The 59,664-nt window shown below is 38.9% G+C and overlaps 1 protein-coding gene and 2 pseudogenes across 11 annotated transcripts; all 3 read left to right on the top strand.

Moving 5' to 3' along the window:
* Positions 1-13,694: 13,694 nt before the first annotated feature.
* PJA2 (praja ring finger ubiquitin ligase 2) lies at positions 13,695-53,802 on the top strand. 9 transcript variants are annotated; one of them, XR_014939536.1, is made up of 10 exons: positions 13,746-13,953; positions 29,680-29,892; positions 31,334-32,384; positions 33,593-33,775; positions 34,480-34,665; positions 36,143-36,257; positions 46,104-46,218; positions 46,513-46,628; positions 48,507-48,774; positions 51,315-53,802. XR_014939536.1 is itself a non-coding variant. In XM_015849453.3 (9 exons), exons 2-9 carry the CDS (start codon positions 29,694-29,696, stop codon positions 48,612-48,614), a joined length of 2,070 nt encoding a protein of 689 aa, XP_015704939.2. In that variant the 5' UTR covers positions 13,695-13,953; positions 29,680-29,693; the 3' UTR covers positions 48,615-51,173. The 9 variants fall into 9 exon arrangements, 5 of the variants coding, with proteins under 5 accessions (XP_015704939.2, XP_015704934.2, XP_085385493.1 ...); XR_014939537.1 differs by lacking the exon at positions 51,315-53,802 and adding an exon at positions 49,044-51,173 and having other exon boundaries at positions 36,143-36,254; XR_004305535.2 differs by lacking the exon at positions 51,315-53,802 and adding an exon at positions 49,044-51,173.
* LOC146753827 (uncharacterized) lies at positions 38,805-45,795 on the top strand (annotated as a pseudogene). Its single transcript, XR_014939540.1, has one exon. The product of XR_014939540.1 is annotated as an uncharacterized LOC146753827 (transcript).
* LOC146753826 (uncharacterized) lies at positions 39,734-45,795 on the top strand (annotated as a pseudogene). Its single transcript, XR_014939539.1, has one exon. The product of XR_014939539.1 is annotated as an uncharacterized LOC146753826 (transcript).
* Positions 53,803-59,664: the final 5,862 nt, after the last annotated feature.

Raw genomic sequence — 59,664 nt, 5'->3', positions numbered from 1 at the left:
ACAATGTGCATATAAACACACACCCTTGGTGAGTTTTGCTACCCTGTAAAATCTATTGAATTATGTTCATGGCACATTTTGATGAATATTGTTCCATACTATTGGCTGATATCATTTCAGCTTTTATATTGTCTCGGACTTTACTAGTGGATGCCACTGAGATTAATGTTTACAAGGTGGGTTCAGAAAAGATGAGCACATTTTCAGCCTTTTCAGATTAAGCTTTTTACCAGCATGAAATACAGCAATGAATAATTCTTAATAATCTTGAGTATAAAATGCAGATCAATCTGGAGAAACTGCAGCGAAATAAAACTTCAGCTTCCCCTGTTGTTCTATTGGAATTTGTTCACATAAGATATTACTTCTTTTGTCAACTATTTATGCAGCTGAATTTCAAAGTAAACCCAGGAGCTCCGTAAATAAGGTGCAGACTAATCATATTAATATTAAACAGTACTGTTGGTTTTTTGTGTTTTTTTTTTTAATCACAAATCCCTTGATGTACATTACATTCTTTGTCAAAATGATGCCAACAGTGTCACATACATTGCTCACTGGTAGAAGATCTTCGGAAAAGATTACAGATATCCTGACTTGGTATCCAAGACAAGAAGGATCAGACTGACATGGGTCAACACAAAAGAGAAGATAATATGTGTGAATACTGAGAAAGATTGCTGAATTTAACAGTCACCATGGATTAAAAAAAGAAGGCAGTACTGAAAACAACCCATTGCTCTAAAAAACACCTCAGCAGTCAGTAGCAACAAAAATACAGTTAGGCTTTCCAAGTAAAGCAGTTCAGTGTCCAAAGCCCAATTCTATAATATGTCTGCTAGGAGTCAAATTCTCCCATTAGGTTTGCACATATTCTTGAGTCTCAATTCACCAAAATATTAAGCTCCCTATCTCCCATAACAGCATGGCTTTCAGGGTTTCAAACGGCTGCAAACATTGTTCAGTTCAGTGCAGATCACTACATATGAGATGACATTTGCAGAAATGAACTCTGGAAATACAACAGCAAAGATTGGAGAGGAAGAGTAGGATTATAAAATACCCATCTCCTAATCATTTTCTCCCAGCAAGAGGCATGAGGGCTGTAGATTCAAGGGCTAATGTAAGGAGAGCAGAAATACTGAAATTCGTGGCTCACCTCATTTTGGTATCTAAGCAGGTTTAAGAGTTGTTTGTCCCATGTTCCCTGTTCTCTGTCACTTAAACCAGTGCTTTATTCTCCTTAAAAAAGAGTACTGGGTGTGATATATAGCAAAACCTGCACATATTCTTTTTTTTTTTTTTTTTTTCCTTCCCTAGCTCTACAATATCTTTCACATCCTGTAATAGCTTCAGGAACAAATCTATTTGGACACTAAACTATATGGTGTAACACAAGTAATAGCCTGCCCATGCTTCTTTCAATGAAAGATGAAAATTACATTTCTAATCCCTTTCCCATTGGGACCAATTTTAAACTCATCAGGTGTGCATTATATGACATTATACTGCTATTCTAGTTTCGTCCTCTCAGGGAGGCACAGCCTATACTTCAATTTAAACAAATCTCAGACTCATTCTAACTCACAGTTCCTTACAAGGAAACATCAATCAGCTGAATGATTTCTAGTTACAACTCTGTTTAAAACTAGTTATCTCACTCACTCATAGTCTGTGTTATGGAAAGGAAAAGAAGTGGGTAAAAATGTGAGACAATAATCCTTGACCAGATGATGAAAGCCAAAGATTTTTCCAAAAAAGGAGTATAATCTGTCATCTACAGACTCACCTATGCAAATTTGCACTGTTCAGCAAATCAGTAAATGTGGACACAGTAAAGATGAACATTCTAGATGAGGGAAAAGCAATGCTTATCCAGATGCAGAAAAGCTACCTTTACTTGTAGCTCCTCTAGACCAAGAACAAGGCAGATTACCTGCAACCATAGCTCCTATTTCAATTGTCAAACTTCTGTCTAAAATGCATTACAGCGGTTTCAGCAGCTGACAGGCAATCCAAGTGTAGAGGATAAGTGGATAATGGAAATTCCACGAGAGGTTCTTTGCAACAGTTGAGGAAAGCCAAAGGTGAAAAGAAAAGCCAAAGTCCCTTGGGTGAGAATGTGAATATCATTCTTACTACGCTGTAATTAGTGCCAATTCAGAATTGTTTCTGTCATCTTACTGTTCCCCAGCCAGCCTTGGAATACAAGATTCTTTTTTTCCCCCGGAATTACTGGAAAAGTAGTCTCCTTCAGTATCAAGTGAACACATGATTCCCTCAGCAAAAAATAAAAAAAGGTGGCTATGGATTTTCAGTTCCTATCTCATGTCTAAGTGCACAGAAGTTCTGCAGTTTGTCCAGGTTGTCCAGAAAGCTGCAGGATCGCTTTTACATATGGTGGTCTTGCACAAACACTGTCCTTCAAGAGCCAACACTGAGGCCTGTTGGGCTTACTGGGGCAGGTGGCAGAACACAGCACTTCCTAAGCACTAGTTTATGCTGAGTTCTATGACACTTTTGGATGTAGTAATAGCAATGGAGAGATCTGACCTCACATTGCTTCTGGAAGTCATTGCAATTTGTACAATTCATTGTTGTGGGAGTGAGTGAAGATTTATTTACTTGTACTTTTAGACATGAGATCAGAGGTAATTTTTAGAAAAGTCTCACAGCAAAGTATAGATGTAGGACAGAACAGCTCAGCTAGAAAAAGATTGTTTCTAAAATGAATTTCCTTGTTTACTCTGAGTTTTAACCATTGTCACATACAGCTGAGGTGCTGAATAAGCTGGTTTGTGATATGAGCTTGCATTTGTATGTGTATATGCTTATCATGTTTGTGTGCAATTTACATAGGGTTGGGTTTTTTTAAGAGATATATCACAGTTTTCATCACTTTCTGTAAAGTGCTTTCAAGACGCCAGGTAGAATAATTGTATTTCTTGTCTGAAGAATCCAGTAAAGTGTTTTATTTACAATGACAGAAAAATAAGAAGCAAGGGGGATCTATATGGAATATTACTGTATTTTATCACAGCTCTTTCTTGACATCTGACATCTGTGAGTAATTCCTGCTCACCTTCTCTTTGGGACAAAAAACTTCTCCATATTCCAGGCTACACTGTAGCAAAGTCAAATGTCTTCTATATGGAGAAATTAAATTAAAAAAAAAAAAGTAAATTAAAACGGTTACTGGAACTGTTATGCTCTGACGGCAGTAACCGTTCCTTCAAAATAAAGTACAACTGCAGCAAATGGCTTGAGGAGAAAAATGCTGCTTAAGAAAAAGGTCTGTTTTACTAAGAGGGTGGTTCAGTGTAACAGAGACCACCTTAAATGGACTCTGTGAAGAGAAAATAAACCATAGGAAGATTGGCTCACCTTCCTCTAAATTCCAAGCTACCTCACGCCTCTGGGAGCATTTACAACACATTACAGCAAAAGTATACCACAGTTCTGCTTCGAAGTTCAGAGTGTACTGATCCAAAGACAGACTGATATGGCTGCAATACAGAAATGAAACTAACAAAAAAATCCCACACCACCACCTGATCCTCTTGCAGATCTGTGCAAAATTAGCCACATGTCTAAATTCCAGGTGTTATTATTACACTTCCCCCCACATCTTCTGAAGCCTAAACACATCCACTTACACACCTCTTCCTGGCTTTGGTACGTAGAAGCTTTCTCCTCAGTTTAAAAGAAATAAGCAAAGCTTTGCAGAATGCCACATAACTAAAACAGTGGTAGTACTCCATGTGTTTTATGGATTCTTTGGCGTAGGTTCCACATCTTCCTAGTTTTGCATAATCTGCAGGAAAAACAAGAGCAAATAATCATTTAGGACATGTTTTGCTAGGCTATCTTGAGAAAAGGAATGGAATTACTTAACTGTTCAAAGAACTTTCAGAAGAGGTAACACTTTTATAAAGCATTATATCACTGAGCTCTTTTGCCCATTTGAATGGTAACTATTGCAAGTATTTTTTCTTTGGTTACAGACAAATCTTTATGTAATTAGTACATTATGTACTAATGTACAGTACATTAGGGACAAGGTAAAGTTTGTATCTGTTGTAGATTTAAATAGATTACTGTCTTATTTCTGGTCAACATAACAGTTGCACATATGCTCCTTAAAATTAAATAGTAATTTCCCGTATAGCAGGGCTGAGTCACAGGGACATCACTATTCATGGATACAAGCGCTGAAAACGAGATGCTGTTTTCCCACAGCAAGTAGCAGATCATGCTTTTTTCATCACTTCTCTCTCCTTAGTTTCTACCTACACTGCAAGCAAAACTTACATAGGAAACCAAACTATTAAGAAACCCCGCACTATTAAAAGACACAGAGTTAAATCTGCAGAAATGATGCCAAAAGCAACAGCTGTAAAAATATATTATTCTTCATGTTTCTGTGAATATGGATAGTCTAGTAGCTTAAGTGTCCTGCCACTGCTCCTGAATACAGCAGTACTATTCAGAGGGAATTAGCTGTAACTGTACCAGGGTATTCGCATGATGAAAGGAGAACAGATGTTTGAAAGGACTTCTTAATGTTTTGGGAACTGAGAGTTTGTTAGACAAGATCTATAGCAAAGCACATGTGCAAGAACAGCTTCTGGTGTTCTTCCTATAAAAGGCAGCACTGCAACTAGCAGTTGGATACCATGCAACATATAATAGCATCAAAATATAGGAAAGCATAGTTGATGGTGCAATTTTATTTCGAACAGTACTTTTGTAAGGCAGTTTTCCATTTTCAAGGAAGGCCAGTGTTTCATTTTGTTCCTGACAATAATGTTCAATTCTTAGACTTAGCATCCATCATGGAGAATCAGGAAAGAACTGTTTGGATCATAGGATCCAAACACTTAGCATTCCGCTCCCTTCTTGGCTTAGCTTCTAACTCGTACCCATTTGGAGTCTGTAAAGAAAGACCTTTGGAACAATGTCAGCACCAGCTCCTGCAGCTGTTACCTGAGCTCTGTTCCCAGTAAACTTTCCTGTCAACTTCCCAAACATATGGATGGTATAGAAGAGCTTTGATAACTATAAAATAAACAGATTATGGTGCAGAGCCACTGTGGTAAAATGTTTCTGAGTCTCAGTGCCTGACTGCTTGTGATTAACATACTTTGCAACTCTCTAAATCCATCAGCTGTAAGGAGAAAAGTATACACTGAGCAAATAATGAAAGATATATATTGTAGAAAACTTCTAATACATAGTTTAGTGAACAAACTGTTCTATTCCAGACTAAACTGAGATAGAAAGCAACCAGAGGAGGAGGAAGGAAGGAGGGAAGGAGGGAAGGAAGGAAGGAGGGAAGGAAGGAGGGAAGGAAGGAAGGAAGGAAGGAAGGAAGGAAGGAAGGAAGGAAGGAAGGAAGGAAGGAAGGAAGGAAGGAAGGAAGGAAGGAAGGAAGGAAGGAAGGAAGGAAGGAAGGAAGGAAGGAAGGAAGGAAGGGAGGGAGGGAGGGAGGGAGGGAGGGAGGGAGGGAGGGAGGGAGGGAGGGAGGGAGGGAGGGAGGGAGGAAGGAAGGAAGGAAGGAAGGAAGGAAGGAAGGAAGGAAGGAAGGAAGGAAGGAAGGAAGGAAGGAAGGAAGGAAGGAAGGAAGGAAGGAAGGAAGGAAGGAAGGAAGGAAGGAAGGAAGGAAGGAAGGAAGGAAGGAAGGAAGGAAGGAAGGAAGGAAGGGAGAGAGGGAGGGAGGGAGGGAGGGAGGGAGGGAGGGAGGGAGGGAGGGAGGGAGGGAGGGAGGGAGGGAGGAAGGAAAAGTTAGGGTTTATATATGCAGAATACACCCCTGGTGATTCATGTGAAAACATAGAGCTCCTCCTCCATCTGGTCTGTCATAAGTCCATGGGACTGGACGGGCTCCACCTTCAGGTGCTGAGGGAACTGGCAGGGGTGATTGCTGAGCTGCTTTCTGCCATCTACCAGCGCTCCTGGCTATCTGGAGATGTCCCAGAGGATTGGAGACTTGCTGATGTGACTCCCATCTACAAGAAGGGCCATAGGAAGATCCAGGGAACAACAGGCCCGTCAGCTTGACTTTGGTACCAGAGAAAGTTATGGAGCAAATCATCTTGGGTGAGATCACAAGGCATGTGCACGGTGTTCTATGAGTAAGAAGATGACAAAGGACTTAGACAAAAAGGCAACACAAGGGAATTAAAAGGAAAGTAAAAACAAACAGGTCTGAGACTTCACAATGTTGCACGCTGCAGCAGACCAGAAATATGTGCGGATACTGTGAAAATAAACAGTTTGGTAACCTGGCCTCCATGGCTGAACCAAGCCAAAAACATATAAAGAAGCAGCTGCCTCCTCAGAATTCTCCTTACATTTTTATATTATACATAATACATGTTTTCTATATTTTATCTACATCATTGCATGGTATTAAGTCCAAGATGAAGTCAGCACACCAGGAGCAGAATAAATTACCATACCCAATAAATTTTGCCTGCTATCCACACTACCTGCTAATTGAGTGGATTCTGTATCTGACAGAGGGAACTCTGATCAAACTGCAATATTACTTAACAACCCCTGGGTTTAATGACCTATCTCTAGTTTAAAAATATATCTTGAATTTGATATAGTATGGTAAAGTTAAAAATGTCCTGAATACCTAATGCTGGTGTACATTTGTATTTAATACAGCAGCTTTAGGACTTCTGAATATTGATGTTTTCACGATGTATATGCTCACATCCCATAAAGACAAGCATTTTGACAAATGCAGAAGTCAGTGAGTAAGAAACACCTAGATACTATTCACTGGGCTAACAGTCAATCATATGACTGATACCCAAACTGTTTCTAGCTCTCCCTCACCTGTTAGCAAGACTGAAGTGGTGTTCTGTTGTTTCAATGAAGTTTACCCAGCTAAGGAACTGCACACAAACTTTGTTCTGCATTTCATTAAAAATAAAAATAAAAAGTCTGTAAAAATATTTTTTGAAGTACACTTCTCCCCAGCCTTTCAAATGTAGCCTTTTTCCCCTCTTGGAAACAGTGATACTTGTTTTGTTTTCAGCTTCCTGCTTTACAGACCTCTTAGCACATTAACTCTTTGGCCTTTCAGACATGTGTCTGCTGACCTTATGGACTGTTGCCTTTATGAGTTCTAACCATATGTTCAGATCCCACAGCAACTGCAGCTGTGGATTACCACAAAGGCACTGGAGATAAGAAGTGACATCACACACTATTGTTGCTGCCCTCGCTAGCTCAGCAGCGCAAATACCCCTGCAATCTGGCACTCAGTGGATTTCTTCTCCATCTTTTGCTCCTCTTGTGGCAGATGAGACCTGTATAATGGTAACAGAATTATCCAAACAGTTATTTGGTAGCTGTTTTGAGATAAACTGTTTGCTAGATATCTGTGTGGCATGCTGGCAGCTGTAATCTGCACGTGTAATCTTCTTTATGCTGAGACGCAGCGTTTGAGTTAACCATCCAACAGCGCTCCTCTCCTCCCTGGACAAAAGGCAGCGGCATCACTGTGGTGCCATGAAATTACTGTCTATCGGGCCATTCCTACTCCCAGCAGTGACTGCTTTACAGAAAGTCCCACCTGCCTCACAAAGCACATAGCTCTGACCCTTCTTTCTTGACCCACCTGTCAGGGCCCCGAGCTCTCTCCAGAAATGATAAGGAAGGCCTCGCTCTCCGCCTGCCGGGGCCACACTTACAAGATGGCGTCCCCCATCTTCTACATTAAGAATTCCTCCGACCTTCACTCAGCATAAGCTCATCAGGACATCAGTGTGGCCTTTTTTTTCCCCCCTAAGAAAATAGAAAACATGCAGTGGATCATCACAGATAATAAATATCAGCATGATGCTATGAAGTGTAAGTATTTATACAGACTAAGGAAGTGCTCCAGGTCTGCATATGTTCACACATTAAAAGGTCACATTTTCACAATGAAAATCTATACAGAAATGTCTTCATTCAAGAAAAAAAGATAACAAAAAGAAACTAGTACAAATTGTTGCAGAACGGCAGGAGAAAAGCAGACGACCACACCTGTCATAGCCATATGATCAGCTATTGTTGTTTATTCCTTGGCTGCGTGTACATTTATAATACGGATAATTAGCTCATACATATTGCAAAAGTGGAGCTCATCATTGGTTCCCAATTACATACCATCCCCGAGTATCTTAACGGCTTGTTGTTATCAACTGAAAGCTACTCCCTTGCTGAGTTCCCAAAACCATGGCTAGTTTCTCACCATCCCAGGGCATCTTGTTATTCTAACTGCCCTTGCAGGTGATACGGCTGCTTGTCTAGATGCACCGTGTTTACGACCCATCTCAGCTAACTAGCTGTAAAAAACACTCTCTACAACAAATATTTTAATTTTGGATAATATAATTCTAAACATTGTGAATATGCTTTGGTTTGCAAACCATTCTGAATCTTTATTTACTTTCCTCCATATACCCCACCTTCCAGCATCCCCTGACCCTTCCCCTCTCCACCACCCCTTTTTTTTTTTTTTTGGCCTGTATTAAGTATTACTGAAAGGACCTACAGACAGGCAGAGTGGAACACAACAGATTTTTCTGCAACTTCTGCTCAAGTGAACAGCACACCAAAATTAACTGTGACGATCTATGATGAGGTATCTCCTGACATTTTATTATTTTGACTTCATTTTTTTCTACATTCAGTGTGATCAGTGAGCTTCAAAAATATGCAAATTTTCCACATGTAACAATGCTACATGTTGCAATATTTCCCATTATTATTATTTTTTTTTAAAATAAGCAGTAAGATATGGGAAAACACAAAAGCCAGATTCTGTGTGTTTTTTTGGTTAGTTTTTCTATAAATCCTTTTTCTGAGGGCAGATGGGTAAGGCTACTGCCACCATATTTATTTTCTATCCTGATTTATGCATGGACCACTGTACTGGATCTCATTTTTTATGTTATCTCTGGAACACACAGGACTGACTGCTGTCTCTTCAAATCTGCCCAGTGGTGCAGCTTCTTAATCAGAGCTGACTGATAAATTTTCCATATACTTGGTAGGTGGAAAATACCTAACTTACATGCTTATAAAGGTAGAAAGCTTGCTGGTAGACTTTTCTCCACTGAAATTAGATGAGATATTGCTGCAATGAAAACATTCTTCCCTACCTAATCTCTAGATGATATATTAAAATATTGTCACTGGAAAACATGCATGTTTAGTTTGAAAGAGTTGGGAAGCAGTAAAATGAGAAAAGTTCAGCATTAATTTTGCATGTTACAGCAATTGTTTTAAGTGAGATAATTTTGTTTTGTATCCTTATTAACTGGCTCTATTTGAATAAGCAATCCAACTGGCCAGGGAAGATTAAGAGCTCAATAAAAAAATAAATAAATAAATAAAATAAAATAAAATCATGCTTGTATGTGGTCCTCTTTCTTTGCCAAGAAAATTAGCTTTAAACATGTAATAGAATAAATAAAATTAGCTTGGTTTTTACAGTAGAATCTGTGAGGCTTGTAGGAGTTGCACAGAACTTTCAGATTCTGCCAACAGTTTCCTTAAGTTTTACAAATAAAAGATATGGTGACAGACAGTAGTTCCTGGAAGACAGGGAAGTATCTATCAATCTACAGGATAGCAGATCATCAACATACATAACAAGATGTCTTGATTGGATCAATATGTATGTTCAGTTTAAAATTTCCTAGTTGTCATACACAATGACTGTAGAAAAATCAATTATTTTTTTTCACCAAGATTTAGTAAAATTGCCATCTGGTTTGCTAGTTACATCAATAAAATATTACAGGTGCTGTTACTGAAACAGAATGAAGATAAGTAGCAAGATAATTCCTATAATAACTCCCAAACAGATTTTTGTTGGCAAAAAATCAATCTCCTGCAAATGAATTATACCACCCTATTTATTTTGGAAACTATATATTCTGAATTTTCAACCCCTCTGTTAATTAGGATGCTTGTATCATTTCAAAATCAGTTGTTCTATGAAAAGAGTACTGGCAGGTCTGGTCTCCTGTGGATGAAAGAAAATGACGTTGAACTAACATGGCAGTTTTCTGACATGGTGGACTATGCTGCTCTTTTCTCAGTGCAGTCTGTACATCTCACTGCCGTTGAAACATACTGAAATTTAAAACTGAAGGAAACAGACAAACAGTTGGATGTATTGGGAAATCAAGCTGCAGGTATGACATATTGAGACATGGAATTTGAATATTTAAATTTTCTACTAAGTCAACAACATCAATTTTTGGATCACTTCACTTTTTAATGAAGCAAGTCAGATTTTACCTTCTTCCTAAATTAGTTTACTTTACAAAAGTATTTGCCTTTAATATATGCCTTTAATAAAAGGCATAAAAATGCCAATGAAAAACCATGAGGTTTGTTTCTATTTCCAAAACAATTGCAGAATTCATAACTTCAGCCAGAGTATCTGACACAATTCTGTTCTGTGGTGCTAAGTAAGGAAGACTCTGTGCTTTAATCTGTTCAGCAAGACCACTGCTGTTAGGCAGTCATCATAAGTTCTCTAGGGTAGCAGAATTAGAGACTTTATAATCACAGTACTTTCTGAAAAACAATTGCACTTTAAGAGTTTGAAACACATGCTTGCCCAACTGTATGACTCATACAGGTCTTTCCTGGTTTAAGATCTGGCCTTCATCCACAGCACCTACTATATGTATAAGTGCCTTAACCCATTAGATCTTCCTTTTGTCTGATCAATTTTTTCATTATTTCAAGAGGGAGAAAGACATATCTTGAGCAACTGTGTGTTCAAGAGTGTCAATAAAAAGGCTGAAAGAATCATTTGGAAAAATATCAAGTGCAGACTTCACTGTCAGTGACACAATTTTCAGGATCATAATGTCTTTGCTAAAAATACAGTCAGAAGTAAAAATGTATCAACACTGCCTAATTTTGAACTGGCATCTCCCTTCCTTGGAGCACAATTTGGTTTGATATTTATTAATACATCTGACAGATCACCAATACAGTAAGACTGACTCCCCTTCCATAATGATTCAAGCTAAAATGCCAGTCTGTGGGCTGCAGTTCTGAGACGTAGGCACATTTTCCATTACCTCCACTCAGGAGAGGTAATCCTTATCTTCTCAGAGCTTGGGCATGGTAATCTTTATCTTCGCAGAGCAGCTAAAATCCTTGCACTGTTCAAATTCAGAAGACACTTTTATTGAGCTTTTGAGGAGATAGGGAGCTTTCCAGAATGTTTGCTCTTTCTCCTTGACTAGGCCAGGATTTATTTTTTTATTTAGTCATTTCCATGATATCAACAATGATAACATAGCATACCTCTTCACTCATTTTGCTCCTAACAGATTAAAACTCATTTATCTCTAGAGAGCTCTTGGCCAGGGTAGAGTGGCAGAGGTACAGGACTGGCCTAAGCTGCAGATCCTGCACAGCTGCAGGGTTGGACAGAAAAAGGCAACTTGTGCAGCCATGGTGGAAGGCTTACCCAGGGGAGAGGAGGGACTGGTCCTTGCTTCCAGCTTTGTTTGCCCATATCAGCGAAGGAGCCCACCTTGGACACTAAAAGCCTTGACTTTATTAACCAAGCACCAGAAGGGAGGTGCACACTTGCAGCCCTGACAAACTGGAATTTGTACCAAAATTTGGAGTTGTACTTCGATTAGTACATGCCTGCCATACTTCAGTCAGCTCCAGTAAACAATGACTGAATTACTTCAGCTTCTCTGGGATTTGGTATCCGAAATATTTTGCATCCTATTCTGAAGAGCAAAAGCTAACCATTCTAGAAAAACTGTTAGGCATTTTCCAGTTCTGCTGGTTGACTCAATCCAGTGACCAAAAGCAAAAACTCTTCAAATGAGCAAACAAAATGTTTTTTGTATGCATTTAAGAGCTAATCCAAGGGTCTGTTCTATGAGCTGACAAACTTCATCAATTGTTGCGACCATTTCAGTTACAAATCATATTATTTTAAATAATGCTCCTTTTTAGCAGTACCCCTTTTTCCAGTTAGTTTCCCAACAGATCAGGGTCCCAGCCAGACAACACAGCTGGAGTAAACCTTCACACCCTCTTCAGATCCTCATCAATCCATGTGGCTTATCACGTTTGGGTCCCAATACTGCCTACTTTGTCCACTGTCAGGTCCATGTCCTTGTGTGTTTTTATTTATGGCTTCCTTCCTTTCTCATTATCCTTTTTGGCACTAAAAAAGGCCTGTGCCCAGATACCCATCAAGGACCAGGTGCGCTCCCTCCACACACCCTTACAATGTGCAATAGAATTTTGTTACAAGAACATATCATCCTGTTGTTTTTCATGTCTGACTTTTACTATTCTGTCATATTTTTATTCAACAAGCTCTAGGAAGAAGGATGAACTTGATGGGTAACCATAGCATTCCTCTCTTGCTATAAAACCTAATAATTTGGAGTTGTGAAAAGGATGATGTTCCTGGATGTGTGGTGTTTTTTGGTCTCATACTGGGCACAGCATCAGCTACAACACAGCTTCCTGAGGAAAAAAAATCTCAGTTTGAAGACTATCAATATTTAAAAATGCACAAAATTCTACATGCCTCTCACTTAAGATGTACTAAACACAGCTCACATAGCAAATCTTTCTATTTATCTGTTTATTTCATCTTTTAAATACAATATGGGTGATTCAGCATTGTGGAGACGTCTCACCCAACCATTTAAAATTCATTAGAAACTGTAAGGCTTCATGAATTTCTGGATTAATTCTTCACTGAAATATAATCACCCATCAGCAAACAAAGTTTTCAGGAAGAGTTCACTCTTGCTTCTCTGGCACAAGCTCATGATGTTTGCATGAGAGCAGTGTCCTTCCAATTAGATGGACAGTTCCTGCCAAAACTCTTGCTGCATTTCCATGGATTGCTGGGTTAATGTACCAAGAGGAGTACTTACAGAGGATAATTATAACCCACGTGATTACTTTTCTCCTGCTCCCTGTGTGCTCATCTATGCTGGGCTCTGCAAGGGGATAATTTACAACACAAACATAACTTTAAGTTCTATACCCTCTGCTGCTGAGGGATTTAAGCTCTACTGTTTGTAGAGGCAGTCTTGTGGTTCTTTACTGCAAAATACCTGTTTGGTTTGTCTGTCCAACAATCTGCCTGTGTATCCACCAGCATACTTTCTTATTTGCACCAATTTTTATTTGATTTTAGTAAAAAATTAACAAAAGGAAGGAACACTGCAATAATAATTCCACAAGTTTTGCAAAAATCAGAAGCAACGTAGAGGGAAAAGCAAACATTGTTAGGACACTGAGCATGAACTCATCAGCATTCTGTTTTACATGGCTTCATAGCTTTCAGCAGGAATGTACATACTGGCAAAGCACATCCTGATTCTTGTCTTGCTTAACATGGAAACACGGAAAGAACAAGAACTGAGCAGATGAGGTAAAATACGGAGTGGAAGGGCTGTAATGAAATGGGTGACTGGTGATAGCTGCTGTTGGGCAGCAGCTGGAACATGGGACACATTCACAGAGACCCCAAATAATTCAAATATATATATCTAAATTTGCATAAATAATAGCTGAAACCAGGTGGAGCACCAGTAGGACAGACAGGACATTCCAACCTCCTTTCTGCACGTCACAGCCCCACGACACACCCAGCACGGGGCCCCGGCCTGAGGGGCCGACCTCCCCGCAGGGGGCGGGCCCTTCCTCCCCCTTGTGATGCCGCAGTAGCCGGTCGCCCCGCCCAGCCCTCCGAGGGAGGCAGGGACGCGCCTGTAACTCTGTCCCCTCTGCCGGAATTGGTCTTTTCCTCTTCCCCCCGGCCAGATATTGGCTGCCGTTCGCCAGCACGGAGAGAAAGGATTGGCTGTGCTGAGGGCGGCGGGCAGGCTGTGGTGGCCGCTGGGAGGCGTGCAGCCGGGCCCGGAAGGGGTGAGTGCAGAGCCGGCTCGGGCCGCAGGTTCCGGCGGGGACCGCGGCTTCGCGGAGGAGGAGGAGGAGCCCAGCAGGGCTGCTCTGTGCCTTGTAAAGATCCCAGGGCTGCCGGCGCGCCTGGGGGGCGGCTAGGGGCTCCCTCGGGAGCGAGCGGCCTGTGGGCTGGGGGAAGGCCGAGGGGCAGCGGGTGGGAGCCGAGGGGCCGCGGCGAGGCGGAGTCCTGAGGCTGCTGGCGGGGATGTGCGCAGGGCTCCGATGGCTCTCGGTAACGGGCAGTGCGGGCCGAGCCCTGCTGCTACCGGGACCGGCCGAGAGCCGCCGGGCGGGGCCAACCCGGTTGGGCTGCGAGCTGCCGGCACGCCCCGCCGAGGGGAGGGGGGTCTGCCGTGCTCCGGAAGGGCCGCGCCTCCGAGCAGTTCCGTACACACAGCAGTACGGGAACGCGTGGTTGCGCTGCTCGGAATGGGCCGGTCCGTGGTATGGAGCTCCTGGTGGATGTGTGTGTGTGCTCTGGTGGTGCCGACGGAGCGATCTCCGAAGCCGTCCCGGCTGAGGTTGTCCCGCGGAGCTGAGCGCGGTGCGGCTGGGTGCCCCCGGGGTCAGCTGCGGTACGGGTGCTGAAACCACGTCGCGTATGAATAATGAGCATCTGTTACGTAGCACGACATCTTTCGTGATCAAAAACGGATAGAGCAGGTGTTGCAGTACTTATCGCTGGTGTTCATGTATAGCAGAAACATCAAAGGATGCGTTTGTGGCACGTGGGCCCCTTTCCCATACTCCTTTACTGTCAGACACGTCTTTCAGTGTGGTTCTTGATTTACACTCGCCTGTGTTTGTATTCAGGGGCTTTAGAAAAGCCTTTTTTAAACATACACTTTTAGTCCTTTCAGATTGTGAGTAGGAAGAAAGACTCCTGTAACAATAAAGAGACTGTCAGACTGTTTTAATACACAAATCATGAATGCATACTTTATAGATGTGAAGTTAATTTTGGAAAAGTATGTTTAAATTTGTCTGAGCAGATGCAGATAGTAAGTTTCTTTGTTGTTGGGTTGTACTTGCATGGAACTGATTTCCTGTCCTTCCTCCCCACCTAAAGAAAGAAAATGTCTCGAAAAAATGTCTCAGAAGTGGTATTAAAAAGCATCATCAGAGCAGTAGTATGAAATGTGACAGTTGCTTGTTTCCATCACCAGTACAGCAAATTGCAGTGCAGTGTTGACAGTGTGCACAGGTTTCTGACAGCTGAAGATCCCAGAATAAGAGATTTATAAACTACTGCCTTAACTGCTCTCATGAAAATGTTCACTTTTGTTAAAACAGTTTAGCACGGAAAGTAAGTTCTAGTACATGTGATGTACTAGATTAATTCACCAGATTCTGAGGTGGATTTTTGTAGCAAAAGTTAAACTATTTTAGCTGCCATTTTTGCATAGCAGTATCCACGGTGATCTGTAGTAATTGCTGGCTTGTGTATGTTATGATTCTTGATCTCTTAGGTCTCAGAAGGCTTATTTTATAGTAAAAACAAGTGTGGCTGCTCAGCAGAGGCAGGGTTAAGAACACCCTTGTGCTGAGGGCAATGTGTAAGACCATCTCTGGGAGTGTAAGCAGTATTTGTTTGGCCTTTGAGGGACTGAGTGTTGTGGATGCAGTGAAGTTCCAACCATAACATTTGCATTTTGATAAATGTTTATGGTAGTGTTTCTGAATAAAGTACGTGGAGTAAACTTGTTCTAACTCATTTGTTCACTGTTATGTTAATGATTTCCTTGAATTTTCATGGAAAGTGCCATAGAAATCTGATAGTGTCCACTGTGGTGTTGTAAAGAAGCTTCAGCAGTTGTGTTTCTGTGAGGCTGATCTGAAATCAGTGCTGTGGAAGTATTTATGTCCATGGAAACTACAATAGATACAAAGAGCACAATAACACTCTTTGATTGAGGAAATTATCATGTAGAAAACTGTTTTTCAGCATAGTCACTACCATTAGCTGTATGTTTTCACCAGTCATGAACAGGGCTCTGTATGCCATGCTTGTAGATTCTGCACCAGCGGAGGTGAGCCACTGTTTCACATGCAGCATCGTTGTTAGGAAACTGTTGTCCGCGCAGTCCAGCTTTCTCTGTCCACATCCATTTTTTGTTCACTGTAACTGTTCTGGAAACAACTGTGTGTGTCTGTGGGTGAAACTTACTCCACGTGGAGGAATTCATTGACACACCTTTGCTTTGTATGCTTGTTGATGTCAGATGCCCTTATGTCAGATTGCACCCCCCTCTGCCATCTGTCAGATGGTAACAGAATGGAATGTTGGTGTGAAGGTTCAAACTCTACTGCTGTACCACCAACATCAGGAACATTGGAAGCATTGCTTTGGGAGCAGCCCTGTATATTTGGTAATGTGTTTGTATGGGTCCCTGAAGCCTACTTTGCATTAATTTTGGTTGACAAATGCATTTTTAGAATTTCTCTCACTTGAATATCATTTCATGATACAGGGATGACTTTGAATGTGGCACAAACTCAAATCATGGGAAGATGGAACAGTAACTCCAGCTTTCTGGTCAGAGCAGCGGTGGAGGAGAGATGCTTTGCATGCCCTTAAAACATGCTTACTTGAGTGGTACTTTGGGCAGTGTGAATTTTCAGCTTCTGTGATTTTTATTATAGGCTTATTTGGATGAAACATGCTTAATGCTGTTAATCACAGGAACATCCTGAAGTGTTTGGAGGTAATGCTGTACTTATTCAATACAAGGGCACTTCTTAAAGTAGAAAATATAGTCCTTGCAGGAACATTTGTTGCCTTAAAGGCTGTGTCTGGTTGGCTGTTGTTGTGGTACTTGTGGAGCTGGTTATAACTTACGCTGGAAATGAGTAATTATTAGCAAGCTTATGGTAATGGGTAGAATACTCTGCAGGAGTGACAGAGCATACAACCATGTGAATTACTAGTTGGTTATATGTCTCTTAGTGGAAGATATTTAAAGACTGGGCTTCCAATAGTATTAATCATAAAACAGCTTTTCAAATTTGGTTTATTTAATGTGTGATGTTTTGGTACTAGACCCATGCAAAACATTTCAGGTAGCTAAGTATGTGACTGGAAGCAGAAAGAATTCCAGTTGGCACATACATCTGTTCTTTGACAAGTACTTAGTTATTAAAACATGATATGAAAAGTTTGCAGTTGTCCACACTCTAAATTCCCCTATGGTTTTCTGGGTGTTGCTCTCACATCTGCAGCACTTTTCTCCTAGATGCTGCGCAAGAAGAAAACCCAGGGTGATAACTGAATGAATATGAAACGATACTTTGATAACACAGAAAAGTGAAATACAAAAAAATTGCTCTGATCCTGCTGGTGGATTGTGGATGATTGCTCAGGAGATTAGTGGTAATCAGTTACACTGAAATGTCCTTCCCCATCAGCCTAGTGTTAGATAAATCTGAAATGATCAAGACAAATTTCCATAATTTCGTATCAAGTGATATTAAAACGTTATCAGATGACTAGATAAGCATTCTATTTCAATTTCTCTATAGCTGATATTGCATTGTAAACAAATGAATGTCCATGATGTGTTTGAACAAGATATTTGTAGCTCAGTAACAGCTTCAGGGAAGTTGTCCAGTAATAATTTTAAGCAGTTCTTATAGTCAGGAATCAACAAGAGTATTTTTTACCCCTGAAAACTTAGTCCTGACTAATACATCTTTAGTGTATCTCTAAGATTGGCAGAAGAGACTTCAAGTAAAGGGTAGTTGTGTTTTAAAAGAAAATGACAGGAAAATCAATAGCACTTGGCAAAATACAAGTAGCACTTGTACTACACCCAGAGTCACGTCATAGAAGATTACATTTGAAATGTTCTAGGAGTTTTTAAGAAAAAGAAAAATAAGAAGATGAGCAAAAGCAGAAAAATGAGAAGGTGATCAGTAGGTAAATGGTGATTCATCATCTGAGTTTTGTGAAAGTAAGCGAGTACTTGGAAGTTAACACTGTACGTCTTCTCTTACTCTACCCACCAGGGACTGGAGGAAAAAAAAAGGAGCAATCCTTTTCTCATCCCAGCATAGTTAAGAATGATGTGAAACCCATTTCTGTGTGTTTGTGATCCCAGGTCCTGGGAGAAGAGCACATGTCTGAAACTGTGGTGGGTGAATGTGGGAGGCACCTTGGGAAGGCCTTAAGTCTGACTTTTCCCTTCCCAACCCTGCTGTCCAAAAGCTCTCACATTTGAAACTTCTATCTGGCAGCCTTAAGTTGTATAGCATTGCTACGGGTAGAAACATTTCCCTTAGATAATTTCCACATGTTGTTTCTGAATGTCAGTGAAGTCATGGTGCCATTTCATCCTTAAGTATGGTGCTAAAAGCTATTTCCAGAATGCTAGATCCAGTTTTGACGTTGATTAGGATAGAGGTATTTACTATGCACATCCTGTAGCCTTCACTCTAATACTACTTGGTATGTTGCTGTTAGCTACAGCATGGTGGAAGTATTGACTCTTGCAATGTGGGGACCTCTATAACCTTGTGCAGTACTTTACATAGCTGCACACTAGCAATTACTACTGATTTGGTGTCATGGTTTTGTAATTTTGCTATCAGTATTCCACATCATAACATCATGTAAAGCATGGATAATTTTACCGAATGTGCAGCTCACAGAAGAAGACTACATATCCCAGAGAACATCATGGTCAGGGATAAGTCATGGGACAAGGACACTATATAATCTCACTTTGGGGCTGGACTTACTTCTCCTGAATCCTCGGAGCCAGGGGGGAGCGTGTGGGAGCCTTCCAACCATTTTGCCTATAGTTACAGTAGGCGTCTTGGTTTTGGGACTCACTCTCTCTCCTATTTTGCTTGATTCGTTAGCCTTAATTTCAATTATATTGTATTATATTGTGTTATCCTGTATTTCAATATAGTATTTAGTAAATAAGTGTGCCTCCTTAGATCGCTGCCTCTGTTTTATAATTTCCCTTTCCTTTTGGGATAGCGACCCTGTGGGCCAGCTGTCCCCCTGTCACGGGCACAGGTAGATTTTTCAGATAACCTGTGACATTTGGTAAATTGCTAAGTTGTTTATTCCTACTTAACTACTATTCTCTTCTTGAGAATTTTCATTTTCTTAGTACATGAGAACCCCTTCACATTCCATCTCTATACTTTCAGATTTTATCTTGAGAACTACCTTTGGATATTTCCTGGATCAGAGGATTTTGTTACTCTTACATCCAAGAAGGGATGTTTGTGGAAAGAAAAGAAAAATGTTTAAAACAGTGAATTTTCACTGTTCCACTCAGGGAAAAGGGAGGCACTTCTGAGAGTGACTTTCATGATTGATAGGTAGGATAGGTTTGTTCAGTTTGGGGTTGAATTCCATCTTTCTTAACTGTCTCTATTAGAGATGACAATAGAAAAATACATCTTTGGACATGATCTGAATTCTGTCTTTTCTGAGAGCATCTAGTACTTGAACTTCCACTCTGGGATTCTGCTGTCATCTTGTGTTTGCTGGGTTTATCAGAAAGAAAGGAAGTGACTGTTCTGACTAATTAAGGTACATTGAAGCCATCTGCACTGATAAAAGTAAAACCAAACCTAGTCTATTTAAACTGTGTGAAGGTTTTGGCATTTTGCTTAGTACTGGCTTCTGTTTATGGCCTTTCAGCTCAGAAGAAATGCATGCTTCTGTAGATAGTTTGTAATGGGAGCTGAAGCTGAAAAAAGGACATGAAGGTCATAGCAAAGGGAAGAGAGAGGACAGATAAAGGGAGGGTTTTTTTGGGTTAACTTTGAGCGCAGAAGAGGAGTCAGACTGTCAGTTCCTGGCTTATTTAAAAATTAAAAAACACCAAAACTCGGTAATTTTTTAAAAAAGCATGAGAGAAACTAGTTCTTTATGTCTTTGCCTTTCATTCTATACACATTTGGAGTGTGAAAAGTCATAGTGTTGGGGAAGGGAGAAGAGTTGGGTGAGCTCAGCTGAGTGCTGTAGCCCGGAGGTGAGCTGTGTTGGCAAGATGCCTTGTGCTGGGTCTGGCTCCCCCTCCCCAGGCAGCCCCTACAGCATCGGGCTCTGCACCTGTGCCTGGAGCAGCCTTGATTTTTGCAGCATGTTTTGGTAGTTGGTGCTAGAACTGCTCTGGGGCTTTTTGCAGCTCACCAAGAACTAGCAGGTAGCAGGAAGCAAGATTTTAGTAGGGGGCATGGCCAGGTCAGCTGGCCCACACCAGCCAGAGGGATGTCCTGCAGCATGTGATGTCTGGGTCAGCAGTAAAAGCTGGGCAGGGGGGCTGTGGTTTTGAAGGCATGTGTTCTCCTAAAGTCTGCATCATAAAGTGTTGAGGCTCTTCCTGGGATGTGTCTGAACATTGCTTGTTGATGGGAAGTAGGGAATAATTGCTTTATACTTTTACTTCTATTCAGTGTTTGCTATTTTACGTTTACTTTAATTAAGCAACTGCTTATCTTAATTGATGAGCTTTTTACTATTTATTTATTTATTTATGGTCATATTTCTTTCCCCCCATCCCTCCTGGGGGATGCAGCGAGAGGTGTTGCAACCCAGCAACCTTTCAGTTAAAACACAGAGCTCAGTCACTGCAGGGGCTGCTGCCAAAGTCAGGCTTCTTGTTTTTCCAAGCTATAATGCTCTTTTCTAGCGAGGGTGAGGCTTGTTCTTAATTGGTTAGGGCATACAATACATATGCTGTCCTTATCTTTGAAAGCTCTCAGTGCTTCAGTTGCTTAATCTTTCCTGTCTCTTGAGTTGAATTTTAGTGTAGAATTTCTGCAGAAGCTATTCCTCAGGATAAAAACTGGAAAAGCAATTATTATGGTAAGCCTGTGCTGGCAGTCAGTAGGGCAGATTTGCATGTCCTACCAAAATCAGGGCTAAGTCAAGGTAAAGTCATTTGAACTATTTCTAGTTCTGGCATAAAATCTGAGTGAGGCAGTGCAGTTAAACTCAACACCATGTAGATTATGAACTCGTACTGGTTAAGTATTAGGAGGATGGTGAAACATCTGATGGAACTGTTGCACTTCAGGGTTCAGTGAAGACAGAGTCCCTGGCTGAGGAATGCAGGGACCTTGGCAGCTGGATTGACACAGTGATCCCTGGTTATAGCTGCTTTCTTCTGGCTTAGTTTTGCCACCTCAGTTATGCTGATAGAACTGTCACCTGAGCTTTAAAAAAATCAGACCCTCAAAGAATGGGATTTGTTTAAGCTGAGTTAGTTAGCTCAGTCCAATCCACAGCTTGACAGCTGAAACAACAGCAGTGTAATCCTGCCTGACCCTGTCCATTTGGTTGAAGTGAGTGGGCAACAGGCATCTGTATGGGGATTCCGTACACCCTGTTGGCAGGGAGAGCATCAGTGATGGTTAGGATCTGTGCAAGGTCCTCAGCTTTAGGGTAGTGTTTAGGGACAGAGAGGAGTTCTGACATCACAGGGGTTTGTAGCTATTCAGACCCATGCGTTGTGGGAATGTGCGTATTGACTAATGCAGAAATTGAACCATTTACATTCCGAAGTTTAACTGGACTGGAATATTTCAAAAACTCCATTTTTGCAACTATGGCACAAAATGCACACAAAACTGCAAAGAGAAATCTGAAGTAGAAACTGTTCAATGCTGAAGTGAAAGGAAGCTGCTGTCAGTGGTGTTCATCCCCTCGTTTGGTATTTGGGTAGAGATCCAGATTAGTATCAGAACATCTTACACTGGTCTTTATTTAGAAGTCTTTCATTTTAAAACTGGTGGAGGAAGATACCTTTGTTTGCTAGTAGTTATCTGGTCTTGTAATATTTATTATATATATTACACATTTATTACCTACTTTTAGGCAATTCCAAGGGATGTCCACTGTGTTACCACAGTCTAACACTATGAGCATTTGTATGATATTGTGCTATCTAATGCTAATTGTATTTATTGGTAATAAAAATAGGAACATAAAACCTTCCTCAAACTGAAGTTCTTCTGTTGAAATCAAAAGCTTTTCCTCTGCAACAGCATTTTAGAATTTCCATCTTCTAGAATGTTGCTTTGTGCCTAAATGCAAATGGTTAGTAATATGCTTCATCCATTATCACCAAGCTTCAGACAGTGTAACAAAGCAGTACATGGGTGTTTGCTCTCTGATAGGCGGCATGCTTTGGAGGCCTCCTGTTCCTTCTGTTTTTTCTTATGTCTTCCCCAAAAACAGTCTCTTACTTTTCTTCCACCAAATGGCTGTGGTTTCCAGTTGCTGCTATTACAAGAAGAGGAAGCACTATTGTCCTGGTCTCTTTACCCTCTTCCTGCTGGAGTCAGAATGCTGCAAAAAGCCTTGATCTGGGCAGGATGTATGCATGAGGACAGCGCAGAGTAGAGATGGAGTGAAATATCTCTGAATTGTCAGAACCTGATTCTGGTACTGTGTATGCATAGGGTCATACAGCCAGCTAATATTACTATTTTACTGGCACTGATTCTAACAAAATTAATAGGGTCAGACTGATAGTGCAGTAGTTATAAACATGATGGCTTCAACTGTGCCAAAGTACTTTCAAGAGTTTAGTTTGATGTGACATAGTAACTGTGAAGTGCTCAGCAGTGTTCTTGGAGTTCACAGTGTGTAAATCTGATGGAGTTAGTGTTTTTCTTGACTCTCTAAGTGGTCTGAACGCAGAATTATTTTGTCATTAAGGTGAAGGAGGCAACAGTAAGCATCATTTTATCCTCACAAAGACATTGAGGTATCTTTAATTGCCTGTACTGTGCTTCCAAAGTCAGCCCCACGGTGGGGAAAAAACTGGTTGTGTTTGCAAAAGGGATCCTTTGCACTACTGAGATTCCAGAAACCTAAATTGGTCAGTCTGTTTGAAGATATAGCCAGCTGATGTTTCAGTCATTAACAGAATAATCAGTTTATGCAATCCAAGAGGTAAACAAAAAAATGTTTGTTTTAATTTAGTATGAATTCAGTAGAAAGTCACTGACGGCTTATTGAACTGGGACTATGGGCTAGTTTCAGCCGCAGGCAAAGATAAGGAGTTATGCTAAGTAAAAAACATTGACTTAGTGGAATTTCTGTGCTCAAAGGAGAGTGCAAAATGACCTGGAAGGTTAATGAAAAGACAGTAACTAATGCATGAAAAATAAATCTCTGAAGCGTATTCCATTTGTTAGTATCAGCTCAACTATGTATATATCGCTTGTGGAAATAATACTGTTCTGTTCTCAGATATCTTAATGAGCAGTGTAAAGTCACTGCTAAACCAAAGACTCTGAAGGAGGAACTCCTAGGTAAATGCATCAGGTTCTTTAGTAAAATGTTTAATTTCTATTTCTGGTATGGTTTTCCAAGGTGTGGATAAATTCCAATCAAAGAAGCTAAATTCTCTCTGAACATTATTTGTTTTGAAAATAAAATTTTGAGTTTTTTCTGTTTGGAGTTTGTGAGAAAAATAACTTATCTCAAGAATTTCAGTGCTAATCTGGCTATAGTGGGAGGAGAGGTGGGGATTGTGACAATAGCATGTTGTTTTAAATTATTCACATTTCTGTCATTTTTATTCTGTGACTTTCTTCTGTGAACTGAAATGATTAAATCTCTCTTGTCCAGAGCACTGCTGCTTGTAAAACTGAAACTGTTGTTTAAATCCAAATTGAATAACTGGAATCTCCATCTAGGCAGATTTGGATGTAGAAGCAGGCATAAGTTCAGGGGCATATGGCTAATAGCTTTTGGAATAAAATGGCTTACTTGGGCTAACAGCTATCAGAAATAACTGCTAAGGAAAAGATCTTTATTCTACCTCTTCAAGGTAAAGCTAGCTGATGCTAAAGTTTGGTTTTAGATATTTAAGATAGCTGAAAACAAGCTTTTATTCTCGGAACTTTTTATTAATGGATAACATAGTTGAATTAATGTGTTGTGATGCAAAGGATGAGGAACGATTAGCAGCTTTGTCAATTTTATTATTAATGGCTGTGAATTGATGCAGAAGCATCACATTGGGTTTTTTTCTGCTCAACATGAATTTAGTTGTAGGTCTTCAAGGAGATATGGTCTATTTTGTCTTGGTTAGTTGTAACAGTCACTTCTGGGAGCTGTCACAGCAACAAATATTTCATGACAAAATTTCTTAAGAGTGGGAAGAGAAAGGGTAGTGAAAAGTGGGGTTTTTTTGTTGGTTTTTGTTTTGTTTGTTTGTTACTCCCCTCTCCATGACCATGATATTATTGACCATTATCTATGATTTTCCTGTCAGGGTAGCAGGTCTACACATTTTTGGTTAAAACAGAACAGTAGCTACAGTTTGTTCATGATGTAGTTTCCTCCCTGGCTCGCTTTGTTAAAGAAGCCTTCTTTGTTTTTTTGTCTTAATGAATGTATTTGGAGAGACTTAATATCTTTCTTAATGAGTTCTTAAGTGAGCCAAAACTTTCTACTAAAAAAAGACACTGCTGCAGAAAGCTTTGTGCACTATTTCATGGTCAACAGTTTACAAATGTGCTTTATGCTCTGAACATGCAGCTTCTGTCAAGTAAGCCCTCCATTTTCATCTGAAATATTGCATAAATATCTGCAACAATTACATCTCTGTACAGCTTTTTACAAACAGTATGTACATATTTTCATACCATTGCTCATTAATGTCAGTAATGGAAAGGTAAATGCTAATGGCTAGTGGGAAGACAGGCTCCTCCTCAGTAGTTGAAAATCTTTATCAATTTATATTTAAATTTGTCTGAGCACAAATTTGTTTTTATATCAGCTAGATGGAAGAATGAAACTCATATCTGGTCAGAATTTATCCCCATATTTTTCTTGTTGCATATCTGTGCAGTCATCACTGAAGACTATCACTGCAATCATAATACAGTCTGAATTAGAAAAAAATAAAATAAAAAATCACTTTCTTTTGGTCAGTCCTGTCACGTGCTTTGAAAAGCAGACAGCTGGAGCAAATGGAGATTAATGGAAATAACAAAATGTTGAATTGATGAAGGCTGTAGGTGAGATGCAAGTGCAATTAGGTGAACTTGTCAAATTCGGTGATTATAGGGTTCAGGCTGAAATTTAGCATATATGGATTCTTGGTTGCTCTTTCCATTTGTTAGTGAATAGACTTTTCAGGAGGTTCAGAGGTTTACTTGGCTGGTTTTTATACACTGCTGGAGAACAAAATACTCCAAATTGTCAACTTCATAAATTAGAGTTAATTTAATTTATAGGTTATCACATTGATGATGGGCCAGGATTACGCATGAGGACAGTCAAAGCAGATCATGTGGTGTATTCACGTTTGTTGTTTTTCTGTTTAAGTGTATGTGGACCAAGTTAGAAAACTCAATTGTCTTCTTTTCAAACTACAGAAATTACTAGATGCAGAAACAGAAGGGCATTCCGTATTACAGCATTTGGAGAAAGGCAGGATTTTATTAAGGCTGCTTAAGTAGGCCTTGATTTCTTTCATAATTTTTAATAGTGCATTTGTGAATAAGACTCTGAACAACATGATGCTGTCCAATGAGGCTCTGAGTGTACCCAGAGGAGGGCAATGAAGTTGGTGGGGGGGAATGGAGCGCAAGTCTTAGGAGTAACTGCTGGAGGGCTGGCATTGTTTAGTCTGGAGGAGGACTGGGAAGACATTATTGCTCTCTACAACTCCCTGAAATGAGACTGTGGCAAAACTGGAATCAGCCTCTTCTCTGATGTAACTTGTGATTAGACTAGAGGGAATGGCCTTAACTTGCACCAGGGGTGATTCAGGTTGGATGTTAAGAAAGGTTTCTTCTGGTTAGGTGCTGGAATGGTCAGCCCAGGGAAGTGGTGGAATCACTGTCTTTCCAGGTGTTCAAGAAACACTTGGATCTACTGAGAGACAACATGGTTTAGTGGAGGAATATTGGTGGTAGGTGAATGGTTAGACTGGATGGTGTTGCAGGTCTTTTCCTACCTCGGTCATTATGTAATATATACATCTACAGATAACCTTCGACAGTGTTACTTCTGGAAAAAGGAGTGTTTTGTGTAGTTGTTTTTTTTCTTTTCTTTTTTTTTCCTTGTTTAGAGATTGGGGATATGAAGGGATATGACCCAAATTTGCTCGGGAAGTCAGATGGATTGAGTCCAGATGCTCAGGCTTTCTATGCTGCAGCCTGTAGTCGGCTGACTCTAGAGAGTAGGGTCCTGGGTGCAGCAGTCACTAATGCAAAATAGTCTGCTGCTTTGCTTTTATTAGCTAAATACAGTACCTTGGGGAGCCCACCTGTCTGTTTTTTCACTGTGCAATTTAGGAACTGCTCTCCTGGGTTTTGCTTTTAAATCCAGCTCTGGTAACCTGAAATAATTTTCTGCTTCTTGACTGGTGCTAATGAACCTTTGAGAAATTCAGGTATCTTTCTCATACAATGGAGGTGTGGCTGTAGCCATCTTTAGCCTAACACAGTAATCATGTCTTCAGCCAGTTGTTCTTTGTTGATCAAAGTGCTGCTTAATTCAAATGTGAAATCCAAACATTCAGTAAAAGGTAGAAGTTTTCACTAGTTTGATCTAATAAACTTCTCCCAGGGCAGAATAACTGCATCTTTTAAGAATAATTGAATACAAGATAAATCCTCCTAATGTGAAAGCATTATTTGGAACAGAAAAGGCATTGCATGCAACGTTAAAGGCCTTACCAGCTGTGAACATCAATTTAAAACAAAAAACAAATCCAAACGCTTGTATTCAGGAGAGTTTGACTGTCCTGAGTGGACATCTGTTTGTGAAGAATACTGATGAATTAAGAATTAAGCAGTTAGGTTGTGTTTTTACATTTTATTTCAACAAGTTTTATTAGCATGTTTGAGGGCTGACTTCTGTCTTGCTGTGCTGATTTATTAACCTAACTGTTGGGTTTTGCTCTGCATATTGTCTGGATGTGACTGCTTGCTGTCATCTCCCTCTGGCACTTTGCTTACCAATCATGTTATAATCTGTGGAAACTGAACAATTCAGAGCTTGCTTGAATAAACATGACTTGCTGATTGACTTAGTAAGGATATTAACTGGTTGACTAATTAGGAAAATTAATTGTCAGTTCCTCCCTTCCCACTTTTTTAATTGTTGCATTAGTTGCAGAGATTGTGTTGGCAAAGATGATAAAGGGTTGTTTTCACATTTCTAGTGGCAGTATTTGAAAAGAATTGCAGGAATAGCATAGTTAATGATGAATTTACCATTCTAGCTTCTGTTGTTCAGTATGATATGAACAGCTGTGTGCAAATACATGCAATTGAAAAAGAAAAAGATTGCATGTAATCAAACTACACAGGTAAATGAGGATCTTTTCCTGCTCATTTTTTATTTTATTTTTCTACAGAGGTTCCACAGTGCTTGTGGAACTGGGCCATAGTTGTAGAGACACTTCATGTGCTTGGAGAAGAGTGGAAGGGAGAGATAAGTAGGATTATACATTCCAGAGGAGATTCAGAGCTGTAGATCTAATGTTTTAAGTTATAGCAGCATCACTGTAGTAAATGCTTCTTTAGAATTGGCTAAAGATCACAAAAAGTGGAGCTGACAAGATTAGATTAACTCCTTATTTATACTTATTTCTAACATTGCAGTTCTAAGTAATTGAATTGCAACTATTTGCTTTTCAGTTTTAAGCACTGCAAATATCTTTATTATTGCTGTAAATTCACCTAGGAATAAAACTCAAATACTTCAGACTTTTGTGAGAGACTTGTTGGTGTATGTGATTTTCTTTCATTTACCCCACCCATAACTTTTTTCGCAATTATCAAAATACTCCAAATTGTCAACTATGATGTGTTTCATCAGTGATGGCAGCTATAGTGGTCACCTCCACGTTTCAGATTTTTTGCTAGTGCAGCATGCAGGCTGGTTCACTGCTGATGAAAATGCACAGCTAATGGAGGCGACTATGCTGAAAAATAAGAGTAGCTTGTAGCTGAGACTTTCCTCTGTCAAATAGTGTTATTGTGTTCTTTGTATCTGTTGTTGTTTCCGGGGAAATATATGAGAGGCATTACTTTTGAAATGGCCTACCTTCGAGTACTGCGTTTAGTTTTGTGCACCTCAGTACGGAAAGGACATTGAAGTGCTGGAGCAGGTCCAGAAAAGGACAACAAGGCTTGTGAAGGGCTTGGAGAATATACCCTATGAAGAGACGTTGAAGGAACTGGGGCTTCTTAGTCTGGGGAATGGGAGACCTTATTGCTCTTTTTCAATATCTGAAAGGTGCTTACAGTGAGAGCAGGGCTGGTCTCTTCTAACTGGTGACAGGACAAGGGGGAATGGCCTCAAGTTGTGCCAGGGTAAGTTTGGGAAGGATATCAGGAAACACTTATTTACAGAAAGGGTTGTTAAGCACTGGAATAGGCTCCCCAGGGAGGTGGTTGAGTTTAGTAATACATCCCTGGATATATTTAAAAACCATTTGGTTGTTGTGCTCAGGATCATGATTTAGCATTGAGTTGTTAAGAGTTAGGGTAGTATGGTTAGGTCATGGTTGGACTTGATGATCTTTGAGCTCTTTTCCAGCCTGAGTGATTCAATGATTCTACCTATTCTTTGCCCTGGATTTTTTCCTCTTCACTCAGTGCAGCCCAGGCAAGCCATGAGGATGGACACAATAAATTGAAGCTTCTGAGGAATTATATAACTTTTATAAGTATAGTACTACCCTTCAAATACTTGTTTCTTTTCTTACATTTCATTTTTTTGTTCATATTAAGTAGATAGCGCTAATGATAGCTTCCTGTATGTCAGACCCAGCAAAATGACAACTTCAAAAATGCCCATCTAAAAAGAGCAATAAACACTGCTTAAAGTCTTGGACACAGTAAAATGTTGTTACCTCTTTTGATCAGAAACTATGCTAATAGTTGCAGAGCTTATTCTCTTTGCATTTAATGTGTATTTATTACAGTTTAGTGACTTTCAAGAGTGGGAAAGCTAATATGTAACCTCTATGTGTAGTGCAGATTGAATGTGACATAGAGGGAGATGGGAAAGCCATTGAACATCTGAAATCTGGTCTTACATTTGTATTTGTACAAACCTTTGGACATGAGCTTTTGTGTTGGATTATTTATAGATGATACTACTACTGCATTAGAAACTCTCTTCATTGCATTTTTGGCAGCTTTCCCACACTGTTTTTCAAATTCCTGTGTAGCTCTTAATCCATGTTTTCTTGGTAAGTGTTATGATTTGTCAACATTGCGTACTACTGCAGCAATAGTGACCAGTATGGCTATAGCTCTATATGGCATGAAGGCTTTTCTGTTACAGTTTTTGTCGGTGTCTTGTGTGAAATGACGCAAGTATGATGTACAGAAATAAGTTGCTTTTGAAGAAGAAAGGAGGTCTTGTGGCATCTGACTTAGTTTCAGTTGTTTTTGTAAGGTCTTTATCACAGACTTGTTAAGGTGAGGGCAAGATTGGCCTTGTTTATAATTAGTGAAGATCAAAATTGTAACTGTTATGTGCTTTCACATATGCACAGAGCACCTGAAGTTCTTAACAGTTGCATGTTTGTGAATTTCAAAGCTTTGTAGACAATAAATGGGAAATTCCTTCCTTTAAGATAAAAAATAAAGTTTCGGAGAAGATTAAAACTGTAGATGTATTGTTGTCTAATAGTCTTCTTCTTGTTTGCTTTTTCCTTGTTTTTTATTTTCTTCCTCTAGAATCTCATGCAACAATGGGTCAAGAAGCTGGCAAACCTGCATGGCCAAAACCAACAGGAGGGTATCGGACTATTACGGGTAGAAGATACGGAAGAAGGCATGCTTATGTCAGTTTCAGACCATCTATGAATAGTCAAGATGGAAGTCAACACCAAGACAATGGAGAATATGAAGGATTAGAATTGAGTGATGTTCAGGAACAGATTTCTTTATGTATGTACATATCTCTGTATATTCTGTTTTACTGCAAACTAGTTTTTAGGGGTTGGGGAGGGAAGGAAGATAGAGATATGTAGATAAGGGAGGAGGGTATCCACACATGTAATACATATGTGTAAGCTACACTTTGGATGATTCCACATAATGAAACTTAAAGGAAACTGAAGTATTCTTAGATTTTGGTTTTGCCTGAAGAAGGTACGAATAAGTTAATGCGTACTAACCAGTTGTATAATTAGGAGACAGAATCACATTATTTTCTCTTTCTTGAAAGACCTTTGTTGAAAGTCATGTTTGGAAGAAAATTTGTTCTGACCTTCTATCAGAATGAGGCTATGAAATATTGGACAAATCATTGACCAAACAATGTATCTTTGATGTCAGTGTAGTTACAGTGTAAATTATTTTAAGCTTGTATAAGATCTTAAAAGTTGTCTTCTGTTGGTACAACTTGAACAATTTCCCATTTTGTTTTTTTTTTCTTCAGTGATTAGTGAACTGCTAAACCTTCTTTTTTATTTCTTTAAACCTTGGAAAACCTATTTTATGATTTCCTAAATCTGCCTGTGTTTAAAATGTGTTTAACTGTCTGTGTCTTGTTTTGTTTTTGTTTTCTTTTTCCTCTTCTAATGAAGTTTCTATGTTCCTTAATACCAACTGAAAATTTGTGAGTACTTGCATCAAGTTATGCAAGCTATTTGTGTGTTCGGAAATAGCATGGAACTTACAGACAACTCAAACTAAGCATTAATTTTGTGGTAGTGCCAGAATGTATATTTTTACCTTCTTTAACTCTTGCTGAGTTCAGTATTTATTGTATCTTTATGCAAGAGGTGTCTAATATAACAAAGTGGAATCCATGGTTATGGTGACTACAAGCTGTAAATTCTATGTTCATTCCTGCTATTATTTTCTCCTTATGTAGAGTAGCATTCACAGCTGCATGTACAAAATATATTGTTGTTAGTACATAATTTATGATAGCAATAAGTGGCTTTATTTGAGTATGGCAGGAGGCACAATTCAGCTAGTTAACAAACAAGTAGTCCAATTTTAACATATGGGAAGATATGTTGCAGCTTTTTAAAGCTTCTACTGTATTTCTGGTTTTCTTTTCTCATCATAAAATCTTCTTTTAATTGAACAAAGTAAAGGTACTACTTATGAGCTTGCTTCTTCTTTAGTACTTGGTTTGTGCTGTCAAAGGCAGAGATGAACCTGAATCTTCTAAATTTATTTCTTTAACCTTATTTACATTCTCATTTCTGTGAATTGTACTAATTAAGAACGACTATATCTCTGTTAAATGTTTATCCATAACAAATTGCATTATATTTGCAATGAACTACTCTTTTTTTCATGAGCAGGTTTTGTAAATGAGATTACCCATTGTTTTAAATTATTCAATTGTATTTTCTTACCATTTTCTATGAAGGTTCTGGACCATTGGTTCAAGTTACTCCCGGTTTATTGGATGAGCCTCTGTTAGAAAATGATGGAACTGGGAAACCCATTTGCCGAGCTGTGTTCAGGAAAACTTCTGAGGCAATCCCTTCACCATTTTCTTACAGTGTAGAAGGCAGCCAGATTTCAGGGGACATTATAAGCCCTGACAAAAACTCTGAGGACCTTGCAAAATATGCTTCTGGAGAGTGTGATGATTTGAATGGTTGCAATGGAATTGCTTTTGTAAACATAGACTCTTATGAGCCAGATAGCAGTGATGGAGAAGATGATGATGGTCAAGACCAACTTTGCTTGGTGAGAGAAGAAGCAGGTGTACTTCAGGAAACACTAGATAACCTAGTATCTGAATTAGAAAAGGATGTAGAATCTCTTACGCATTTACGGTCTCAATTAACTACTCTCAATGACAGAGTCTCTAGAGAATGTTGTAAAGAAATAGAACCAGTGCCCTTAACAAGACATCTTAGTACAGACTCAGACTTTATGCATCCAAACAATGGGACGTATAAAAAATCTGCTGAAGATCAAGCCATACTGAAAAGTAACCAGAGTGGTGCCAGCTGTGAAACGCAAATGGTAAACACAGTGAATATTGAAAACAAGACCTGTGTAGCAACCTGTAATGAATTAAGTATCAATGGTGGGGAGACTGAACAAGGAGATTCACCTGAACTAATAGTGAGACCTAAAGTAAGAAAACTAAACTCCACAAACCATTTGGACAGAGAGAAGCTTTCAAGTAATAATGAAGAAGAAAGAAGTTCTAGGAAGGAAGGTGAAATTGATGAAATCAAGCAAGGCTGTGCTGAGTTTTCCTTCAAAAATGATGCAGAAAAATTGAGCTCCAGTATGTTATTTGATTCCAAATGGTACAGTGGTCCTCAAAGCAGCACAAAAGTAGACCTAAGGAGAAATAGGTCAGCACAAGAACAAAAAGATATGCTAGATGATAGTAGTTTCTGGGATGCGTTTGAAGACTGCAGCAGACACTTATCAGTGTCCCACAGAGATGAGGACAGGTAAAGTTCCGTTTTTTTATCTGTATCAGGTTGAATTGGATGTGTAAGTAATGTACAAATCCACGTAATTAGTTAGCACGTGGAACATGGTAGCTCAGTTTTGGAACATGATCGTACAGCAGTGCAGTGCAGTGCTGAAATACACTACCCACCACCTCACCGTGCTCTTGTCCATTGTTTCATCTCCATAAATGTTCAGCAAGCATTGATGAATGACAATGAGTGCCATTTTTCTATGCGTGGAGAAATTCACTGACAGTTCCTCACTTTATATGCACTCCCATGTCAGACACTATTTTGTCAGGCCACCCCTCTGCTGCCATCTGTCGCACAACAACAAAATACAGTGTGATATTGCTGGGAGGGTTTAACCTCCTACTGACATACCACCACCATTAGCCTCTGCTGTCACGGGCCAGCATAATAAAATAGGAGGCATTACTTTCAGAACAGCACTCCTATTACTGTACTCTGTAAATAAAACTACTGTAATCTTGATGATCATTACTGGATTGTGAAATAGGGAACACTGAAGGAATAGTTCCAAGGCTCTGGGTTAGTCTTACAATATACTTGTCTAACTTTATCCTAAAGAGTTGTGAGGTGGGAAAGTGGTAGAGTGTTAAACATTAGTTGGTACAACGTAGGAGGAATTGTTTTTTTGAAAAAAACCTTGTCTGTCATCTATTAAAGCCGGTGGCTTAAATGATTTTCAGTAATCTACCAATTGTAACTTTGTACAGTTTAAAAAAGAGAGCAGAGGAGGGACTGTTGTGAATGGCTTAGAGATTGCCAGAACCTCTACCTAATGTTTTGTATGACTAAGATGTGAGGCTAATGTTTCTGCTCACTTGCTAAGCAAACATTGGTTTTCTATGTATCAAGGTGCTGTTAGGAGAAGGTGCGTTGAGGGCTGTGGGCTTTTATTTCTGAGATTTTGTATGTGCTCTGTGAATGTATAGAGAAGAAGGAAATACTATCTGTAAGTAGGGCAGACAGTTTTTTTTCTTTTAAGAGAAAGATTTGAATGAACCCTACACATATATCTATAATATATGTATAGGTAGCACAAAATTGTCCCTAAAAGCTTTTCTGTGCTGGTAAGAAATCTTCATACAAAAAGCAGGAAGATGCAGAATGTTTGTATGCATATTTTCTTTCTCATAAAGTGGTGTTTAAATCCACATCCTGCCTTGTTTACATTACAGCTCAGAGTGTAGTGATGGAGAATGGCCCACAGCTGGGCCTATCTATTTTGCTGCTGCAGAAAAAGACCAGTCCTCAAGTGATGAGAGCTGGGAGACTGTCCCAGGCAAGGAGGAACATGAAGCAGAAGTGCTAAGCAGCAGCAGCGGTATAGAAGTGAATGTAGACCCTTGTTTCCACGGAGGGTATGTCTTTATTTTCATTGTGTAATTTCTTCCTGTAAATTCTGACAGCAGTATCACAGTAGCTGCATGATACTACACAGAATAAAATAAATACTAAAAATAGTTACTGTCTTAGAAATAATTGTTTATGGACAACTACATGATTAATTTCATGTACACATTTAAAATACGGAAAAATGATGTGTCATACAAACAGTGCTGGCTATTTTCTGAAAGGTATAGAAATAATAAGAGGGCATTGACACTAATAATAAGAGATTAGCATCAATAGGGATAACAGGCAGGGTGTACTGACTCAAAAAAGGCAGATTAGGCAAGCTAATTACATAGCGCATGTCTCTTTACATGCCTCTTCTGATACTGCATAGTACTCCTTGCAAATCTGTTGTTTGACATTGCTTTTCATATTTCAGTGAATGAAACAGCTGCTCTTTATTTCTTCTTATTTTCTCTAAGTGATTAAAGTGAATTTGAAACGTTTGCTTGATGAGAATTTACTGTTTTACTTTTTTTTAACAAAAGTCTTTTTCTTGCAAAAGTTAAATTTCTAGTCCAGGACTCTAGGAAAGACATGGGTACAGCCCTTGATATAGTATTTGTATCCTCTCACTTGCAAATGCTTAGAAGCTGTGCTAGCTTCCTAGATTTGCCCATTTGTTTATTTACTTGAAGGGAACAAATGTTTTTCTTCTATTAATTTGAAGGGTGCAAACGTTTTTGGAGGAAGGAGAAATTCCTTGGTTACAGTATCATGAAGAAATAGAAAGTAGCAGTGATGAGGAAGATGATCCGTCTAGTGACTTTGTGCATCCTGGATTCTTTATGTTGGACGGCAACAACAACCTTGAGGATGACTCCAGTATGAGTGAGGACCTGGATGTGGAGTGGAGGTGTGTATGTCTCTGATGGTTTCCTGTGTTCATTTTAGAGTTTTTGTGACTGGTTACTTTTATAACGTAAGATGCCTAAAGCATGTATCAGTAGGTACATGCTTCAAAGACTGATAATCTGAGTTCTGTGCTTTAAGGCACAGCAAGTTAGGGGTTTCCTTTTATTCTAGAAGGCAGATGTACATCTGTTAAATGAGTCTGTGTTCTGAGAACACTCTAGGGCACATTTGAGAGATGTGTTTAATTTTTCAGTTGATTTTCAAGACAGTAAATATAGCTGGAGTACTATAAACAAAAAAGGCAGTATGAATGTAGTCAACCTTGAAGTCAGTACAACTTTTTAATTCTTTCTTTGCTGCTGGAGTTAGACGTTGTAACACGTACCTTATTTCTCTTAGAAATGCTATGTGGTTACCTAATGTTATTGTACTTTTGAATACTTCACTTGTATTTTTTTTTTTTGTCCTTAGATTGCTGAACAATAGTGTGATGTATTTATCAGAAAAGCCTTGCAAATGGCAGGAAGAAAGTTATTAGAGCCACTTGCACAACATAATCCTAGAGTAACATATTGTGTTTGTTTTAAATTGCAAGTAAGCTAGACTGAATGCTTCTCAGTGAAACTCTTTAAGCTTTTTCTCTTATTACTAGTAGTATTAAAAATGTGCCACATAGATGTGCGTTCATAAAGAGACAGTGTGTTCAGTAGGGACCTACATGTGGAAGTCCAAGTTGAAATAAAGTATATTGTGTTACAGGAATGGACAAGCAAGTAGTTACTGCAGCAAGCTAACAAGGAAATTGTGGTGTATGGATATAAACTGATTTTTCAGTTTTGGAGATCAGCTTTGTCAAGCTACTTAACTAACCAGAATAGAAAGAAGAATGTTTCTCTAATAGTATGTTCTTTCTGTTCATATGTAGAGCGTAACAGTTTTGCTGATGCCATTTTAAAATTTGACCCCTAATTGTTAAGTTGTGAAACATTGACTTATGATGGAAATACAACTGGATGATTTTAAAAAGATCCCAATAGAATACACATGGGATTTATTTGCTGAACTGTCTGACCTTTTACTTTGAAGTGGTCTACAATGAAAGCTCATTTCAGAATCTTCTGACACCTGTATCACTAACTAGGCATAGGTGTTAGTAGTGTGTTCTGGCAGAGCCCAGCAGGAGCCTGGGAAGAGAGGAAGTTTGTCTTACCATCTAATTCTGTTAATATTAAATTGAATTAACATTCTCCAAGTTGAGTCAATTTTGTCTGTGGAAAGTAACTGGCGTTTGATCTCCCTGTCTTCGTCTCAGCCCAGGAGCATTTGCCTCCCTCTGCCGAATGAAGCAGGGAGGGAGTGACAGGGTGGTCATCCTGAGGCCATCAGAAGTCAGGGCTGCTACAGCAAATGCCTAGTGAGAGTATTATTAATGTGAAACAACTGAATGTATGTCTGCATTTCAAAATCATGTTTTTCAGGTTGCTGGATGAGCTTGGTGACGGACTAGGAGTTGCTCAAGTCATTTCATACGTGGATCCTCAGTTTTTCACATATATGGCACTAGAGGAGCGCTTAGCACTAGCTATGGAGGTAGCAGTTGATTTTCGTATGAATTAAAATCAAAGTACACTGTGTTATTTTAATACACAAATATTCAGATCACTTAGTTTTATTCTTTTTTTCAACTCAGAGAGTACTCTTTTGTTTGTTAATATTAGATATGAAAATATTTCATTAGGAAATATTTTACCTATATTGGAAAAATATACGAGAATGGTACAGATGTTTTAACCATGATGGTGTTATACCCATAGTGCTGTGACAAGAGCTTTTCTTAGTCAACTTATGAGTGAAGATTCAACAAGGACTAGGAAAAAAAAATCCTTTCTTGGTCTGTCTTGAACTTTTAGATTAGCAAGTTTGAAAAATAAATGTTAAAATTCTTCTAAATGGCATAGAGCAAGAAGTCACTGATCAGTGCTGGTTTTTGAACTAGCTTTAGAATATGTATTTATTTTGTCTTAAAGGAAAATTGAGAATATTGGCATTTCTGCAGCTATAAACACATCGCTTAAATGTTGCCAAATTTTGTACTTGTACATACCTAAAGAAAATTCATGCCTAGATCTGTGTATGTAGATTATCTTTTTTTTTTTTTTCTTTTTTTTTTAATGAGTACTGGTAAATGGTAAAAGTCTCTTATTTGTATTCCTCAGAACTAGACTTCCTTGGATTTGTTCATCTTGACTACATGGTGGATAAACCACCATGGTTATGATCATTGGGTGCTTGGTTTTTTGTTTGTTTTAGTTACATGATGTTGGTCACTGTCAGAATGAATACAGAGCTAACTAGCTGAACTTCTGTTTCATGCAACGTGACAACTTCTGCTCTGCCAGAAGTCTTCTCTGCAGAATATTCTCTCCCAAAAACAAGAGTTAAATGATGTGTAGACATATAATATTGTGTTGAAACAATTAAGTTGAACGTTTTGTGTGTGAAATTTAGGAGATAGCAATAAGGAGCTTGACAACCTAGCTCTTAGTTAAGAGGGGTGAACAGGGCAAACTGTGTTATGGTATGCTTGCAGGCACAGTACTGACAACATATGAAAATGCTTCTTAAAGCTGACAGTCAGTGGAACAATCATACAGCTTTTTATTCCTACAGATAGTGATAAAATCAATAATTTTGTGAATGAGCATACTGGTGGTTTTCCAAGGAGGTCAAAAGGCTGTACCTGAAGTCAGTAATCTTACTTGGTTAGATTACTAGTGTGCATCACTTAAACCATAAGGGAGGTCCAAATTTTTTTTGTAGATAGAGTATCACAGGGTTTTCTCCAGTTTTGGAGGAACTTGTTAGTTCAACTTAGCTGGAGATGCATCAAAACTGCTGCTTGCTATGTAGGAGGTTCTTTGATATCTTTATTCTAAAAGCAATATTGTAAAGCTGTATAGGGAAAAATCTATGCCTCTTCAGTACCTGCCAGTTCTCACTACATCAAACAAGACAGAGCTGCAGAAGCAAGTTGACCTCCTCCTTTGCAGTGAAGAAATAGGAATTATGTGGAGAGGGAAGACAAATTCCATCCATTTTTATCTATGTATTAATCTACTAAGAGGAGATTAGAGGTTATTACAGATCTTAAGATTTTTTTTATTATTATTTATTTATTTTTTCCCTTCACTTCTACACAAGAGCATTGTTGATTTCTGTCAGAAGAAATGTGTAAAAGTCATTCAAGCTGGCCTGTAAATGCAGTCCTAGGTGACTGTATACATGGCTGATAGAGAAGCTGCTGTAATTATGTTAGTGTCATCAGGAACTGAGCATCACTGAACTTGCTTGGCAAGCAGGAAGACAAGTACAAAGGTAATTAATTATTCTCTGGAACCTGTGGTACAGGTCACTGTAGGTGATGGATGAGAGGAAGTGCCATTCTCTTAAATAGTAATACTGCTTGAAATTAGCATTTGGATACCTGAAACTTTATGGTGGACACGGAAGTCTGGCATAGTTGGAATAGTAATAAGTAGCTGCTCCAAAAGAATTTTCAAGTCTTTGAGAGTTTACAGGGGAATACATTAGTGTCATTGTATTAATACTTCTTAAGTTTGTAGTTGAGTTAATGTTCTCAATTCCTACCATTCAGGAACAAACTGATAATATCTGGATGTTTATTTCTGTATTGTTGACACAAAATGAGTACCCTGTAAAAAATTCTTAAGTATCTATGCTGCCTGAAATAGCAAGATGTTTTACAACAGCTGATGAATCCATTTGCTTTCTTCCCTTCCAAGTACTGCAGTACAGAGTATAATTTTAGTTCATATTTGTCACCATTCTTCCTGCTTTGATAATTTAACTTAGGAACTAACTTTTAAGGGTAATACTTTCACATTGTTAATTTGATTAAATGGAATTAAATAATATGGGCGTTCTGAAGCTTTTAATGTTAGCCGGGGAGGGAGAGGAAAAAATCCTTTTTTTTCTTTAAACCGGAGACTGCAAGGTATTGCTACTTTGACCTTCATAGATTAGATTATAGTCTGGGCAGTCTGCCAAACTCTGGACACTGCACTGAGTGTTATTTTTTCTTTATGTTTTTTTCCCCCTCCTTTTTAGCAGCCACTAGCTATGAATCTGCACTTTATTGTAGGAAGCACTGTATGAGGGATTAAAAAGCTATTATGTTCTTGGGAACTTACTGGCCCATTAATAATGTCATGATTTCTTATTGTGGAATTGTGTTCATATATAACCAGATAAGGGCACTGATGGAGACACATGCCTGGTACTTATATGCAGTGTTGAATAATTTGAATTTTGACACTTATATCCCAGATGGAATAGCTAATTTTATAGAATTACATCCCAGATGGAAGAGCCAGTTTTACAAACAATGCGATGTTTGATCCAATTTCCAGGCTTTCTTCTCAGTTTGTAACATGTTTTTTGAATGCTGAGCTAGTGTTCGTACTTGTGCTTGTTATCAATCTCCCTGAACGCACTCTTCTCTATTTGTGTTACGTGGAAGAAGCCTCCTCCAAAACCAGAGAATGCTGACTGGCAGGGAATATGGAGAGGTCTAGGAAAAATCTTAGAAGTGTGGGGGCCTGCGATGTCATGGGATTTCACTCTTGAACACCTGTGGGATCCCAAGAAACTAAGCTAGTATTTGAGTCAGGGATGGTGTGGCTTAGATAAATCTAAGGAGGTACAGTTTACTTGGGGCTTGGCTTGTGCTTACTGTTCTATATATAATTCTATTCTGGAGAGGGAGAGTTTCCAAGCTAAGGCTCAAGCCAAAGGGGGAATTCCAAAGTCAAATCTGATCAGTTACAGGAGACACCAGTAACAATGTCAGTTGCCCCTTTGGAAGGCAAGAAATGGAAGCAGGTGTCCTTGTGACTAGAATTAAAAAATAAAAAGGAGAGGAGAAAACAGAGGAAGATCCAGGTGAGGGGCCCTCCTCAGCACTGAGAAAGGCAACAGGAAAGACTAAGAGACGTGGAGAAGGGAGTGATGAAGAGGAAGTCTCTATTACTGTTTGTCAACCTCTGAAGATGACTGAAATCCAAGGCTCAAGAAAGAAGTTTACATGGTGCCTAAATGAATCTCTTGTTACCAGGTTGCTTTGCTTTTGGGACATTGGGGCCAGTAGCTTGTCTCTAAATGGTAACGAAGCTCGCTAGCTAGGAGGTGTTGTTGGAGACTCATCTATTGACAGAGGGATTAGTACATGTTTGTATGGAGCTGCTGCCATCTGGGAACAAGAGTTTAGTAGCTGTGAAGGAAAGGCATCCCTTCAAAGACAGTCTGAAGCCTGTGATGAAAAAGTGAGATACAATTGAAAAAGGTATTAAGTATTTGAGGGAAATAACTGTAATGGAAATGTTGTATGACCCCAGTTTTTTCCCTGCCGATCCATGCCAAAACTGTAATACTGAGAGAGTAAGGACGACACCTGATATAATATGGCAGAAACTCATCAAAACAGCACCAGAAAGGTATGCCGTTACACTAGCAGCAATGTTTCAAAGGTACAAGGAACAGCAGAGAAAACCCCTAGTTTTGCAGTGTAAGAACCAGTTAAAAAACTATGAACAACAGTTACCTCCAACTCACTTCTCCATTTCAGCCATCTCAGAAGTAACAGAAGGAATGGATGAAGTGCAAGAGCAATAGTCTCTATTGATTAATCATGTGAACCCATAGTAGTATCAGAAAAACTTGATGAAGATCAGGATAATCAAAGGAGTCTAATGAAGGAACTGATCAAACTAATCAAAATCCAATTAACTAAAGGTGATGGACCCTTCTCCTCACCTGTATCATCAAAAATCTCAGCTACTAAAAGCAAGCGCTTTCCTGCTCAAGCAAGGAACAATAGTAAGACTACATTGCATTTTGCCTTGTGGCGTTACCTACATGACCATGGAGAAGACATGAGGAAGTGGCATGACTAAATGGGTGAGAGAATTACACAACAGATCAATCATCAGTACAGTTGCTCCAGTTGCCACAGGTAATGAGTAGAGGGGCCTTGCCCTCAACTGAGGGGGGAAAGGGATTTATTGGATTGTGTGGATTTGATTGCCTGGCACATCAGAACCACAGAAGTATAAGGCACTGGTGAATGCCGTGCACTCTGATGCCCTCAAGATATGAAGGGATAGAATCAGTCCATATTTCTGATGTAACTGGGGGCTCTCAGGAACTGACTGTGTTGGAGGCCAAAATAAGCCTCTCTGGTAAAACTGGCAAAATCATCCTGTTGTGACTTGCCCAGGGGTTCCATGCATACTTGGTATCAGTTACCCCAGAAGGGGGCATTTCAGGGATCCTAAGCGGTACTGATGGGCCTTTGGAATAGCTTCTGTAGATACAGACAACATTAAGCAGCTGTCTGTTTTGCCTGGCCTGTCAGAAAATCCATCTGTTGCAGGGTTGCTACAAGTAAAAGAGCAGTAGGTATCAATTTCCACAGAAACGGTGCACAAACGGCACTAGTGCACCAACAGGGATTCCTTGCTCTCCATTCATGAGTTGATTTGTCATCTAGAGAGTCAGGTAGTGATCAGCAAAACTGACTTACCTTTTAACAGCCCCACATGGCCAGTGAGTAAAGGCTGACAGCAGACTACCATGGCCTGAATGAGGTCACACCCCCACTTAGTGCTGCTATGCCAAATATGTTAGATATGTTAGAACTTCAGTATGAACTGAAGTCAAAAGCAGCCAAATGGTGTGCAACCACTGATATTGCTAGTGCCTTCTTTTCCATTCCTTTGGCCACAGACTGTGGGCCACTGTTTGCCTTCACCCGGAGGGGCATTCAGTATACCTGGAACTGTTAACCACAGGGGTGGAAACCGCAGCCCAACCATTTGCCATGGAACAGGGCAGTGCTTCTGATCACCTGTAATACATTGATGATATTGCTGTGTGGGCCAATACAGCAGAGGAAGTTTTTGGGAAAGGAGAGGAAATAATCCAAATTCTTCTGCAAGCTGGTTTTGCTATTAAGCAAAGCAGAGTGAAAGGACCTGCCCAGGACATTCATTTCCTAGGTATAAAGTGGCAAGATGGGCATTGTCACATCCTGGTGGATGTGATCAACAGTATCACTGCCATGTCTCTACCCACTAGCAAGAGAGAGACAAAATCTTTTCTGGGCATAGTAGGCTTTTGGAAAATATATGCTTCAAACTACAGCCTCACTGTAAGCCCCCTTTATCAGGTGATGCAGAAGAAGAATGATTTTACGTGGAGTCCTGAACAGCAGCAGGCTTTTGAACAGATTAAACAGGAGGTAGCCCATGCCGTGGCCCTGGGGCCAGTACAGACGGGACAGGATGTAAAGAACATCCTCTATACTGCTGCAGGGGAGAAAGGTCCCAGCTGGAGTTCATGACAAAGAGCCTCAAAAGAGACCCGAGGCTGACCCCTGGGATTCTGGAGTTGAGTGTACAAGGAGTCTGAAGAGTACTGCACTCCAACTGAGAAGGAGATCTTAATCACGTATGAGGGGGTTCGGGCTGCTTCTGAAGTAGTCAATACTGAAACACAGCTCCTTCTGGCACCTCGACTGCCAGTGCTGAACTGTATGTTTAGAGGAGAGGTTCCCTCCACCTGTCATGCTACTGATGCCACTTGGAGTAAGTAGATTGCGCTGATTACAGAACAAGCACAGATGGGGAACCCCAGCCATCCAGGAATGTTAGAGGTGACCTTGGACTGGTCTGAAGGTAAAAAGTTTGGAACATCACCAACAGAAGACGTATCGTGAGCTGAAAAGGTCCCACCACACAATGAACTACCAGAAAATGAAAAGAAATATGCCCTGTTGACAGATGGATCATTCTGTATTGTGGGGAAGAATCCCAGGTGGATAGCTGCTACATGGAGCTACACATGATAAGTTGCAGAGGCCACTGAAGGAAAAGGAGAATCAAGCCAATTTGCAGAGTTAAAAGCTGTCCAACTGGCCTTAGATGCTGCTGAATGGGAGGGGTGGCCAATGCTTTATCTTTACACTAACTCGTGGATGGTGGCAAATGCCTTATGGAGGTGGGGACAGCAGTGGGAACAAAATAACTGGCAATGGACGGGTAAACCTATTTGGGCTGCTTAACTGTGGGGAAACATTGCTGCCCAAATAATGAAGATGGTTGTATAGTTGTGCCATGTAGATGCTCATGTGCCTGAAAGCAAGGCTACTGAAGAACATCAAAATAACCATCAGACAGACTGAGCTGCCAGAATTGAGGTGGCTCAGATAGACTTGGACTGGCAGAACAAGGGTGAATTATTTCTATCTCAATGGGCCCATGAGACCTTGGGCCATCAAGGAAGGGATGCAATGGGCTAGAGATCAAAGGGTGGACTTAACTATGGATGCTCTTGTACAGGTTATTTATAACTATGAAATGTGTGCCATAATTAAACAAGCCAAGAAGTTGAAGCCTTTCTGGGGGAAAGGGTGATGGTGAAAGTATAAATATGGGGAGGTGTGGCAGATTGATTATATCACCTTGCTACAGTCTTGCAGTGATAAGTGTTATGTACTTACTGTGATGGAGGCAACCTCTGGGTGGCTTGAAACATTTGCAGTACCCCATGCCACTGCCCAGAATACCATGTTGGGTCTCAAGAAACAATTCCTGTGGCGATGTGGCACTCCAGAAAGAAATGAATCAGGTAATGGGACTCATTTCAGAAAGTCTCTTGTAAATACTTGGGCCAAAGATCATGGCATTGAGTGGATTTATTATATCCCCTATCATGCACCAGCTTCTGGTAAAATTGAATGATACCACGGGTTGTTAAAAATCATGTTGAAAGCAATGGGTGGAGGAACATTCAAGCACTGTGAGAAGCATCTGGCAGAAGATGGTTAGTCAGTACTAGAGGATCTATCGAGCTGGGTGCACTTGGTGATGCAGAAAGATGGGGATGTTCAATGTAAGGGAAATTGCTGTTGGGGGAGTGCAGTCAGTAATTCTGTGTATATATATGTATGTAGAGATGTGTGTAATGCATTTTAATTATTGTTTGTTGGTATATATGTATATATATTAAGCATGACGTAGAGTAAGGGGTGGAATGTCATGGTTTTGTAATTTTGGTATTGGTATTCCACACCATAACATCACGTAAAGCATGGGTAATTTAAGAGTTAATACTCCAGTTCTGTGGATTGACACAGAATCTCTTGCTGGCTGGCAGTGGGTGTGGGTGTGCCTTCAAGCTGTGCGCTTTCATTCGAGTAGACCTTTTGGTTTCGGAAACTATTATTTTATTTGATTTATTAACCTCAGTTTCAATTAGATTGTATTATACTGTGTTATCTTGCATTCCAGTATCATAGTTAGTAAAGTAAGTTGTTGCCACAGCTCTTTTTTCTCTGAGCTCAGCTCCAATCTTCCAATTCCTTTTCCTTTACCATTTTTGGAAGCCAGGTGGCCCAATGGCCTGCTGACCCTCTGTTACAGGCATGGATTGATCTAGATAACTGTGTGACATAGTCATGTATTGTAGATGTACTTAGGTCTCTCCAAAAGTAATGCCAGTTTTTCCTCATGGGGAAATTCAGTGGAACACTGAAATGGAAATGGGAAAAAAACCCATTAGTGGGTTTTTTTTAATTGTCATTTGTCACTTGCTTGTGCTTGGTTTATTTCAGTAGCAGTGTAGAACAAGTCAGGAGTCTACTGATTGTTACTAACTTCATTTATGTATATTTCCAGTGCTGATTCACAGATGTGAGAAGCTCACATCCTTGTAGCTTATTCCACTTTTGTCTTTGGCAGTAATCAGCATATAGTTTGTGGAGCATGGAGTGGTCAGCAATCATTTTTAATAGGAGGAAGAAAATCAGAATTACCTGTGAAGCCTTGAAAGCAAAGTTACACAAGTTACAGAATGGAACTCCCTCCAGTCTGCTTTGTTTTTGAAGATGTAGTTTAAGCATCGGAGTCACTGTTAGGCTTATTGTCTGTAATATTTCTTTCATGTAGCTTTCAAAAAGCAAATAAGGCCTCTGTAAATTATTTTCTGTTTTGTAGTGCTAATTTTGAATATAGGCACAGAGACTTGACGTAAGCAATATTGCATCTGCCTTGGATCTCATTTAGCTGTCCCAGCTGTAGTAGTTAATCTAATCAACAACAGTGCTTTTATCTACAAAATGTTCTCAGATCATCACAGCTGCAGCAAAATACCTTTAGAAATAATAAAGTTAACCTAATGTTAGGTAGGAAGTATTGTCCGTTGTAGCAGAATTGAATAATTTTAAGTTGTTAGATCTGAGGAATTTGGGGAATGTAGTTGTTTTACAACAAGTGGTGGCAGCTCTGAATATTTGTCTGAGAGCTCAAGCTGGTTTTATGCTACTGCAAGCATTTGACTGTAGGTGTAAAGCTATTAGGTGGAATGGCTATCCAAGCTATCTTGCCATTGTGGTAAAGGCAGACACATTTACAATTTGTGACTGATGACTTTAGAGATCCAGAGGAAGGGCTGCTGATGGTGTCTGCATGTCATCCAGTGTTTCTCTAATTTGTTGCTTTTTTTGTTGTTGTTGTTACTAGGTAAATGATGTAAATGATAGATGTTATAAAAATGTCAATTTCTCTTAAAATTCTTAGCAGAAAATTTGATATTTCATCCTGATTAGAAGAGTAAGTATTGTATTTGAAGGCTGTGGATGCTTAATTCATGGTATCACCTCAGTGCTTATGTGTTCGTGGCTATTCGGTTTGTTGTGTTGTAATGTTGAACAAGGTACATTTTGTGCATTTCTTGGAATTTGGACTGGCTATATTTGATTTTTTTGGAATGTTTTTCAGTAGAAAGAAAATATTGCAGTGTGGCTGAATAAATGATGTAAATGAACATCAAATCTGCCTGCTTTGGCATTGGTGTCATAATGGCTTTATGTGGTGAAAATTGTACTTTTGTTTCAAATGGGATGATCTGCACTTTGAAGTAATCTAAAGTTGTTATACGGATAAGAAACATCTATGAGGATCCTGCTTTTTCCTGAAAGCATACTTTGATATTGTATCCTAGGTACTTAATTTTTATTTCTCACTTGAGTAATACTAGGTTTTTAAGCCAAAAAGTGTGTTAATGGGGCTTTTGTTTTAAGGCAGTTTTATATTGGCAAGGTTTGTAGTATTTTTGACTTGCTCTCTTTTTTACAACATGAGCAAACATTCATTAGAGAATAAGTTGTGCATCTGCTTATATGTTGAGAAAGACTTGAAAACAATCCAATACTGTCTTGACCTTCAGCTTTTGCTTTTTCATTACAAAAATAAAAATGATGTAATGGTTGGTCTGACAGGGTTCCTTGTCTTGCATATTTGTTTTTATTTGAAATGTAGTATTAGTGAGTAAGTGAACTTGATCTCTGCTCACCTTTTTCAGAATGCTCTGGCACATTTGGAGTCTCTTGCAGTTGATGTTGAACAGGCCCATCCACCAGCTTCTAAAGAAAGCATAGATTGTCTACCCCAGATTATCGTCACAGACGACTATGATGGTATGGAAAAAATAATTAAGAATTAATTTGTGCTATGTTTACATGAACAAATTCAGTTTTTTATAATAGTGTAGATACAGCCTTGTTAGCTCTACAGTATGTTTAAATACCACACAAGAACCTCTGCATTTTGAACTGAACTGAATATAACTTATGTAACTTCTGGAAAATGAGTCTTTACAGGTGTGATTGTATTTCATAATCATTAGTGATACTATTGGTATATCAGTTTTCTACATCTAAGATTAACTGACACTAAAAGGTACTAATGCTTTTTCTGCTTCATGTCTGTAGGTCAAGAACAGTGCTGCACTATATGTTGCAGTGAATACGTGAAAGATGAAGTCATAACAGAGCTACCCTGCCATCATTTGTTTCACAAACCTTGTGTCACTCTTTGGTTACAGAAGGTAAGTGCAACTGTATGCTTTTTTGGCTGTTTTCTTGGGTGGGTTTTTTTTGTTTGTTTTTTTTTTTTTAGTGTTTGCATTCTTACAGGAAGAACAGTTTCAAACTTATGAAAATGTGGAAAGATCTTCTATAAATAATTGGTTATTATTTTAATGCATTGTGGAAACAAATTCTAAATTGTTATGATTTTATTATTTTTGGCTATCGCTGTTCCACATCATCATATCACGTAATGCGTTGGGTGTTAAAGTGTTAATACTCCAGTTCTGGATACCTGTCCAGAAGAGAACAACTACATACCCTAGGGGGCTTTGCAGTCAGAGAGGAGCAAGGTCTCCTGATGTTCCTTTTTCCTTCATCTCTTCTCTCTATTACACATCCCAAGTGCACATATCACCTCAGCACTATTGTAAGGCCAACAGCTTTCAGATACTCTCACATTATATTTTATTTATTAGATGCAATTCTAATTACATTGTATTGTAGTGTGTTTTCTTGCATTCTGATACCATATTTAGTAAATTAGTGTGTTTCTCCTTAGATTGTTGCTGCTGTTTCTACTTGTTTTGGGGTCCCCTGTTACCCTTTTCCAGAGGTGTGGATTTTGCGAAATCCCTCTGCCCCACTAGTCACAGAACCGGGCTGAACCAGCCCATAAACGGTCCATATAAGTCAAGCGAGCGTAGTTTATATCCATAATCACCTGAAGTGCAATGACTTGGTATTTATTGTTAGATATGCATATGTAAATATACATGGGTAAATAAACTGAATAGTTGAGCATTTATTTGTGTAAGGATTTATCAGAGTTTTAGATTAGATTGTATTGATGTCATTCTTGGATAAGGAATTTTGTGTAGAAAAACATCATTTGTTTTGGTTAAGAATGAAAAGAACAAGTAACTTACACTTCAGCAGGGGAAGAGAAGATTTTTATTTTTTTTTTTACTGTACCTTCCACATGAAGTGAAGTTAATGCCTTTGTTTTCTCTGAGGACAACCAAGTATCTTATCTGTTTTGCTGGAATGTGTCAGGCCCTATTGCGGTGATAAGATTCACAGAAGAAATACACATCTGCAAGAATACATGTAGATTGATTTGCAGCACCTTCCTTTGATAAACGTTGTATTAGGTTTCATTTTTCATAGTAACCTTTTCCTCCCTTGGATCCAATCCTGGCTCATACTGAGGTGACACTAAAAGAGCTCTAATTGATTAATTAGTATCTCTGTAAATACATTTGTGAACAATGCGAACTTGGACTTGATGATTTTCAAGTAGTTTTTAGAAGTAGTGCTGCGCCTATGATGCAGTGTATCCCTTCCTCAAGTACTGTAGGAGTGTGATTAATGGATTCAGACCAGGGAGTTAAGATCACCTCTAGAATGAGTGCTCGGTTGTTTTACATTATTTTTGTATCCTAACGCTCTTAGTTTTAATGTTAACATCTTTGTATATTGTCTTACCTTTTTCTACTACCAGTAGTAAACTGCTGTTGCTGAGAACTATGATGAAACATTTCCATTTAGATTTTGGCTTTATTTTTCCTTAAATTGTCAAATATAAACCAGATTCCCACTTCTCTTTGAAGAAGTCCACCTTGCAGGGTTCCTGTTGTATGTACCTGGTGATATATATATGTATATGTATACATAATGCGTGTGTGTGAAATATGTGTATATAGATATATATACCTTTCATCAGAAGTGATATTGTATCTCTTAGCTTCAGTCAGCTGTCCAATCCAATTTGAGTTTGAGACTGTACTGTTTGTCATCAAGATATTAAACATATTGTAAATCGTAAACGTCAGCTGTTCACTAGAATCAAATTCAAACTGTGCAAATGACCTGTTCTTTTTTCTCTTTTTCTGCAGTCAGGAACATGTCCTGTTTGTCGCCATGTGCTTGCTCCCATGCTTCCTGAAGCAGCTGCTGCCACTGCTTCCTTTCTACCTGATGATGATTCTTCATCTTCTGTTTAGGGTGTTACAGGAGCTCCCGGCTAGGGTCTGAAATGAACACTCTACTGCCAAAATAAATGTTAATCCTGCTTAATTACAATGTGAAAGAATGATATGTAAAATACCTTGTATATTATGTTTCAGTTTTAAAAGAAGATGCAAGAATTTTTCAACAGATTAGGTAGGTTTACAATAGTTTCTAGCTTTCAATATGAAAATCTTAAAATGTGCACCCTTTTTTTTTTGTTTTCAGAGTAATATTGCTAGTAACTAGAATGTCTAAAGCTTGTTCTATTTTAAATTTGTCTAAAAAGATAATACAGCACTTTGTGTTTGCATTCTTACAACTGCAGTGCAGTTGCAGCTTACTGAAGTCGTGCTTATAGACTGTCTTACATAACTGAACTATTTGCCAATGAGTAACTGTAATTTTTCTTGTGTTTACATCAGATATAAAGACATTTTGTCATGACAACAGTACAGCTTGCTTTCACCGGAAACAGAACGGAACAGTATCTCAGTTTTATTCCATATTAAACTCCTTCTTGCCATCAGAAGTGCTGTTATGTTACTGTTGTCTGGGCTTTTTTACAAACGCTGTTACCAATTTTAAGTCTAAGTCCTGAATGAACTTGTAGACTGTATGAACTTTGAAACTAAAACATTTGATATTCCGAGTTTCTAAGAAGTTGAATCTGTAAGATCTGGGCAGCTGGTTCTTTCGAGTTCTTTAAATACCGTTCTACTGAATAGGCCTCCTTTACTTTCCTCTCCTTGCACGCACATTCTTCTAGATATATTTATTTTTATATATATATATGTTGGGGAGGGATTGCTTTCCTAATGCAGATATTATTAAAATATTTTTGTTGCAGTGGGTTATGCTACATAGAGGATTTTAAAGGATAAAAGACCGTAATTTCTAAAATGTATTTCTCTAATTAATACTCTGTGTCCCTTAAAAGTTTTCTCTTGTGCTGAAGTTAGTCTTAGAACACAGAATGTTAAGGTTTGGATTTGTTTTTCTATATTAACAGTTGTTAAATCCTACACTGTTGGAGCATGGGGATAATATGCAAGGAACCAAATCCAAGCACTCTTAAAATTACTTGCTTCCAGTTAACTACTAGTTAAGCTCATGGAAAGCCCAGTTTGATAATTGAAAATGAGTGATGATTGGAAAAAAAAAAAAAAAAATAAGATTAAATTAGCACTCAGCTACTTAGTGATGGCTGTTGCTGCCATAATAGCCTCATCTTTACAAATACTAATGTTAGTCGAATAGTGGTGTATGTAAGGCAGTAATGCTAGTTTTTGAGAGGCGTACTGAATAGTGTGAGTTACTTTACATTGAACTTTGTGGGCTGCAACAGGACAAAGAATTGCTGGCCATAGAACTAATCCTGAGGTTTTAGATGTTGCATTACTAAACATGAGTACAAGGAAGTAAGAGCGGTAGGGTGTTGGTGAAAAGTGGTGGAAGCGTGGTGAGCACAGCTCTTCATAAGTTTCTTTCTCTGCAGTAGAACTCTATGTTCATCAAAGCTGTCATCAGCAGGATTTTGAAAAATGTGACAAGGAACATACACTACAGGTATACTCACTGGGGCAGTTCCTACTAATCCAAGAAGCATTATGATTTTCCATATCCCATTTATAAATCAGTGCTGGCGAGAATGCCCATTGGTTGCTCCTTTCATGGCAAATGCTACGACAGGTGTTTTAACCAGCCTGTGTTACGTTTCTTTCCTGAACTGCACAGTATGCTGTCCCTCATTTAATCCTTTAAGAACTGTGTTTTGTAAAGAGGATTACTTTAGATTCTGGGGCAAGATTTGGAAGCACTTTTGCTTGTAGCTTTTGATTCCAGATTTAACCAGCAATGTCAAGAGCTAAGACAGAAGTAGCTGTTGGGCTTTTCTTCCTCCTTATGATATTATTATTCGCTTCAGTTCTGCTTGCTGTTTCTAAACAGCTGATTAACAACTGTCTTAGGAAGAGTGTTGAGGGTTTTTTTCTCACCCCCCCCCGGCTTGAATATTGATGGGTTATTCATAGATCTTTCTTGGTGCCTCAACTGCTAGTTATGATTTACGTATTTTGTTTTGTAAATGAAATTGAGTCAGATTGCTGTGCAGATTCACTGGTAAAATCAGTTCAAGTTGGCCTGGTCCTTGAAAACACCTTGTAAAATGTAATGTTTTCCTAGAACAATAAGAAGTTAAAGAACAAAAATTTGCTCGAACAGAACATTCTGGGCATTCTCTAGTAAGAACTTTTAGCTAAAAGAAGAAAATATTTTTTTCCACATTAAATAAAAACAAACATTCAATAGCAAGGAAGAGGGAAATTAGCGTGCTACAACTGAGGGTTTGTATCATCTCTTTGTGTACTAGTAAACTGGATGTGTCAAAAGTCCAAAGGAGATCATAAAAGGGGATAGACAAATTACCTACTTTGAATAATGTTTAAGTAATATAGAAGTTCTTGTGAAAAAAAAAAAGTGTTTCTGGTACACTACATAATGTAAAATGAATGCTATTTAATATGAAATAAAACATTTTCACTGCAAAGTTAAAATCTGAAGTTGTTTTTTGTTGTTGTTGTTGTTTTAACTCTTTATTTTATGCATTCTTCTTTCATCTGTTGAACCACAACCCACAAAATATGGCTTCTGTTTCCCTCTGTAATGACCCTGCTTTCCTTCTTTTGTTCTGCCAGCTGCTGGAAAGAGGAAAAAGAGGAACACAGGCTTTGGTCTCTAGTTACAAACTCAGGAAGTTCATGGAAGTGAGTGGCCAGGAAGCAGCTCCACATTCCTCTGCAGGGAAAAATTATGAAGGTTGTTCCAACTGATCTCTACCCTGTTTCTTCCCTAATCATGGACAAAGACATGCTGCCTTCTTTTGCCTGTGTTTGAGCATTTGTAGCAGGGCAGATGGATAATCATGAAAACAGTTTTGGGAGAAAATTTACTCCAGGCTTTCAGTGTCGTGTAGCGGTAATTGTTTGCTTCCTTCATAAGAAACTCAGTAGATTTTGTGGAAATACGTTGTGGAAATCCATGAAAAAAAGGAAATTCAAACTCTAAATATTATATTAAATATTAGACTTAATATTTAGTATCTTTAGTACATTTGTTCCAAAATGAAGGCAAAACCAAACAAAAGTAAGTTTCTTCTTTGTTTGGCTCTTTAACTCCTATTTTAAACTGGTTATGGGTGCTTTTTCTCAGTGTGTTATAGACCCACTGGCAAATATTAGTGGAAAAAGCTCTGTCTTACACAGGAGACAAACTAAACGGTGATTGTTGCCATGTAGCCTTCAGGTGTATAAATCTAACATCAAGGGTTAAAACAGTGTATAGAAGTCCTGAAGTGCCTAAGGTTGTTGCTGGAAGTTCTGCTGCCTTCTCATTTACATCCTGTCCAAGCTAACCAAAACAATATTTGGTACCTGTCAGAACTGATGGAATGTAAGGCTCAGTGTGAGCTCTTCAGCAGGTCCGTTTCCTCACCTACACCATAACAAAATTATTAATGACCAGATGTTTTCCGTGGGTTGGAAGCTAATCATCTGTCAAATTATTTTCGGGGGAGGGAGAGGGAGATATTTTGCTGAGAAAGAAATATATTAGCACAGAGGTAATTTCTATATATACTCCTACATAAGACTTCTAGATTTGCTTTGAAATTGCAAGGACGTTTATCCTAAAAAGGTCTGTTGTGTTTTAGTGAATGAATTTAAGACTGATGTAAATGACATATTTTAAAGCAGCAGCATCAGTGTTACATTTATTCTTTCATCAAACAAACATACACAGCCATAGGATTCCCTTTTACCTTCTTGTTCTGGTAGAGCAGTCTTGCTTTGACCACATCTGAACTGATGCTGTTAATTTAGTTCTTCTTGCTACATATCTTGCTGGGGGAGAAAGAAACCAAGTCAGACAGTTGAGTTTTTCTTTGTCACTTTTATGCGTCCTTCCTGTTTTTTTTTGTGCTTTTGAGATATTCAGGATGGAAAAGAGAGAGGATAATACATTGTTCTTAGACAGTCCTTTGGTCAATATGGTGTGCATAGACAGTTCAGACCTATTGTCACACTGGCAAGAATATGAGGAGAATAAGCATTTATTCTTCATACACTAACAAGCCAAATCTATTCTTACAGATCTCCGTTTTCCTAAAATTCCACGTAATTTTGATTTTTCTCAGTGTTAAGCCTCTCAGTAGATAAACAATTACCTTGCTCTGAGGCATGTATCATAAGTAATGATAGACAAAACAACTAATGATGATTATTAATGAATAAGTATGAGGGTTTAATGATGTCTTGGGGCCAAAATGCAAAGAACATGATTTTAATTTTTACCAGAGTTACTTTGTGCTCCCAAGGCATAGGAAAAAGCTTCTGAGAGTAAGTGAAGACTTACAGGGTAGTAAAACAGAGTGATAGTGTAAGTGGGATTACAGACCAATGTTTCTTTTAGCAATGTTTAAACCAATGTAAAATACAAAAACAAAAAAGCCCTTTTCTCAGCTGTGAAACCAAACTTGAGGTTGCCAGTCCAAAACCATAGAAAAGATTTCAAATTAGTCAGTTACATTATTAGAGTGGGAAGGACTATATCCTCAAAGTAATTCTGTGTCTGATCTTCCAGTTGAAAAGAAGCAAAGCTATTTTAGTTTTCCAACCAAGGTGGTGTTAATTAATAATATCTGGGAGCTGGGGGTTGTTATACCTTTGAGGTATAGCAGGAAATCCTGCAGGAATAAAAATTGCAAGATAAAGTACTGCTTTATTGTGTATTGAGTACTGTGACCTCCTAATGTGTGAGATCACCTCTGTCAGCATACAAAAGCCTCGCTGTGAATGCATGGAATTTTCTTACTGAAAACAGAAAAGCCCAAAATGGCTTTCTAGTACAGCTTTAATGTTACAGGGAGATGATGTTATCTACAGAAATACCGACTCACACTGTTTGAATATTTCAGCTTCTTTGCTAGTAGGTGAATCCTTTAAGGCAGTAATTTCTGATCACCCAATCAAGGATGTTCTTGTTAGCAAAGCTGTAAACAGGCTGCTCTTAAAATGTAGTAGTGAAATGCCATGGTGCTTGTTTAGAGTCAGTTCTGTGTATGTATTTGCCTTCATCCCTGCTGGCTCATCTGTTGGGCCAGGAATGTCACACTAAACTGAGAGAAAAGAAGAAGAAAAAAAAGAAAACATAGAAATGGGGGTTATAAGGCACACACTAAACTAGGGGCTTTGGAAATCGTACCCCTGCTGGCCACATTTCTTTTCATGTGGCCCAGGATGTGATTGGCTTTCTGGGCTGCAAGGGCTCATTGCAGATAATGTCCAACTTGCCATCTGCCAGTACTTCCATTTTTTTTCAGCATGGCTGTACTCTACCCTTACACCCCCTCATTAATGAAGGCATTTCTGTGTATCCATAAGTAATTCAAGCACTAATTATAACACTAAACATCAGGACGTACTGTTTTCAGAATTAAATATTCAAGAAGTACTTTCTTTTTCCAAATAATTATAAGTTCTTTCTCTATATTTTTGAGTTTGTAGTTGGTGTGCTAGTATTTTCAGCAACTCTTCCTTTCTGTTCTTTCTTATGCATGACATTGCACATCCAGGGCAGACCTTTATGCTCCTACTCATCCACCTTCTGCTTTTTGAGGTTATTGTCAGGTTTGTACAGTCTGCTAGCTTGCATTAGCATTCTGTTTGCCTTGTTACTACACAGTTTGTAGCAGGCTAGAGAGCACTAGCTTGTCCCATCCCCTCCAGAGAATCAGAAGAACAGGAGCAATCAGGGAACATACTGCAGTGCAGCTTGTTAGAAGGATTTTGGATGTTTTTTTCCTCGAGGAAAAAAAGAGAAGCATGTCAGTGCTGATCATTTCCAGCTTTCCATAGCTTTTGCTGCATGATTTCAGTGCTCGCAGATGATCGTCTGCATGCTAAAATATAAAACCACGGACCTAAATTCCTATTTGGTATATGAATGAAGGTATATGAATTCTTCATTGACAGAAACAATTAGTCTTTCTATATCAAGCAGGCTAAGTTTTGATGAAGATCTAATACTTCAAAATCCTTGCTGCTCTTTCAGTTCTTCGTAAAATTCAAATACATTTGCTGTCCTCAAATGAAAAAGGCCATTGCTTTTACAAGGCACAAATCCTCATTTACAGTAAAACTACTTTCTCTTTTTATTTTGATGTGGTGAACTTGTAGAGCAGGACATCTGCTGAGCCTTTGTCAGTTTCCCTAAATCAGTAACTCTCGTCTCCTCTTCATGTATGAAAAATCGATGTATGAGGCAGTGACTGACACTGCATAATGTCAGAAGATGACTTAGAATGGCAGAATTTGCTGAAAGATGATGTGAAATTTAAGTTTAAAATCTTTAATATGTACTTGTTGCAAGTATGTTCATATATGTGCAAGTATTTGCTTCCTTTTCTGTGCTACTTAGAAAACTAATGAAGGTGTTTGGTACCCGACCGATAGCTTTACAGCCTTTGTTTAAGTTCACTATGGGCATATTATATTTTTAAAATCACGATTGGAATCAGTATTAACTTCTTTTTTTCCCTGAGAATCCATCTAATATGACTGGAAGTGATTTATAGCTAACTTTGGAGAAGCACAAGGAGATTAAAAGCTGTATTTCAGTAACTAAATAAGGAGACTACAGAAGGGAATAAAAAAGCTTGGTAATTTTCCAGCAATTAAAATAACAATGCCTCTACCAGTTCTGTGGCTCATTTAAGGGCAATATTCCCACTGAAATCAATGAATTAAAATCATAAAAAATGTATTTATTTTCTTTTTTAAAGTATCATTACTCGGTGCAGATTTCCAAAATCATTTATTTGCTATTAAATTTGTTACCTGTTTTCTTTAGTCACTCACAAAAATCTGGACAATGGGTTTAAAAACTTTGACTTGGTTGAATGATGAAATACTTGTGCAAAGTGATAGAGAACATGGTGAGAAGTGCTTTCAGCAGGAAAAACAAAAAACAACCAGAACACAATATTTCAGGTCCTATTTCAAACAGACAAAGTTTTGGTGGAGATCTGATACTTGTTCAGACTGATGTGGGAATACACATAGGCAAGGTCAGTGCAGTGGAGGTGGATGGGCAATGGCAGATGGAAATGCCCATAAAGGAAACATTTTGCATAAAAATAGTCAGTCTTTGCCTGCCAGCTCTGTCATCAATATGGGACTGCAGCACAGTAGTGACTTCTCTGGGGAGAGGTTGCAGGAGGGATGAGGAGGACAAAGCAGCGGCTTCATGGAGTTTGACAGATAGATTAGCAGATGCATCTTGTTACTTGGGACAGAAGTCTCCAGCGCTGTCCAATGTTGTGCTTTACAGTTTCTTATTGCATTTTGTCTTGTTAAATATTTAATTTCAACAGTCATACTATTTTAAGCCTTACTTTAGTGACACCATTTTAAGGACAGCTGGGACTCTGTCTTTTTCCCCTAGCATACCTCTTTTCTCTGGTATCAGCAGGAAGCAGATGGTTTGTGCACTTGGAATCTCAAAGGTGGCCTTTATGACTACATGTAGCCACCAGAAACTTCATGTACATCACTATGGGGAAGTGTGCCCTTATGGATAGTCACAAGGACTGAGAAACTGCTCATTTGCACTGTCCAAACCATGGCACCCATGTGTCTGAGACTCTCTGAACCAGCCTTTATCAGAGGGGATAAGGAGGTTTTTATGGAGCCCATCTAGCCATGCTACAAATGGGGAGAATTCCTACCACTTCAGCTAGAGAGGTCTCTTGTGGGACAGCAGCACCTTGCCTTATTTCTGAATGGCAGCAGAAAGGAAGTGCTGAGTCTCATTGTTCAGAAAGAGCCAACAGTGATTTTGGTGACTTATAAGTCAAAAAACCTTTATCCTCAAGAGCTCTAAATGTCAGAAAGTTGGGTTTGAGTCAGAGGTATGTGGCAATATCTGGAAGGAAGTATAAACTCTGACCTATTGTTTCTGAAATCATTAAGAAGATGAACAAGTGCTGAGATTTGTGTGTCTACAAACTGGTGCAATTCTGTCATGACTGTATTAACAATATAATTTCAGAATAATTAAATGCAATTACGTTTTAACAAGTGCAGGTAAGTCACAGCATCTGCTCTCACTGTTAGTAACACACAGTGTGCATCCATGCATATAGTACATAAGAGAGAACAGTCAAATGTTGACATTGTGATGAGAGAAGTGGAAGCAGATGGCTTGTTCACTTAAAGGTGTACTTGTGTCAACTTCAGTGAAATAAATATTCCTGATATACTCTTCTATATATATTTGCACATGGGTATGAGTGTGTGTTTGTGTATATGATTGCCCTTAAAATATTTCCAATGTTTCGATTAGCTTCAGTTTTATCCCAGCAATGCATATCTACAGTTTTGTTGTTGTTGTTTTAAAAAAAAAAAATGAACACAGCGCACTTTCAGGGCAGTATCTACTTCATCTGCACTAAAATCTCAGGATACAGTGCTATTTTATGTTCCTGTTTGAAACGCTGCAGCTGGGATATATGTCTAAGTCTACGTGAATGTGCATATCACCTGTAGACATAAATATTTAACTTACAACTAGAATGTAGATAAGACGACTTCTCATTGCTGTGTTTCTGAAATGTGTTTCATATGTGTTTCATATGTGGCACCGTCACTTCTACATTTTAACACAAGGGCTCCTCCATTCCACTGCCACCTGGATCCTGAAACTTGAACTTCGGGCAGATTGAGGGCAAAATCAGGTATTCTTCTGATTTCTGTATTGTGTAGTTTACTTCAAATGTTAGCCATGTTGCAGTGAAAATATAATCATGCACAATGTGCATGACATTGCAAGAGGTTTAAAAAAATTACTCTTGCAACCCCTTGGAAATCTGATGTAATTGTCCAATAAATTGCCTGCAAAGCTAGCAAACAAGCCTACTACTGAGCACAATTAAACAACAGGCACTGGAAATTAGCGACAAATCTCCAAGTAGAAAACATGCAATGGCCGCAGGCCTCATACCAGATCATCATAGATCATAAATGCTTATGAAGGCAGAGCATCAACAGGAATGGGGAGACACTAAGATAGCTCTTTCAAATTGTTCAACATATGAAAAAAATGGCATTTTAAATATTAAAACATTTATGGGCAGTTGATGTTTCCTGCACAATAAGTTTTACAGGGAAATGCCTGCTATCTGTTTTGCAGTTAGGCTAATAGAGTAAGTTACTGCCACAAACTCACAGAGGCCCTTCCTAGTGCTTTTAAGTCCCAACTTTTGCATATGTGGACTGAAAATAATGTAGTTCATAATAAATAATTGATAAGGCATGAATTTAACATTTGCTTGAAACAAGAGTGCAAGAAAATGAACACAGGAAAATGAAAGCTTGATTTTTCCTCTACAGTTCAAGCTCCAGGATCCACACAGCACCACCAAAGATCCAACCCCTGTGTCTGAGAGTGCTGTCCAAACACCCCCAGAACTCTTGACACTGGGGCCATGCCCACTGCCATGGGGAGCCTGTTCTGCATCCGTGACGCTCTGGTGAAGCCCTTTTCCCTAACGCTTCCCTGACCCTCACCCAGCACATCTCCCTCCCATTCATTCTCAGGCTCTGAAGTATTTTAACATATGGTACTGGTAGTGCCGGTTAGCATTATACATGAAGATAATGCATAATCAACCAGAACAAAAACAGACTGAAGATTGTGTCACTGTGAGATATGAACTTTAAATAGCTTTGAGAAAAAGAAATTTCTTCTGTTTGAGGCTTATTTTTGCTTTGATCCTCTTTTTTTTTTCATACTTTTCTCAGAAGAGGAAATTTGAGATTTGAAATGGTAATGAAATATTGCCCAGAGATGAACATAGTTACAGGATGGTTAAGCCCTGGTTCCTAAAGACATACTTCTTTCATCTATTGCTTAATACAGAAGTTCAATAGTGTATTTAGGTTTCCCTTTTCCTTTCTGCATACATGGATTTTCACCTCCACTCTTCATCTTCTGCTAACATCCTGGAGAAAAGCAAAAGGCTGTGATGGTGGCTGCTGGGAGGAAGTATCAAGAAGCTTAAGGAAAAGAGTAACCGCACATTAAGCTGCAACATAATTTCTCTTCGGTCTGTGGCAATTAAGAAACGCTTTGTGGAACCTGAAGAACACAGTCAGGTACAAGTGCGTTATCATGCACCAGTGAGTTTATGTGTCTCCAAATGTTAGATCCAGCGAGAGGCATTTGTGTAATGGATCATGAAGGTGTGTGATTTATATATATCAAGTATAACTGCAATTATAGAAACAAATACACACTGTTTTCCCATTTTATTATTATATTGCATATGACTGGAACATTCTGTTCATTGTACCTTTGCCCATTTTTACTGCTTAGATGTGGAAGTGTCTTCCCATGTAAACAGTGATAATTGATAATGATAAATGAAATAATGATTTAGTTGAAATAGAGCACGTATGAAGAAAGAATATGCACATTTTTTGTTTTTATTTTCACTTAATCTAGATTTATTTTTGCCTCTGGTCTGGTTAGACCTCTTGGTAAGAATTTGAATAGATTGTTATTACATTTTTAAAGGAAAATATCAAACCAGATTCAGCCACACACTAACTGAGTTGTTTTCAGCCTGTTTATTTTATTATGTTGTATTTTGTCCAAGTAATGCACTTTATATTTATGTTCTGGACAAATAAGATTCTGCAGGTATCCTTATCGGTCCTGTGATGAGCACCATCAAGGAAAGGAAGAAATCATTATAATGAAACTTCTTGTAAAATTCTTCTGCTTTTGCTACAAGCAATGAAAGGGAGAGATGGATGGCACATATCTATATTACATCTCTTGTAAAAGCAGTGGAAAGTTAAATGCATTTTATTAACCCTTTGGTAGTTATTATGTCTCAGAGCTCTCAGGCATGAATGTTGTGTGTTTGCAAAAAGTAGGACATGAGGGAGTGGGAACAAGGATATTTTATTTGTCTTTCAGTGTCCT

Source organism: Coturnix japonica, chromosome Z, assembly GCF_054131305.1.
Source record: "Coturnix japonica strain WE chromosome Z, WE-NBRP24, whole genome shotgun sequence".
NCBI classification, from domain to species: Eukaryota; Metazoa; Chordata; class Aves; order Galliformes; family Phasianidae; genus Coturnix; species Coturnix japonica.
This window is presented reverse-complemented; position numbering and strand designations above follow the sequence as displayed.

What these genes read in the sequence shown, in the direction of transcription:
- PJA2 (XM_015849448.3), top strand. Translation starts at nt 29,694, where the DNA reads ATGGGTCAAGAAGCTGGCAAACCTGCATGGCCAAAACCAACAGGAGGG. An exon ending in TCCCACAGAGATGAGGACAG is followed by an intron (nt 32,385 to 33,592) that starts GTAAAGTTCCGT and finishes TTTACATTACAG; the next exon opens with CTCAGAGTGTAGTGATGGAG. An exon ending in GACCTGGATGTGGAGTGGAG is followed by an intron (nt 34,666 to 36,142) that starts GTGTGTATGTCT and finishes CATGTTTTTCAG; the next exon opens with GTTGCTGGATGAGCTTGGTG.